Below are 72089 nucleotides of genomic sequence, written 5' to 3'. Positions count from 1 at the left end.
GAACTGGGCATGTGCATGAACCTGTTGAATTGGGATACTGCATACTGTAAGTTAGGTCTGATGTGGCATAGGTAAATGAGACATCCAACATCCTACTAGTAAAGCATGATATCACACGGTGGGCTCCCATCATGAGCTAAAAATTTGAAGCCAGGGTCAACTGGTAGAGATTGGCTTGCAATCCTCAAACTGAAAATGATCAAGGAGTTGTCCAATATACTTGGACCGTGACATCGTAATACCCCCCTCAACATGAGAAAACTGAATGCCCAAATAATAGTGCAACTGTCCCATGTCTGACATTTCAAAAGCTTGCTGCAAATCAGCCTTGAAAGATGCAATATGCTGAGTATCAGGGCTCGCGATCACCATGTCATCCACATATAAAATCAGCACTAAAAAATCAGATCCACTCCCACGGACGTAAAGGTGAGCTCTGTGGGGCTATTCTGAAAACCAAGGGATAGTAAGTGTGCATGAATTTTAGCATACCATGCCCTAGGTTCTTGCTTCAAACCATAAAGGGCTTTTCTCAGCCGGCATACCTTGTTTTCATAGCCAACAACCTCAAAGCCAGGAGGTTGTGTCACATATAATTCTTCCTATAGATCCCCATGAAGAAAGGCAGTCTTGATGTCAAGCTGGTGCACTTGCCAATGGTGATGGGCTGCAATGGCAATGACACATCTGACTCCACATTTGATAGTAGTAATCCTGGAAGTGGGAGCAAAGATCTCCTCAAAGTCAATGCCTTGTTGTTGGGCATACCCTTTTGCAACAAGACGGTCGATCTATGCTGCCATCAGATTTCCTTTTTAATTTGTAGACCCATTGGGTACCAATGGCATGCTTGCCAGGAGGTAGATCTACTAATTCTCATGTGTTATTTTTGGCAATAGATTGTAGCTCAGCTCTCATCGCATCCATCCACTCTTTTCTGTCAAAAGCATCTTTATGGCACAAAGGCCACAAAATGACTGCACAAGTGCAAGTGTCAATTTTGGCAAAAGCCCCAATTCTTGAAGAGGGCAAATATGCCAAAGAGATGGCAAATGTGGAAAAGCCCCAAATTAGATGCAACTTTGCAAATGTGACCAAATGTCCTGCAATTTCTTGCCAATTTCAATGCTCCTGCATGCAAGGTCCGTCAAATTCCCGAAATTGACTGTACCAAATCAATGTCACAGCAAATTTCAACAAAATTGACAAAAGCCCCAATTTCTAGAAGGGGAAAAATATGAAAATTGAGGCAAATGACCAAAAGCCCCAAATGTTGTTGAAATATAGCAAAGGCGACAAAATGTCCTTGCAAATACCAATGCAATGTCTGCTAAAATGCCAAAAATAAACTGCCCAAAATGGAAAATGTCTAAAATCTCACTCAAAATGAGTGCTACAAATCTACCGAATACCTTTTCTCCTACAAAATTGTAGCCCAAATGCAAAAGCCCCAAATTTGGGGGAGAAATTGGGCAAAAATTGAAGAAAAACCCCAAATCTGTAAATTTTCCAAAAGCCCCAAATTGATATGCAAATCTGATCAAGTCTACCCCAAAAATCTGGTTGAATCACATCCAAAATCCCAAATGCGCTTGCACACTTTGAAATCTACAAAGAAAACATGTGCACCACAAAACTTGCAAAAGAGAAGATTTGCAAGAGATCATTGTACTCCAAGCAAGGAAAGCCACTGTACGGTTGTATGTAAAACGAATTGTAGATACAGACATGGATACAGCAAGTGCATGTGCAAAAGTACGATCATTGTACTGTACGACGTTCTTGACTGTACAGAGCATATCCTTCCCCATAATTTTTCCTAATTTCACTTGATTTCCCCCTAATTATTTTTATTATTGTTTTAAAACTAACTTTTTAAATCCTTTTTCATTTTTTTCAAATTCTCTAAAGTCCACATTGAGTTGTTTAAGTCTGTGTTTAAGCTACTATTTTATTGTGATGCTGATAACAAGGGAGGGATGTTTATGACACCTGTCTTCCCAATTAAATTTAAGCTAGTTTTTACCATGGTTTCTTGTTGGATGGTGGCAGGTATGCAAACTCACCTCTTCAATAAAAGAGATGCTTATCAGGGCTTCACCAAGCTCCTCTTTTTTTTGCAAAAACATTATTTTCATTTCTTATCAAAGATCTTATATACTTTTTATGCAATTTCATAGGTGCTTTACCTACATACTCAAACTCTTTCTTAATTCTATAATGTTCTCTTTCTATCCTTTACCCTAACTCTTTTGTCTTTTCACTATGCAAAAGGGGTTATTGTCTTGTCTTCTACACACACACACAATGCTCATGACATGTACCTCAAGTCAAATAGGTTCCCAGATAGATTATCTCGGACTCATAAACAGAATCTTGAGTGTATGTGCATTTCTCTATTCAACAATACATGATAGGCCTCTTATATAGAGAGAGCCCTTAGAATAGTCAACACTTGTGGGATCATCTAATCCACCTCTCTCCTTGTGAATGTGCTTGATCCACATCCTCACATCATGTAGTCCACATCCTTGGGTTGCTACTTTAATACATTCCTATACCATACCTTAGCCTCTAATATTTGCTCATGGTACCATATCTCAACAGCGTTAGCTTTGTGGGAGTTCTTGGAGGACAATGGACCATCTTCTTGGGATGGCTTTTTAGCTGTGGTTTGGGACCCGTGCTTCGCTTCTTGTAATCCCACTTGTCCGGGAGCTACCAAAAGGTTTTTTCTTTCTTTGAAGGGGGTTGAGAAGAAGCTCTGCTAGAGAGCCCCCGCATACGAGGAGCTAGGTGATGTAGCTTGTCCAGGGTGGCCAGAGCCATTGCTCCGAAGTTGAAAGAACCATGACCTACTGACTTTCCCAGCCTCCTTCCTCCGTAGCTTGAGAAGGTAAAGGCGTTTCCTTGTTCAACGGTTCCTCTTTGGGTTCCTTCTTGGATACCAGAAGGAGAATCCCGAATTTCTCTACTTCCGTCTCCGACATTCTGCTGAGGTGGAGTAGGAAAGTTGTCGACTAGTGGAGGGAAGGATGTGAGATCAGTGAAATCGGGATCGAAGTATTCTCTTCCAAAAGAAGGTCAAGAGGCACAATGCCACTGTCACATCGTGCATTCGAAACGAGGGATTCTCTATGAGTGTCATATGTGGCGAAGTGAGAGTTGAGTGAGACAAAATGGTCAGAAGAAGGGAGACGTACTCAGGTCCAAGAGGAAGGAGAGGGAGCCTAGATTGCAAAGGACATAGAACACCATCTCTCTGATAGACTTTTGCACTAAGTCTATGTGTCTTTTGCAACTATAAACATTCCTATCTTTGAGTTTCTTGACATGCCAAGGCTTATAATGCTCAAAGCTCCTCTGCCCAATTGATTGGTTGGGTTCTGATCCGGGTTCTGATCCATAAATTTGAAATACAACTCCGTCTGCTGACCCAACATGTGGTAACAATAGAGCAGTGAGCACTCTTTTAAATGGAACAACAGTACAATGAGCCCCCTTTTTGCACTACTAAAACAAGACAAAACAAAGGACACACAAAAACACGGTCTAATTAAAGTATATAATGAATCTAAATTAAACTAATCATCTAATAAGTAAACTAATCAAGCTACTAGATGCAAAGAAATTCAACCACCATGCTAGTTTAGGACAGTCACAATTTCAACTATCGGGTTGGTTTAGGACAGTCACAATTTCAATCACCGAGATGGTTTAGGATACCTTTAGGACAGTCAACCACTAGCAACTATCGAGCAGTCACAATTTCAACCACCGAGTTGGTTTAGCCTAACGGCCTCAACTTCACATATTAGACAGTAACAAGTATATTTCTTTTCATTTCTAAATTTCACAATGAGAAAATAACATTTCTTAATTGGAAAATAACATTTCACTATTAAAAAATAACAATATATTGCTTTTCATTTCTAAATTTCACAATTTCAATCAGTAACTACTATTTGTCTTGAACCAACACTGGGCTAGTTTAGGACAATCACATTAAGTCCAAGCCATCCCGGTCTAGAAATTAAGTGGCATATGACCTGAATAGTAGGAAATTAAATTTAACTAATTTAAGTACTAAGAAACACAGTAATTTCAACCACCAGGACCATCAATAAAACTGATGTCTGTTCAACCATGCTGGTTCAAGACAATAACATAACTGGTGATTGAGCTGAAGCAGACACGGTTGCATGATATTACAACCATCGGGCTGGTTTAGTAAATTAACAATATATTACTTTTCTATTGCGAAATATATTGTTGTTAATTTTGGCTCAACCATGTCGCCGCACTGGTCAAGAACTAATGTCTGTTCAACCACGCTCGTTCAGGACAATTAATGTTTTGGTCTCATGTTCAAGTTTGGAATGTGTACTATAGTCTATAACTTGAAGACAAAGTTTGCCAAATTCCGTTGTAACAATGCATAAGTTATGGGTCATGCAAGATACCTATATACAGAAAATTCCATAAACCTCTCAAACAATGGCTACACCTAAGTAAACAATGACCTCATTTCTAATATGTTTGCGCAATCACGTTAATTAATAACGTAAAATTTAATGAGAATTTAATGTGTTTACGTGTTTTGGAAATCCTTGCTTACTAGGACCACATTCTTACTCACCCCTAGAATCAAAGAGGAATTAGACAAGCTCACACATAACTTCTTTGACCTAGTGGGATTGAGATCATGCACAACTGACTTGGTGTTACAATGCCTTATACATCATTAGACTCAACCTCTCGGCTGGGTCACTATGTATAAACCCTCTATATCACGTGCATTCAAGGCCTATTTGTTAAATCCCTGATCTGTAATTTTTCCATTAATAAAATGTACCCTTTTTCTATACAAATCTGTAAAAATTTTCCAAAATCATTAAAAAAACTCTCTTACATAAATTATTTTTTGTAAAATTTATATATTAAAAATATCCTTCTATTAAACTCACGTGATACGTGTTGGGGTAAAGGCACTGGCCACCCTATGTAAATAGTACTTCATGTTGTACTTTAATGTAGGACACTTAAGTACACTATGTACACATTTGTACTTAGATGTACTTAAGGGTTACTACCTTATCCATAATAGATATATATGTGTGTACTTGGGGAGGTACCACTCACTCATTGTGATTATCCCCACTATTGTGAGTGCAGTGAGTCTCTCTACTCCCTACTCACTCCGATTCTCCGTTAACTGGTATCAGAGCCATACCCTGCAGGAGACTTCCTGCTTCTCCCTTCTCTCTTCCCGCGAGCTGCTACTGCTAGTTCGTGTGCTGGGGGAGTTCATTGCTGAGCTGAGAGAGCTGGAAGCCTACCCTGTGCAGGTCGTTTTTCACCTGAGCACCTCTACGGAGCTGCTCCGAGCTGCTCCAGGTCATTCCGGGTCTACCCAGAGCTGCTCCAGGCCATTCCGGGTCTGCCCAGAGCAAAAACGAGCTGCTGCGGGCTGATTTTCTGCTGCGCACTATTTCAGCACACCCTCAGGAGCTGCTGTTGCTGATTTTCTTCGACACAGAGCTGCTCTTGGAGCTCCCCATAGCAAAAACGAGCTGCTGTTTGCTGCCCAAGCTGCTCCTGGAGCTCCCCTGTAGCAAAACGACCTGCTGTAGCAGCACCCCGACCTCTTTCTGGAGCTCCCCTGCTACCGCTTGTACTAGAGCTGCTGCTGTAGCAAGTGCTGGAGCAGTCCTACCTTCTCCAGGAGCACCCCAGCCTGCTGCTTGTGCTGCCCGAGTCGCTACTGCTGATCTACTGATGCTGAGGATTGTTCATGCGAGCATCTTCTCTTGATTGTGGCCCTGCTCGTAAGCTACAGGTATCATACACAACGGTGTGAAGCCCACTGGCATAACCGTGGCTCATTTGGCATTTGAGCCAGGTACTCTGTATTACTTGCATTGTCATCTTTCATTCCTGCCATTTTCTTTTCCTTGTACCTTGTATTGTGAATATACACATACAGGTGCAGGTGTTCTACTTGTGGCAGGGCCTTTTACTCGCACTGAGGCTTATCTTATGCCGCAAACAGTGTCGAGACAGGTCTTATCACTTGGCCAGTGATTGTATGTCAGTGATGGCACTCAGTGTATGCATTGGGCAGTTCTATGCTAATTGATACTTGTGTCAGGGCTTATATTCGCATTGAGGCTTGCTTATGCCGCAAACAGTGTCGAGACAGGTCTTATCACTTGGCCAGTGATTGTATGTCAATGTTGGCACTGAGTATATGCATTGGGCAGATCTGTGCTTGATACTTACAGTGTATGCTATGTTGGATGCAACCCAAATGGATATGTATTCAAATGCCTTGTGAGCAACAGTTGTTGATGACACTTACCGTGTTAATGCATGGGATATGCAGCCATTTTATGTGCTTATGATGCTATGATTCAGAGGGCTTTTGAGCCACTTCAACTCTAGACTGTATATTCAGCTGGGGGGGAAGTTACTGGTGTATTTGGAGGTCATTTGAAGGTCTAAAATCAGGGATTTCATCCAAAAATCAGAAAATTACATTTTTTTGACAGTCCGGGACTGTCAAACAGCCTGTTTTGACCTATTTTGACCATCAGAAAGCAAAATATTGTAGCTGTAAAATATTATATCAGTTCTGAAATTTTTCTAGAGTGATTATACGCAGTTGTATTGCATTTTCGCCACTGAAAACAGTAAAATCAGCTTGCTGTCCTGTTTCTGCAGCAAGTGGGAGAACAATATTCAGTTGGTTTTGTGCCACTGAAACAGTACAAAGTTCACTTTTGATCGTACTTCCGCTGCGGGAGAATTTTGTTGGAGTGACTAGTGCTCGCAGGGAGTCAGGCAGTTCCATCAAGGAACAAACTCTTATCACTTTACCATGAGTTCCAGCAGCGACGTGTCGTCCTTGTTCCAGATAAAGAAGCTCGAAGGAGCTAAAAATTACGACATATGGAGGACACAGTGCTACAATGTGTTGATGCAGAAGGACCAGTACAAACCTATAAAGGAGAAGGGTGTTAAGCCCTCCAACATTACTGATGAGCAGTGGGAGAAGATGGACGGCTTGGCCAGGTCGACCATTATGCTTACAGTTGTTGATTCACTGGTTGTAGGCATCAGGGATGAACCTACTGCGTGGGAGATGTGGCAACGTCTTGAGGATACTTATGCCAAGAAAAGTGCCACGGGAAAAGCTTACTGGCTAAAAAAGCTTGTTGGTCTTCAAATGAAGGAGGGGACAGCCATGTCCACTCATATTATTGAGTTTAACAGCATATTCAGCCAGGTGATCAACCAGGGGTTGAAGCTCGATGATGAGCTGAAAGCTACACTCATCCTATGTTCTCTACCTGAGTCATGGGACACATTCAGGACTTCTACCAGCAACTCAAAAACCATTCTGGTATTTGCAGATGTGGAGAGTGCTCTTCTACAGGAAGAGATGAACAGAAAGAACAATGCTATTGGGAAGTCAAATGCTTTGAATGCACGCAGCAGGTCCAAAACACGTGGAAAAGACAAAGAAAGAGACAGGAGCAAGTCCCGCTCTAAGAGTGATCTTGTATGCAACTATTGTGGCAAGAAGGGACATATTGAGAAAAAGTGTTTTCAAAAGAAGAATGACCAGAGAGCCAAAGAAGGCAAGGCTCAAGGCAAGTCTAAGGGCAAAGAAAAAGAGGAGCTGAATGTTACTTATGTTAGTGACAGTGACAGTGGACATGAGATATGTTTCACCTCTTCACTGGAGGCTCATACACTTCATGCTGGTGATGGATCAGATATGTTTTCCTGGATTATAGATTCAGGTGCTTCCTTTCATGTGACATCCTACAGAGATCTGTTTGTCAGATATGCAGGAGGGCAGAAGGGAGTTGTCTTTCTTGGTGATAACCATGCATGTTCTATCATTGGTATAGGTGATGTCAGGCTTGTTCTTGAAAATGGCCAGCAGTTAATGCTTAAAGGGGTCAGGCATGTTCCTGAGGTGAAGAAGAACTTGATTTCCACAGGGTTGTTGGATGATGATGGTTATCTTACCACCTGTGGTAATCAGAAATGGAAAATCAGCAAAGGGGCAATGGCTATTGCCAGGGGTCCTAAGGTTGATACTTTGTACTCACTTCATGCTGGACATTGTCCGCATTCTAATGTAAATGCCACCGAGCTGCCAAAGATTTCATTGTGGCATAGCCGGCTTGGCCATATGAGTATTAAGGGAATGGAGCAATTGGCTCATTTTGGTTACTTGCCGAGTCTAAAATATTCAGATTTGCAGAAATGTGAATTTTGTCTCTACGGTCGTCAAGTACAAATACCTCATAAGAGAAGGTCAAATCAGAAATTACAGCTCTTGGAGCTAGTACATACAGATGTGTGTGAGATGCCTACACTCTCTTTAGGAGGTTCAAAGTACATACTGTCATTCATAGATGACGCCACCCGCAAAGTGTGGGTTTACACTCTCAGAAAGAAGAGTGATACGTTCAAGGCTTTCACTAAGTTTGTTGCACTGGTTGAAAATGAGACAGGCAAAAAACTGAAAGCCTTACGATCTGACAATGGTGGAGAGTACTTGTCCAAAGAATTTCAAGAATTCTGTGAGGCAAAGGGTATCCAAAGGGTGTTGTCTGCACCATATGATCCTCCACAGAATGGTACAGCTGAAAAAATGTTCAGGACCATTCAAGAGAAAGTCAGATCCATGTTGTCACATGCTGCATTGCCCCACACATTTTGGGCTGAAGCTGTAAAGACAGCTGTGCACCTTATTAACAGGTCACCAAACAAGAGACTATGTGGTGGTGTGCCTGAACAAGCATGGACGGGCAAGCCTCCGTCTTACAAACATCTACGGGTCTTTGGTTGTGTTGTGTATGTGCATGTACGCAAAGAGGACAGAACTAAATTGGATCCAAAGTCTCTAAAATGCATTTTCCTAGGATATGGTGACAAAGGTGAGATGGGCTACAGATTATGGGATCCCACAAACAGAAAACTTATACGCAGCAATGATGTCGTGTTTGATGAAACCATCATGTTCAAGGAGCCTGTTGTACAGCAGGAACCTTCAAAAGTAACTATTGATGATGACAGGCATCATGGGCAACACAGGAGGGCTGTAAATCAGCCATTACAGCAGCATAATCAGCCACTAAATGATGCTGCAGTAGGTCCAAATGGACAGCCAGACATGGCACATGATATCCAAATGGATGTACCACAGTTAGATGATCTTCCTGACATGCAAATGCAGCCAGAACAGGGTAATGAACAGGCTGGACAGCCACCTCATGATGATGATGGACATCAAGTTAGAAGGTCAACTAGACCATCACGGCAACCAGACAGATTCATTCCCGGCTTTGATTATTTGATGCTCACTGATTGTGGAGAGCCTTCATGCTACAGAGAGGCTAAGCAGAGGGCAGACAAGGTTCAATGGGATCTTGCTATGAAGTCTGAAATGGACAGTCTTCACAAAAATGGCACTTGGGAATTGGTACCCTTGCCTACAGGTAAGAAGGTACTTCCATGCAAATGGGTTTATCGACTTAAAGTCACACCTGGTGAAAAGCCAAGGCATAAAGCCAGACTGGTTGCCAAAGGGTTCAAGCAGGAATATGGTGTTGACTTTGAGGAGATATTCTCTCCCGTTGTCAAGATGACAACACTCAGAACTGTATTAGCATTGGTTGCACATGCAGATATGGATTTGGTCCAAATGGATGTCAAAACAGCATTTCTTCATGGTGATTTACATGAGGAAATTTTTATGCAGCAGCCAGAGGGTTTTACAGTGAAGGGCAAAGAGAAGCTTGTATGCAGACTGAAGAAAAGTCTTTATGGTCTAAAGCAGGCACCTAGGGAATGGTATCATAAGTTTGATACATTCATGCGAACCCAAAGTTACAGGAGAAGTGACATTGATCACTGCTTATATACCAAGAAAGCTTCAGATGGCAGTTTACTTATCCTCATTTTGTATGTGGATGATATGTTGATTGCTGGAAAATCTCATAAGGAGATGAATGCCTTGAAAAAGAGATTGCACCAGACCTTTGATATGAAGGATCTTGGTGATGCAAACCATATATTGGGTATGCGCATACTTCGGGATAGGGAAAAGCGGTTGCTATACTTATCTCAGAAGGAATACATTGGCAAGGTCTTGCAGAGATTTCACATGGAGGGGGGGAAGAGTATTGGTACTCCATTACCTCCTTATGTGAAAATCAGTGCTTTGGATAGCCCTCAGACAGATGCTGAAAGAGCTGAGATGTCAAAGATTCCGTATGCATCAGCTTGTGGCAGTCTCATGTATGCTATGGTTGCAACCAGGCCCGATATTGCGTTTGCAGTGGGAGTGGTTAGCAGATACATGGCTAAACCTGGCAAGAAGCATTGGAATGCAGTGAAAGGTGTCATGAGATACCTAAAGGGTACACAGGACTTGTGTATATGTTTCGGCAGTCAAGATGCCAAAGTGCAGGGTTATACAGACTCTGATTATGCCGGCCACCTTGATACCCGGAAGTCTACTACCGGCTATGTTTTCACTTTCACTGGAGGTGCAGTGTCGTGGGTATCTAGAATGCAGCAATGCGTTGCTTTGTCTACTACAGAAGCTGAATATATTGCAGCCACTGAGGCGTGCAAGGAAGCTATATGGCTATCTCGGCTAGTGACAGATTTGGGTTATCCATTGGAGATTCCATTGTTGCATTGTGACAGTCAGAGTGCCATACAGTTGGCACGTAATCCTGTTTTTCATGCAAAGACTAAGCACATAGATGTGAAATATCACTTTATCAGGGAGGTGCTTGAAAACAAGCAAATTAAGCTTGTTAAGGTGCATACAGATGACAATCCGGCAGATCTGTTAACCAAAGGGTTAGCTGCAGAGAGGTTTGCACACTGCAGATCTCTTATGGGTATTGGTTGAGGCCAATATTCTTTCTCTCCTTGAGGGCACACTGCCTTTAAGTGGGAGGTTGTTGGGGTAAAGGCACTGGCCACCCTATGTAAATAGTACTTCATGTTGTACTTTAATGTAGGACACTTAAGTACACTATGTACACATTTGTACTTAGATGTACTTAAGGGTTACTACCTTATCCATAATAGATATATATGTGTGTACTTGGGGAGGTACCACTCACTCATTGTGATTATCCCCACTATTGTGAGTGCAGTGAGTCTCTCTACTCCCTACTCACTCCGATTCTCCGTTAATACGGTTACATATGATGACTGGCCCCCCCAAGCTCAACCTCCCATTTCTCTTCTGATTTTGCATTAACCACCACATAATCATCCAAACAAGACTCAAAATCTTCTTAAGACAATTCATCTTCTGAAGTCTCCTTTCATATCATACTGTAGCTACCATCCCCTTGACACAAACTATATACCTAGAGGGTGTTTAGTGGACTTTTTCATGATGTTACACCATTACTTCCTTGAGAGCAACCATTTCCACTCTTAAAAATGAATTATAGAAGAATCATATCTTAAGGTGCCTATAAAACCAAAGTCACATAATTTGCAAAATAGGCTAAATGTCAAAGTAATGTTGGATACAAAGCCCCTTATTAAGCCCACTTATGTGAAATATAAATCAAGCTAGCCTACATGAAAGATAACTCAAGGTGCATGCATGCAAAATAGCTGGAAGATGGCCTAGTCAATTTTAGCATATGCACCATCATTATGCCACATTTAGTTCATGTTAAAAATTAATGCCTGAGTAGCATTTATTATCTTTTGTTTGCCATACATTCATGGATTTAATATTCATGTAATCACCTTCCCTTTTTAGGTGATTTGAGTAAAGATGAGTGCAACCATCCATCAAAATGTTTAGATTACAATTACTAGAAGGTAGTGGGCTACTCTATTGAAATTTTGACTAGTGTTGTTAATAGATTATTACCACCGGTAGTAGGCCAATTACCATTGGTAGTTACCACACGACCACTGGTAATCCCTGAGGACTCTAATGAGTTGAATATGGTTTTGGTTCCATTTTGGGTGTTTGGTATTTGTATCCAAAGTCTATTACTCTTTTGCATGTGAATATATATGGTTTTGGAGCTTGGGGATTTATATCTAAATGGTCACTATGGTATGACGTCATGTAAAATGCAAGGAGAATAACTTTAATCATATGGTGTATAGACATTGCCTTATGAATCAATTGGTTTTTCTATGATGAATAACTATGTGCAAAAGCATTTGCATCTAAGAATCTATGAATCAATTGATGAGACATAAGTATTATTCATGATTTTGTGTACAATACAGAATCACAAGATATTGATATCCATGCATGACACAAAGAAACATACAAACAAACATTACACTTTTTTGCATCACGCAATATTTAGATATGGCATTCAACTAGGCATTATGCAATTGCATTAATACGATGAATCATAAACATTTTTATATGAAAAATAAACATTTGCATGTCAATATTAAACATATGAAAAAAATGGATTCCATGAAATATAGTGCTTGACTAAACATAAGATTTTTTTCCAAAACGAGTTGCCTATGTGATAAAGGTCAGTAATTTGCACAAGATTAAGTTGCAAGATAGATGGAGATGCACATAGGCAAGTGTGTGTATGAGCACACATGCATGGATAGGAGCACACATACACACACACACACACACACACAGATGCACGCATACACATGCACACTTGCACAAAGGCATACATGTGGATGTGTGCGCACACATGCACACACACACACACACATACACACACACACGTATACGCATGTACGCATTGCACATATGCACGCACATACACATGCGTGTACATGCACGCATGCACACGTGCACGCACACACATACACACAAAGTTTATGAACTAAAAGGTGTCAACAATTGGGTACATAATACAATGAGGGGAAAAGATTAAGAAAAAGTTTGTTGCCACATCATGTTTTACCTTGAATTAGTACCCTTTGCACTCTAGAAGTTTAGCCTAAAACGTTATATTAGATTATAGGGCAAGGTATTCACGGGGTCATATGGATTCCCATGGTGACATGGTAGGAAATATTCTATTCGGAGAAGGAAGAATGCACAGAAGCAAGGAGAGCTAAGCTCTCTCATTCATCAAGGACAACCTAAAGGAGTACTTTCATTCCTGAGATATGGATGGGTGGGAATATGGGCAAATTATTGGAAAATTTGCCAAAAATATATAAAGGACAAAGCTGAAGTGGCAAATGAAAAATGCAATAAACAAAACATAACAAGCTCCATTTTCATTTATTGAGAGGCGAGCGGAGGACACTAATACCTTCTTGGTTTACTTTTTGGCCTGCCCTCAATGGGTAGGCCTTAGTAATCGTTTGGCCTCCAAAGAGAAAAATAAGTATTTAGTTCTTTTTATGTTGACTTTTTTTTGGCATCCATTGATTGGAGGAGCATGAGAATCCCATGAAATTCTCCACCTTTTTCTATGTCTCTTCTTCTTCTTCTTAATCCCTTGAATCCTCCACTTTTTTCTCCCCCCTTTCTTTCTCTCTCTTCATCTTCTTCTCCTTCTCTCTCTTCCCCTCTCAGCTTCCAATTCATCCCCTTTTCCGCTCACCATCTAGGGCAGGCCACATGAATGAAATTCACCTTGTTAATTTCCAAATTACTTAACAAATTTAGCACATGGAAGGAAGTAGCATGGGTTTACGATAAGGATAGCCACGCTTTCTCTCATGATGGACGTGGCCTTAAGACGGAGCTAAATAGGATCCTTTTTTATCATCGAATGATGACATGTGTCTTTGTTTGCATCTCCTAAACGCATGAAACGATGCCTTGTGTCCTCTCTCAGCTAGTTCCTTTGAGTTTGGAAGCACATGATGGGAAGAGAATATGATAGAAATACATTTGAATATCTATTTCCTCACATATGAAATGACGAAATGGATGCGATGGCGTGCTGAGTCTCCCACCTTGCTCTTGCATAAGATAGAAATACATTTGAATATAGATGAGATTCCCTCAGAATGTGTGCTTCCTACGCGTTTTGAGCGTAGAAGAGGTTTGAGCCTTGGGCGTTGAGGCGCACTGAGTGGATGGCTGTATCGTTCAAGATGAGCAGCCGATCTAGCCTTCTTCCCGCGAACCCCATGTTGGCCGATCCCCCCACTCGGATCAATCCCAGCAGCTCCCCCGACCGACTCAACACTGCCCACATTCAAAACAACAACAATTCACCCAATCACTGATCCACCTTCACCATCACTCTGCATTTCTCGCAGTAGCGCACTCCTCCGTCTTCAAATCAGCTGTGCAGCCGCAGCCCTAACAAATTAATGAATCTCCCTAACGCAGTGCCCTGATCGATATCCGTCCCCTCATCCTCATTCTGGTGGCACCCATCGACGTCTTGAAGCAACTACATGCGTGGAGATATCGGACAGAGCTACGGGCTGTCGAAGCAACTAACTGTGTGCAAATTATATCGGACACAACTAAGGAATTTTTCATGATACCTTGCACACCGTCCGGATTAGCCGTGTATACACGCCCTTTGGTGTCCACTTTGATACCGTCCGGAGCACCTATGCCCGCGTAGCTTCCGTCAACCGATGCTATGGACGCGAACAATCGCCGGTTCGATAGACATTTTCCGCCCTCGTCCACGTCGAAGACGTAGATTGAGTGTGGCAGCGATGTATCAAAGCTGCCGTTCCTGCAGAACCAGCAAGTGCATCCTCTCAAACGGCTGAGAAGCTCACATGATCATATACGTGATCGATAGATTCGTGAACATAAAAGCAAAGCAAACCACATACCCAATACTAGAGCCAGTATCAGTCACGTAGAGACGCTTTTCATCCTCCGAGAAAGCGAGGCCGTTCGGTTTCGTAAATCCGTCAGCTACAGCGTCCACTACTCCGGTGGCACTGATGCGGTACACTTGATTGTTGATAGCGGGCCGATACTTCTTGAACCCTTGGATCCTATTGTCGAGAAAATGGCAAATTAATCTGTTACTCCGTCAGGCTCGATTAACGCAAACGCCAAGCTGGGTGACGAACCCTTCTCACAGAACAGCCTACCATCCGTAGTCGGGATCGGTGAACCAGATCGAGCCATCGCTCTTGACGACGATATCATTGGGACTGTTGAAGGGCAGCCCGAACCAGTTATCGGCTACAATGCTTGTGTTCCAGTTGTGGAGATTGATCCGCTGGATAAAGCCTCCCTGCACACCTTTACCTTGTTGGCACACGAGTAGCTCGCCGTTTAGGTCCAAAACCATGCCGTTGGACATAGGTGTCGTGCTGAAAACAGTCGACACTTCGTTCGTTTCCATCGACACTTTCAAAAGCTGCAAAGTTTCACAATTATTAAATTTAAACCGTTAGATCATTCTCCATCTACCACCCTGTTAGATCAATCTCTCGGCAAAGCACTCTCTCGGTAGCATTGTTAAACCTTATTATCAGATGTTGGTCTTGACTCCTTGTAAGGACAGGACAATCACCTCTATGTTCGGCTCGGGCTTAGATTTTCTCGTGCTGGAGAAGTAAAACTCCTGCTTGTCCGGGAAGTAGACCCCCCCTTCATGACCGTCCGCGTAAGCCACGAATTCTAGTGTCGGATTTCCCCCCAATATATCAAAAAACTCTACATCTCGTACCTGAGTGCACAATGGAAAGCCAGGCGGAAAAGGCTGCCAATGGTGATTGCAATTGACAAAGGCCTGAAATTCTACAATAGGCATCTGACTCTGATCAATAATGATGCGATTAAGACAAAGCTATCTTGGGTATCTACCTCAAACACACAGTCAGGTCGTGATGCTCCCGTTGAGATGTTGTTTTGTACGATTCCCTGTCTCCACAAGCATGTACCTTGAGGAAGACTTTGTAATTTCCCACACAGCACCGTTCCATTTGCATCTGGACAGTTCGAAGAGAATTCGGTGGTAATAAGTAGCGTAAAAGGTTATAATTAAAAAGTCACTAGTTAAAACTATGCAGACATGAAGCTGGCTAGAATAGCAAAATATCCTTGGACAAGCTTGAAAGTAGCGATAAGGCTAAACATCTCCTTCGTTACCCATGCGTTGAATAATCTTGAGTCATACCTGCTGAAGCGGAGCTCCTCAGCTTTACAACTACTAATAATCACGGACCGATAACTTGGACGCAAGCAATGAACCAAGCGACAATGAAATTTACCTGTGGTGCAAGCTTGAGGAGCAGCCCATACACTGACAAGGTGAAGGAGAAGTAGGGCAACGCAGAGACGAAGAAAACACGATGTTAGAAGCTCAATAAGCATTTTGCCACGCGAGGCAATGCAAGGGGCCATTCTATGCCTTTTATGAGAGGAGATTGCTCAAAATTCCATCTGCGAGAGCTGATGAGCGCGAACAAGCTAAAAAAGAATGATGAAACGGCCATATTGATTTGTTCACCACCTGCAAGTTGCAAGCTCATCTTTTTGCCATGTGGACGGTGTTTTCCAAGAATGTTTAGGCTACCACATAATCTTGGCCTGTTGGTTTTAATATGTAACAAAGGGCGGTATGTGATTGAGAAAACGGCAAAAGCTTTAACTCTACGGGAGCAAATTCTTTAGCAGCTCATAGAAAAAGCTGCGATGGTGATAACCGAATTGTCCTATTTGAGAATGTGGACATATGAGTTGAATTGTCCTGTTTTAGAATATGGGGTTGCCCACATGAAGATAGCCACATGCTAGATTTTGGATAACAAATTTCTACTTTAACCTTATCCCTCGTAATTTTTAAAATTATTCCAATAGGACCATGCATCCATTATTGGAACGTGCAATAACTTGTGTGTGTGTGTAAACGTAGCATTTGTTAAGCAAGAAAGGAAGTTTAACTTAGGCTCCGACGAAAGTACAATCAGTAGCAGATGTGAAATGCTCTAGAAGCATGTACTATAAATGCAATTGGTTGTAAAGATCCCTATCCCTAGCCAAGCTATTTGTAAAGATCCCTATCCCTAGCCAAGCTATTTGTAAGCAACGATTCATCAATGGAATACAATCGATTTTGTGTTTGTCTCTTTTTGCCATGTCTTGATCGCTTATCTTCCATTAGATTATTAGAGTCTACTTGTATTTTCACACATGGTATTAGAGTTGTTTTGATCCCTCTTGGGCCTGACGACAAGGAGTCAAACAATGCTACAAATTGACGATGGAGGGTGACCATTGATGATTGCTATTGAATCTGATCGGTGATGTATTAATCCTTGAAGCCCCTAATAGGGAATGACGTCGATCATTGACGACCATTGAGATTGGAAGATAGATGTCGTGAAAGAAAGTCAAGGCTCTTAAGTACCTGATTTGCTCCTAGACTTGACAACTGGTAGATTCTAGAAACTCAAGCAATGGCACTATTTGATGATGGTGGATGAGCGTTGGGAAAAAGAGCATGGTGTTAAGGATTGCTTTCACGTTTCCCTTCTATGATAGATGTAATTGTTGAGAAGTCTGAAGTTTTATGGATGCTGTCTTCATTGGAGATCAAAACTATTGTCTATGGAAGATTTGAATGACAACAATACTTCAAGCAAGAGTTATGGTAGATTATGATGGGATATGACCGAAAGCCAATGAAAGGCGAATTTACAGCGTGGGAGAGTAAACAAGAAAAGCCAATCAAAAGGTGAGTTCCAGAGCATGGATGAAAGTGTCCCTACTCAAGTCAACATGAGCTTGGACACTACGCCAGAAGTTGAAGAAAGAAAGTGGAATATGTCAAGAAAGAAAGAACCAAAGCTGACATAGCTTCTATGGAAAGGAAAGCATTGCAACCATGTTAGAGCTCAAATGGATCGATTAGACAGAAAGAATATAAATGGTCAGATGGATTGCCAGATAGTTTGTTGGAAGGTGTGCACACTACAATGCTCCACTTGAGGGGGAGTGTTGGAGCGTGCAATAACTAGTGTGTGTGCATGTGTGTGCATGCATGCATACATGCATGTGCGTGCATGCGTGTGTGTGTGTGTGTGCACCTCGTGTGCGCGCGCATGTAAGAATCACATTTGTTAAGTGACAAAGGAAGCTTAACTTAGGATCCAATAAAATTACTATTAGTAGTGGATGTGAAACACTATAGAAGCACACACTATAAATGCAATAACATGCAATTGGTTGTAACAAATCCTATCCTCAGCCGAGCTATTTGTAAGCAATGATTCATCAATGGAATATAATCGATTTTGTGTCTGTCTCTCTCTGTCATGTCTTGATAGCTTATCTTCTATTAGATTGTTAGAGTCTGCTTGTATTTCAAAGTCCATCCATGTCAAAAGGATTGCCAACTCACTCAATCTCCATGCCGATCAAAGGTCTAGCTTAGATGCTCTCGAACTAATAGATGTCTCTTATCTTTTTTGATGTGATTCGGCCTGATCAAAAATCTTACATAGCTCTCTTTCAGTCTTATTGAGTCTTCTTGCTTTTATTTCATTGATTAGCTTAGCTCAAACATTGTAGTATTCTAGTTGCTACATATTTTGGTGTAGATGCCAGCATGGTATACAATCCTCAAGAATAGCAGTCTTGTTGTGTCACATCACTATAGAAGTTTTAGTGACACTTCTTTCTAAATCGGTTCAGTCAAATTTGCACATCATCAATCTAATTGCGCATTTGGCATTGAGGTAAGCATACAACTCTAGTCACAATTCCAAAATGCATCGAAAGGCTTACACTAGATCGACAAAGGATGATATCTATCTATGGCTCAACCATTTCTCAAAGCTTAGAGAGTACCATCATTGGACCGATGCTCAAAAGTTGGAAGAAATCAATCCTTTGTTTCAAGGTTTGATAGTGGCATATCATCGACTAGATGACAACATCAAGCAAATCCTAGCCCCATCTCCATCATGTGCTCACAATTGCATTTAGAAATACTGACACTGTCAATGATGCCTTGACACAGATTCAAGAACTCAAACAACAATCGGGAATCATCTCTCAATTTGGAGTTAAGCTCACACACTTGTTACTCTGTGTCAATCCAAATGTGATAGAGGATTTGAAACTCTTCTTTCTATGCCACTTCACCAACTAGTAGTTTTAGTGCAAACTCAAGATTAAGGGCCGAAATGGTTGAATGAAGCTCTGCTTATTGCTTAATGGATTGAATTCACCTCTAGCAGATTCGGAGCAAAATTTCCAAACCCCCCTCCTGTATTGCCTATTCCTACAGTTTCCTACGGTTTGTTGACTTCATTATTAATTATTATTTTTGCCTTCAACCTCTTGAATAAGCAAAGGTTTAGTCCTATTCATTCCATGGTGTGGATTTTGTAAATTATTCTATGGTGTTTGCCTTTGCTTCTTGATGACACTAGAACATTTACTAGGTATTGAATATGGCTATAGCTTCTCCTCACTGCTGCATTGCCGAATGTGGAGAATGTATTGACTAGATAGTTATTTTCATGGTCTTAGCAAGTAAACTATATGCCTAATACCAATAATTTATGCTTGGTCATATTGTAGTTAAAAACCATGTAGTCCTATTGGTCAAGTAGCACCACTATCAATTTAGCCAATCTAGGATTTTTTTTAAAACGTTTCTTTTTTCAAAAAGTTCTTTTAAATTGTAATTAATTCCATAAATCTCAAATTAATTCTTTAAAAATGTTATTTCTTATCAGGTTAAAGAAATTTTGAAAACCTGCTACCTTTGATAAGGGACTTTACAAATCTCTCATGGGATATGATCAAATCCCGTAAGGGACATGTGAACTTCTCTATGGGACTTCAAATCCCTTGTGTGACATGGCCCAAATCTCATAAGGGACCCCAAAAGTCCTATGTGGGACTTCAAATCCCATGAGGGTTCCTGAACTCCTATATGCGACTTTAAATCCCTTGTACGACATGGATCACATCTCATACGAGACTTCAAAACTACTTGAAATCCCATAAGGGACCCTTAAACTCCTATGTGGGACTTTAGATTCCATAAGGGACCTCTAAACACCTATACGGGACTTGAAATATCCTGTTTGGAAATTCAAATATTGCACGTGGGATATTGATTCTCTCCCAAAGTGGACTTCTCAACTTGTACATGGGACTTTAAATATGATGTTTGGAATTTCAAAGATTCCATGTGGGATATTGATCCACTCTTATAAGAGATCATACATGGGACTTCAAATGTCATGTTCAACAAGATTCCAAATAACTTTAAATATCCCATTTGAAATTTCAAATATTCCATGTGGAGTATTGATTCACTCCCAAAGTGGACTTCCAAACTTGTATGTGGGACTTTAAATTGATGTTTAGGACTTCAAAGATTCTATGTGGGACTTCAAATGTCATGTTCAACAACATTTCAAATACTCATGCAAGATATTGATTTAATCCATCAAGGGATATTGGTTAAAGACTTCAAATATTCAAATGGGCTATTGGTTAAAGGCTTCAAATATTCACATGGGATCCATATTGATTCAAATGCTCAAGAGTCGTAGAGGGATATTGATTCAAATATCATGTTTAAGACTTCAAGTGGTCACATAGGATATTGATTTAAATTTTAAAACATAAAGGGCTGTTGGTTTATTTCCATAAGGGAGTTCTAACTACCATGCAAGAGATGACACACAAAGGAGTAAATCCCATGAGCAAACTTGAAATCCCACGAGGGCACTTGAAGACCACAAAAGGTATTTAGAAAACATAGAATAACAATTTGTGTAGAACAACAAGTTATCAAGGACGTGATGGCATATAAAAATAAAAAAGAAAACAAAGAAACACAAATCATAGAATTGGCAGGCATATGCCTAGAAATCATACTCAAATGAATAACTCCTTCAAAGGGGCATGAACATATATTGCAAATGGATTACAAAAATGTCCTTTTGAAGGGGTGCCATGAACATATAATGCTCAAAGGTATGTGTAAAAAAAGTGCCTCATTGGGATATGAATGAAGGCCACAACAAGAAATCCCAAAAAGGATATACAACCTCATAGTATATACAACAAAAAAGAGAGATCTGCATCAATCTCCTCAATCAACATTTCTCTCAAAGGATGAACCTATCTCATCCTTGTGCCGACTACATATTTTTAATTGGCTCTAATCTCTTGCTTGCTCCAAATTCCTTGTCGTCTCCTGAGCGATCACCTAGGTTGAGTTTTATGCAAATGTGAAAGTTTATGAAGTATGCCAACATTATATAACTTAAAACAAGCTAGTTATACTGTGAAAGAAAGAGTATCCAAAAGCTTATCTCATATGTAATTGCATCCCAATCAAGGTCTACTTCCTTGCTCTCAAGCTTGTCAAAGAGAAATTTTGTATTATGTGCATAAGCGTAATTAAATGACAAGATACATCAAAGAAAATACATCAAATGAAATGCATTAACTAACAAGATAGTAAGTAATAAGATACTTGTACATAGGTTGTCAAGCAATTCTTGCCACCTCTCCGAAGATGAGAAGGTTTGATCTTTTGTTATTGAGCATATTCTGCCTTTTGATGATGGCTCTATATCTAAGGGTCTATCCTCAGATATTCCTTTGTGGATATCCTCTTTTGCGTAGTGCCAAGCCTCTAAGAAAATGGTACAATATCCCTACAATGAGCAACTAGACAAATGAATGATCAGCTCAACCTTTCTTTTTGTGATTGTGAACATCCAAAAGATGTGATTAATAAAATTCCATTACTAGCCTAACACCCCATCATTGCTCTGTGCTCTTTAATCATACTGCTCTTGAAAAGTCCATTACTAGCCTTAATACCACATCATTGCTCTGTGCTCTTTGAGCATACCGCTTACCTACTTGAAAACACGTCAACGTCAATACTGAAGGTGATTTCCCACCCAAATGGATAGTATCAATGCCATAGCATCTAGCTCTCTATGCCTAATTCCAAATTCATACCATTCTAAAATTTCTTGTCCTTATTTCCAATCTAGATTCCTAAGTGGATCTATTTTTTCGTCCAATCTTTCTACCATCACCTCAACATTGTAAGTGTCAAATGGAACCTTGACCTCAATAAGTCAACCTATCTCTTCACAATGGAACTTAAACCTGGTATCCCCTATCACCAATATCCTCTTTCCTCTCTAGTACTATGTCAAACTACTCCAACCATTTTTCTTTGTGGTCTTAAATTCTTTGACATCCCCTAACTCTACTAATCATGTTTTAAATGATGCAAAAGCGACCCAAGTTTGATTAAAATTCTAGGATGTGGCATGGGCATACATGGCCATGGTAGTGATGAGAATATGCTTTCATAGATACAAAATTGACCAAAGCTTACTTTGAAATTGAAAAAAATGATGTGAGATTATGTGAGCCATAGTGGCAATAATAAGATAGAGCAAAAGTCTTAAAGTTGGCCCCAATTCATTTCTTAATTAAAGATGTGGTACACGAGAGAGTTTGAACCATGATGCTACTAAGTGCATGTTTTTAGAGTTTTGAAATTGACCCAAGCTCGATTTTCAATTCAAATATGTTATGTGTAGATGAGAGAGACAAAGTGTTACAAGCGCAAGTCTTTAGAGGTTAGAAGTCACCCAAGGCCTATTTCTAAGAAAAAGATCAAGTTGCAATTTTTTCTAAACAAGGAAAGAGGGGTCAAGTTGTAATCCAATTATGTGATGTATGGGAATGTAAGTGAGTCATTGTGTTTGCAAAAGGAAGCCTTTAGAGTTTTGAAAGAAAGGTTGATTTGCAAGAAAAAGATGTACGTATGAGAATGTGTTCAAGCCCCATCATGGTCATCATAGTGTCTTGACTCTTTTTAGGGATTTGAAAATTGACCTAAGGTTGATTTTCAAATGATATATGTAATGTCAAGGATTGTCTAAAAAGCATGTATTATGGTGCTAAGGAAAGGATGTTCTAATTCTTGGAATTGACTTTTGGTCAATTTGCATCAAACATGCATTGTTTAGGAGACCGGATCAAGGTGTGGTGATGAGAGTAAATGTTTTGATTCCCAAGGTCAATTTGCATTTTAAAGATGCGATGTGTGGGAGTACGCATGAAGCCATGGTGTTGATGAAAACATGTCTTCATTCTTGAAGCTAACCCAATTCAATTTGCATTTCAAAGATGCGAAGTGAAGAAGTGTGCATGAAGCCATGGTACTGATGGAAACATGTTTTGCTTCTTGAAATCAAACGCATGTCAATTTTTATTTCAAAGATACAATGTGTAGGGTGTGTGCATGAAACCATGGTGCTTAGGAAAAAACATGTGAAATTGACCCAAGGTTGATTTGCATTTCAAAGATGCTCTATGTAGGAGTGTGCGTTAAGCCACGGAGTTGAAATCGACCCAAGGTCAATTTGCATTTCAAAGATGCAATGTGTAGGAGTGTGCATAAAGCCATGGTGCTAAGGAAAACATGTTTTGATTCTTAAAACCAACCCAAGGTCAATTTGCATTTCAAAGATGCTATGTGTAGGAGTATGCATGAGGGCATGGTGCTCATGAAAAATGTTTTGATTCTTGAAATCTACCCAAGGTCGGTTTACATTTCAAGGATGTGATGTGTTATAGGCTCGGGGGGGTCACTCATCATATGTAACCCTATCACGTGAGTTCAACAGAAGGATATTTTTTATTTCTAAAATTTACAGAAATAAATATACATAAGGGACTATTTAAAATAGTTTTGGAAAAAATTTACAGATTTGTATAGAAAAGGGGTACATTTTATTAATGAAAAAATTTACGGATAAGGGATTTTAAATATAGGCCTTGAACGCACGTGATATAGAGGTTTTATGCATAGTGACCCCCCTGAGGTTATAGGTGTGTGAATCAAGGCATGGTGCTACTAAAAACGTGATTTGATTTGTGAAATCATTCCAAGGATGACTTGCATTTCAAATATGCGATGTTTACAAAAGTCTGCATGAAGCCATGATGCAAAGAAAAACGGGCTTTGATTATAAAAATAGGACGAAACTCGATTTGAATTTAAAAGATGCAATGTGTAGGGGTGGGCTTAAAGCCATGGTGCTAAGAAAAAAATGTTTTGATTTTTGTTATTGACCCAAGGTCAATTTGCAATTCAAAGATGCACTGTACAAGAGCACGCATGAAGCCATGGTGCTAAAATCAAGGGTCAACCCAAGTTGGATTTTTATGTATTTCAAAGATTCAATGCGAAAGATTTTGCATGAAGACATGGTCCCAAGAAAAGATGTTTGGACTCTCAAATCGAACCAAGTTTGACTTCTGTTTCAAAGATAGGATTTATAGTAGTATGCACGAAGCCATGGTGCTAATGAGAACATGTTTTGATACTTGAAATCAGCCCAAGGTTGATTTGCAATTCAAAGTTGCAATGTATAGGAGTGCCCATGAAGCCATGGTGCTATTTATAATGTGTTTTGATACTTGAAATCGAACCAATGGTAGGAGTGTGCGTAAAGCTATGGTGTTAAGTGAAACATGTTTTGATTCTTAAAATGGACCCAAGGTCAATTTGGATTTCAAATTTGTGAGTGTGCATGAAGCCATCGTGCTATTGATAACATGTTTGGATTATTGAAATTGACCCAAGGTTGATTTGCATTTCAAAGATGCAATGCATAGGAGTGTGCATAAAGGCATTATGCTGAGTAAAGCATATTTTGATTCTTGAAATCCACACAAGGTCAATTTGTACTTCAAAGAGGAGCATGGCATGCCATGGTGCTAAAATCGACCCATGTTTGATGTGCATTCTATGGAAGCAATATGTACAGTCCATGATTTGGTTCTTCAAATCGACCCAAGTTTGATTTGCATTTCAAGGATACAATGTGTAGTAGTGCACATGAAGCCATGGTGCTAAGGACGACATGTTTTGATACTTGAAATCGACCCAAGGTCAATTTGCATTTAAATATTCATTGTGCTAGAGTGTGCATAAATCCATGGTGCTAATGAGAACATGTTTTGATCATATAAATCTACCCAAGGTCGGTTTGCATTTCAAAGATGCAATGTATAGTAGTGCACATGAAGCCGTGGCCCTAATCAAGGCATGTTTTGATCCTTGAAATCGACCCAAGGTTGATTTGCATTTCAAATATGTGATGCCATAGGAATGCGCTTGAACACATGTCCCTAATGAGAACATGTTTTAATTCTTGAAATCGACCCAAGGAAGATTTGCATTGCAAAGGTGTGATGTGTAGGAGTGCACATGAGGCCATGGCTCTAATGAGAACATGTTTTGATCCTTAAAATTGACCCAAGGTCGATTTGCATTTTAAAGATGTGATGTGTAGGAGTGCACATGAAGGCATGGCCCTAATGAGAACATGTTTTGATCCTTAAAATTGACCCAAGGTCAATTTGCATATCTCAAAGATGCAATGTATAGCAGTGTGCATGAAGTCATGGTGGTAATGAGCACATGTTTTGATCTTGAAATTGACCCAAGATCTATTTGCATTCAAAGATGCGATGTGTAGTGTGCATGAATCCATGGCTCTAATGAGAGCATGTTTTTATCCTTGAAATCGACCCAGGGTCGATTTACATTTCAAAGATATGATGCGTAGGAGTGCGCATGAAGCTATGGCCCTAACGAAAACATGTTTTGATCCTTGAAATCGACCCAAGTTCAATTTGCATTTCAAAGATTAGATTTGTTCCTAGGAGTGTGCACGAAGCCATGGTGCTAATGAGAAGATGTTTTGATCCTTGAAATCGACCCAAGGTCGATTTGCATTTCAAAGATGCTATGTGTAGGAGTGTGCATGAAGCCATGGCCTTAATGAAAACATGTTTTGATCCTTCAAATCGACCCAAGGTCAATTTGCATTTCAAAGATGCAATGTGTAGGAGTGTGCATGAAACTATCGTTGTAATGAGAACAGGTTTTGATCCTTGGAATAGACCCGAGGTCGATTTGCATTTTAAATATGTGATTGTAGGAGTGCAGATGAAGTCATGGCCCTAATGAGAACATTTCTTGATCCTTGAAGTCGATTTGAATTTCAAAGATGAGATGGGGAGGAGTTTGCATGAAGCCATGGCCCTAAATAGGACATGTTTTGATCCTTAAAATCTACCCAAGGTCGATTTTCATTTCGAAGATGCGATGTGTAGGAGTGCGCATGAAGCCATAGTCCTAATGAGAACATGTTTTGATCCTTGAAATTGACCCAAGGTCGATTTGCATTTCAAATATGCAATGTATAGGACTGTGCATGAAGCGATGGCCCTATTGAGAACATGTTTGGATCCTTAAAATCGACCCAAGTTCAATTTGCATCCCAAAGATGCAATTTCGGAGTGCACATGAATCAATGGTTGTAATTAGAACATGTTTTGATCCTTGAAATCGACCCAAGTCGTTTTGCATTTTAAATATGCGATGTGTAAGAGTGCTCATGAAGCCATGGCCCTAATGAGAACATGTTTTGATCCTTGAAATCGGCCCAAGGTCGATTTGCATTTCAAAGATGCGATGTGTAGGAGTGTGCATGAAGCCATGGTGCTATGTTTTGATCGTTGAAATCGACCCAAGGTCGATTTGTATTTCATTAGGAGTGTGGATGAAGCAAGGGTGCTAATGTGTATATTTTTTACTTTTGAAATTGACCCAAGGTTATTTCAAAGATATAATGTGAAAATGCACGCAATGGAGTTTATTACAATATAAAATTATGGACAAGACGTCGTAGCCTAGCGGTCGATTGATTGCATTCGTAGCCTAGTGATCGATCGATTGCATGTATGTGGGTGTCCCTCAATCATACCGAGGAGTGTGCCCCCAATAGGACCATGGGTGGGTGCGTTACAATAATAATGATGATGATAATAATAATAGTAAAAGTAAAGGTATTGTTTCTTTAAACTATTTCATGTGCTTCTTCTTCACCATCCTAAAATAAATAACGCATATGAAAATTGATTTTAAATCCCACGTAACACTATGATTTATGAAAGCATTTCTTAAGCTCATACGTTTTCATTATCTTATAGGACGAACCTATACAGGACTAACTTTTCTAACCATATAGGACAAGCCTATATATAGTTAAATAAAAAGTTAAAAAACTTTGAATGAGAAAATATAATGTTAAGATCGTCGATTTAACAAAATTTAAAGAAATTTCAAGTCCAATTTGAAATCTGAATCCTTAGAGTTTGTACACTTACCCGTATATCTTGAAATACATATTCTTCGTCCACGACCATATTTTTGAAATAATCTCATCCTTGGTGGTGTCGTAGTTCAACAACCGAGCACTTGAAGCGAGGACTAAGGTGAGAGTACGGAATAAGACCGCTGAGCTTGCACTTTCTCAGTGTAGGGGTCTTTTGCAGACATGACCACCACGCTGTCATCGCAAAAGTAGAAATGAAGCACCATCAAAGGAACACCAGAGACCACCACCTACAGAGAAGACGAGCAAAATTTTCAAAGCAGCGAGTGTTGGAGGCCGCCACCATGCGTTGTCTCCCACCACGAAATAGATAAGAAAGAGAGGTTGCCCGAAGGCTTGGACGAGGATCTAGATCAGAAAGGTAGAGAAGGGAGTGCAGTGTCGATTAAAAGTTCCAGCGGTCAGCCAGAGGAGCCGTCGAAGAAGCGGCAATACAAGGGGGTGAGGCAAAGGCCTTGGGGAAAATGGGCAGCTGAGATTCGTGATCCAAAGAAAGCTGCTCGGGTGTGGATAGGAACGTTTGAAACGGCAGAAGATGCTCTACTCTTCTTGTGCAATCGTCCAAAATTCAACTTCATTCCATTATTGCGCTGTGCTGGTTCGTAGACATTGTTCCAGCGGTGATGCTATTTTTGCAAGTGTGGCCAGGAATGATGCCCACAGCCCAAAGTCTTATATAAGCTGGTATGTAGCTAGATCTTCTGGCAGCGCGGTCTAGGCAACAGCTTCCAACGCTTCAATCAAACCTTTCACCAGGTCCCCGTTTGCTCGCTGCTCCAGAGTCCATGCATTCCCACGCCATCCCTAGTAGCGCATCTTGGTTCAGCCAGGTTGGACACTGCCGAGCAAGAGGCTTAAGGAGTTAGTCTTCTTCCATACTCGTGTATCCCTTTTTTTTTCCTCGTTGGTTCTGGAAGTCCCTACTCTGATAAGCATCGGTGGTGACTGGGGTTGTGCAGGTCACAGTGGTGGTGCAACTATTGTGTAAAGGTTCACGGAGGGCACAAAGTAGGGCAGGGACTTTCAACTCAGACGGGAGCGAGCATGGAGGAGAGAGCCTGTAGCCTTTTTCATCACCGCAGAGGAATTACAGGACTGACTCTCTCTCTTTCTATCCATCTCTCAGTGCTACTCTATTGACCTTTCTCTCGCACACTCTGTGTACCACTCTCCAAGGGTGCGTTATATCGTTTGCACCATGTTTTCTGAGAGAGAGGTGTGGGGCTACTCCCACTGTGGGAGTAGGTATCAAAGAAAGCTCCTACCAAACAACGTGTGCCAGAAGCATGCAACTCTATGCGTAAACATTGCTTAGAATCGATCGCATTACCTCGCAAAGCTATCCAACCTTGCTCTGCTCGACATCTTCCATAACTCCCAGCTCACTAGCCCCCTTCCCTCCCCATTATTATCGAATCTCTGCCATCTAGATCTGATCCATTGCTCCCGACAGGAAACTTTGCCAAACTCAGAACCTCTCCAATAATTTCATTAGCAACAATATCCAAACATCCATACTGAACTATACCAATCTCAAAACTCTCAACCTGGATTACAACCAGCTCGAAGGTGCGCTATCTTCATATCAGAGATTGGCAAGCTGAGCAATCTCTCGGCTTTGCGGCTATGAGGGAACCATTTTACACATGCGATGCTAGCTCAAATAAAATATCGTACCCACTTGACCCACATATGTCTTGATGACAACTTCCTAGATGACTTAATCCCACTTCTTAGGTATTTGTCCGTAGCAAACAATAGGCCACAGGGGCCTTTCCCTGCAGGTATCCTCAATGGTAGTTCCCTTTTTGTTTTCTCTCTTTCAAGGAATCAACTATCAGAAGACATTTTGTGGACTGTGGGAAGCTTGGCCAATTTAAAGGTCTTGCTTCTAGACAACAATGCATTATTTGGATTCATTTCTTCGACCATCGAATGTTTACTACATCTAAAAGTTCTCGATCTCTCAAATAATAGGTTAGTTGGTTCCATTTCGTGGCATGACTCGAATAAGTTCTCATCAGCAAGCTTGATATTGGTCTATCCTTACTTTTGCTTGGTTTGTTTTTTCCTCCTTGCAAATTTTTTATGGCACCACCTACCTACATAGAAAATAGTTAGATTCCCAAAAATGTTTTAATGATCCATTAGTGCTTGTGATGTTTTGCCGATATCTATATCATGTCTTGAAATATCCACATGGGGAGTGTCCTACCATGGGCTATTTTCCTATATGTATTTCATTCTCAATCTCTCCATTTTAAAGATGACCCAAAAAAATGGAGTATTAGCTACCAAAAAACAAATTTGTTAGCTGCTAATTTTGAAGCCCGTATACAAAAAACTATGCATTCTTAGTGTAAGAGTTTGGAAGTGTAAATAGGAGCCTAGTATTTGTGGGGATCCTTGAATTTTGTTTGCTTATGATTGATGTAAAATCGATTACAATGATTAGTGATTACTACTAGTCTTTGCTCCATTTTGGTTATGATATGATCACTTACATTCCATAGCACATGCAATTGGATCTCTTGATTTGTAATGTGAACATCATAATGGGATAGTATTTGGAGATTGGCAATTTCATGCATGTGGGTTGGCTCATATTATATGCTACATCCTCATCTCCCTTCCTTTCCTTATTTTTTATTTTCCTTGTCTTTCTTACTTTCATATCCTTCTTCCTTCTCTTTCTTTGTGTCTCGTTAGAGAATCCAATAATGAAAACCTTCACAATAGTTCCATAATTCATGAAACATATATACATGCAACATTTTGCAAAGAAGCACCCATCATTAATACAATGAAGCACCTATCATACACACTTTGTATATTGAACATCTTCGTTATGAAAATTGATCACAGGAGGATTTGGAAAAGAAACTAGCATGCAAACCAAACCCACCATAGCCATTTTGAAAGCACATATATTCCTTGAGCTCAATCAAGCTGGAAACATTTTATACAATCAGAAAGAAAACCTACAAGACATTGCTAATATACAAGTGCAACATCGAGAATTTCAACCAAGCTCCATTGAATAAAATGCATATAAAAGGAACAATTTATATATACTCAGCAAATTTGGAGAGTCCCACATTGGTAAGATATTCCCACTTTTCCTAATACGGTATTTACATGGGACTTTAGGGTGGTTGCAAGCTAAGGGTGTCCACCTTTGTGCCACATTGGGCAAAGTGGAACACAAGGGGGACACCAAAATACAAAGGAATTGAGGGAATGGGTGGCGGGCAACAATACGTTGATCGAGGTACTTCCAATCAATAGCATGGTGACATGTGGCAAGGTGCTTAGGCTTGAGCATTCCTAGGTGGCATCCCCAAAACCTCGATCGAGCTAATGACATGGCATTCTCAAGTGAGTTGGCAACTTAGGGAGGATTATGTGGCAAGGAAAGCACATGTTGAGGACCGAGTTGTGAGGTGGCAAAATACCTCGAACGAGGTATCTAGGTGGCACCCACGTGGAGGTGTTGAGGTGAGCTTGCCAAAACTTTGAAATCAACTTATTATCGTTGTTAGACCATTACATTAAATATTGCTTTGATATAGATAGGAGGTATTTCCAAGCGAGTGTAAGTAGTCTTTTTGGAAATAAAATTCCCTACCTTAGTGAGCTTGTCAACTGCCACCAAATGGAGTCTTATCTCAATTTTAACTTAGAATATTTAGTAATAAATTCACACATTCCCAGTTCATATTAAGTATGTCTAGGGGACTACCTTTCTCTAGAATTTTTACATGTTCAGCCTTAACCCTTGGTAGGATAGACATTTTAGCACGTGGTCTCTTAGGTACCCTTTTCGATCTAGGCTAGTTTTTTTTTTTTGGGTCCTATATGCCTTGTGGAGTTCTAGATGTACTATAGTGGGTGATTTATGTAATTCTTGAAGTATGTTCTCCTTAATTTGGGGTATATTAGGCCCTATGACTAATCTATAGAATGACAAAATATAATTTTATGGGATGATAATTGTCACGGTTTAAGTGAATCGAGGAGACCCTTTCTTTTGCTCTTATTCTTCAAGATTTGTCAAATATTATTTCTCAACCTCGAAAACTCCAAAATCAATTTTCACAGTCTACCAAGAGATCTATAGCAAAATTCACCATCAATCTATGTCAAAGATACAAATCTGGTAGTTTCTCACCTAGTTGTGGCTTGGTGACAGTGTGAATCCCACATTCTATTTAAGTTAAAATATATTTAAGTTATTGTGAAGTCTAAGTATAGCTATAATAAAATATAAATAAAACATATAAGCAACCTTTTTTACATATATCCATTTGACTTTGTAAATTGTGGCTACATATTATTTTCACTGTTATGTGTTATTTGATTTCACTTTAAATCTTTTGTGTTACAGATGGCATTGAGGAGTGGTCAAGGTTCGTGGTACCCTTTGCAATCACAGTGTAGGTCCAAAGAGACCTCATAATAGGATAGTAGAATCAACCATCCAAAGGTCACGTCAAAAGAAGTGCCTGCTTCACAGATTTCTTCCTTGGGCCCAATGTAAGAGGAAGATGTCCATGATACCTCTCTGATCTCTAACACTGGCATGCAAACATCTATAATCGATATAAAATATATTAGAATATTAAATATAACTAATTAAAAATACAATAAAACATATACATATAAAATAAAAATAGAATGTAAAATATAACTAATGTCCAATATAACTACAATGTAAAATATCAATACAATATAAAATATTAAATTTAAATTATAACTATTTTTTGAGATATAAATAATAACTAATAAATTTATAAATTTAAAAGTAAATAATAAATAAATTACATAATTAATAAATTAAAAATTTTAAAAATCTTAAAAAGTATAAACAATAACTAAAAATTAATTTACATAAATATAAAATATAGCTAAAATATGTAGAAATAAAATATTATTGGAGTGAAAAATATAACCACTATAAAATATAACTACAATGTAAAGCATAACTAGATTGTAATATATAACTAATCTAAAAATGAAATAAAATATATAAATATAAAATAAAAATATAATAAAATATATATCTAATGTAAAAATACACCTAAAATATATGAATAAAAAATATAACAAGAATAACTACTAATATATATATATATAACAAAAAATATAATAAAAATATAGACTATGAAAACTACCTATGAATATATAAACTATGTAACAATAAAAGATATAACCTTGATCCCTAGACATTCGAGGGTTAACCGTATATCCCACATTTTCAAGGGTTAACCCTAAATCCACTAGAGTACCTATGAGGGCCCAAACCCTAAACCCCAAGTACTAAGAACTACATAAGTATGAACCCCAAACCCTAAACCTCCCAGCTCCCTCCCCACCCTCCCAGTTCCCTCCATTCTCCTCCACAGCCTCCCAACTTCCCACCAGCTTGCTCTGCACCCTCACAACTCCCTCCCTACCCTCCTCCCAGTCTCGTCTACACCCTCTCATCTCCCTCCCCACCCTTCCAGCTCCCTCCCATTCCCCTCCCCACCCACGCAGCTCCCTCCCATTCTCGTCTCGCCCTCCTAGCTCCCATTATCCTCCCACCCTTCTAGCTCCCTCCCATTCTTGTCTACACCCTCCCATCTTCCTTCCATTTCCTATAGGTACCTTTGCCTTGAGCAGAGTACCCAACAATGAGCACTGTAATCATCACATTTTTTACAATGCCCGCTAATAGATATAGAATTTTTATTGAAGGATGGAAAGTGTGTTGTGAAAAAACTTTCTTAACAAGTAGGCTTCCTACAGGGATGCAGTTTGATGGATTGAATGCAGTGATTATTGATCCTATAGGTGGTGAAACCCTAGTCCCAATGGTGGAGCACACTGACATGGAGGGTGCTTTCCATTTCATTGTGGTGGATACTTAGTGTCCGCAAAGAGGCCATCCTCACAAGGCAAGGGTAAATGTGGTGTAGAAATAATCCATGTAGAGGATGATAGAGATAGCGACCCGATAAGCTTTAGAACTATTCAGGTGGAAGAGGATGACAGTACGCAATCCACAGTGGATCGAAAATCCTCACTATCGGGGTCCTCTCCCCACACACTAAATATATTGGAATCACCTAGGAGTAAAGGGCCCACAACAATTGGGCGGGTATCTTCTTCAAGGCCACCAAAAAAGGAAAGTGCATATGAGGTTGGCTCATCCACCACAAGGATGCATTTTCAATTGTTGATGAAAACCCTCAAATGCACTCTATAGTAAAATTAGTGGAAACAAACGAGGATGAATCGTCCTTTGAAATTCCTAGATCAAGCAAAATTGCAAAATTTACTATGTGTAGTGTTGTAGCTACATACATTCTTGATGTGCATCAACAAGTTTGTGTGCCTTGGTGAGAAGGATCGGGCATGTCATGAGGTTGGATGAGCTCCCACATGAGTACAACCGTGATTGTGTCTTTGAGCTAACCCCCTCAAGTAGGGAATGGCCAATGATTCAGGGGATGTGTCTCTAATATGATGGCCATATATGGACAAAACCAATAACTTGCACTATTGCATTTGACAGCATGGTTCGCAAGAGTTCATGTACAGGTATGTTTGAATGTTACAACCCATTGTGTCTCAAAATATAGAATACTGGAATGAAGAATGATGCACTCTTCAAAGGCTTGTTGGGACGGAAGTGTGCTGTTGGACTGCTGGCTACTACCAGCTAGGACCTCACACATCCTGACACACATGGCTACTATCTTGCAAAAAAGACACCTCAAGGATCCACTGCACATTGCCAATCTACATATTCCATTTTAGAGCAACATGGTTGTCTTCCCTCATTTTATTTGGACAGACATGAAATGTCTTCTTCTTCACTTTCAGACTGCAATTCTTGAATGTGTCATGAATGCATTTAATGCGGTGCCACTTATGGTCTCCCTTTAGACAAACAATTAGCTCCCATAGAGACCTTGGGCTACAAAACCTACTCTTCCTTGCAACACGTGATGAGGATCTAGGTTGTCTATAGACTGCACATTCATTAGGGAGACATGGGCATCGATCCCCATGGAGCAATGCTCCAGCCTCTAACACGATCAGATCTCAAGTCATTCATATTGTTGAGGATGACCTCTCCACCCACGTGGACCTCAACCAAGGAGGGTTAGTAGACCTCTAGTAAAGGGGAATTACATTAGTAAGTAGTTGATAATTTTGTAACTATATGGACAATTTTATCTATCCCTAACAGCCAAAAGTAGTGGCCTTATCACCACATCATTTTTGGTACTAGGTCTATTTCTGACTGTTACTCGAATGAAGTTGGAACACTATCAGATGTTGTTATAAGCTTATCATCATCTCCTGCATCAGGGTTGTTGTTGCCATCTGTTGAAATACAAACTATTTGCAACATTTCTACTCTACAAATAGTTGTCTCAGTTCTTTGTATGTTTTGTACTATCTTTTCCTCTTTCCAACATTAGTCAGATTGAAGTCCCCGACCGTGGCATTTCCATTGCCAGGAGTTGATATGTGTAGATGTTTTTCACTCTTTTAGAGACACCACTAACACTATTGGCGATCCTCTAGTGCATTTGAGCTTTGACTGCTGGTTGGTGCTACATAGCAATTCTACAAAAGAGTGAAAACCGTATGATCTACAATGACTACTGTTATGGATAAAATTGTCTAAGGAAAAAGGCATTAATATGTATGTGTGTTTGTATATGTGGCAATAGTATAATAAAATATGGTGTGCATAGGGCCCAAGGTTGAGGTGGCAGGGCATGACCATGTGCCACCCTTCCATGTAAGAGGACCCATATGGTGTGTTGTACATAATCCATAATAGTAATATTATAAAATGCAAGGTGGCATGGCTCCTCCATGTGCCACCCCTCCACCTTGGCTGCATTTAGTGAGATATGGCTCAAAGTCCATGGGAGAAGCAATATAAAATAGGTAGAGATGGATATTATATTGAGTTATACCCTCCATATGAGATAGGCCCATGTGGGGGAGTTATAGAAGGACCAAGAGAGCTAGTTAAATAATGGGGAAAGTAGGATGAGGTGGCAAGATTCCTTGTGCCAACCCTCCACTTGTCCGAGGTTTGAACATATTATAAAATTGGAAAGAGACCAAGGGAGTATCATAGACTTGAGATATGGGGCTTGATTTATGTGGAAAATTGAGGCAAAGGGTTGTCGCACACAATTGAGAGTGCGTAACCACCTAGCCCACATGGGAGACTTTTCCACACACACCATGCATGTGGGAGGATACATTAATGTGGAGAGACCTCCTCTTTTGGCTATAAAAGGAAGGGGCTATTCCTTGATGAGACACGCTCATTCTTGTAAAGCCACCTAGCTAGTATTTTGATATTTTCCTCTCATCCCTTCTTTCAAATAAAGTATGGTTCTCTTCCATTGATGTCTACATCTCAACATTCCTCCTCCTATCATGTACATGCTTCTCTTCCCCCTCTCGCTTTCCCCTTGTGTCATAGTCTCCCTTTTCCTTCCCTCCACTTCTAACTCCTTTTTCACCCCTATGCATCCCTTCGCCCTCATGATCTCCTTTTCTCTATGGCCTTTGAGCGTCGCCATATTTAGCCTCTAGCCTCTGGTCTCGATAAGTTTTCCGGCTAAAAGTTTTGGTGTGGCTTGTGGGATCCGAATCTCCATGGTTGGTGGCGAATCTTCTATTCGTATGGATTACATCAACAAAACTATACCATCCGTGCTCTTTCTAAGCTATTGCACGTGCATTCGATTCGTGCGTCTCCTGTGCGACAGTTCTCTGGACTGCTGCGACTTTTGGTTGTGGACAGTTTTCTGCGCGACAGTTCTCTGGACTGCTGCGACTTCTAGTTGCAGACAGTTTTCTGCGCGATAGTTCTATGGACTGCTGCGACCTCTACTCGCGGACAGTTTTTTGTGCGACAGTTCTCTGGACTGCTGCGGCCTCTGGTCGCGGACTGTTTTCTGAGCCCCTGCAAAAGAGTAACAGCAGATCCCGCGCCCCCCCTATCTCTTCTCTTCTTCTTCTTCTCTTTCTCTTTCTCTTCTCCTTCTCCTTCTCCTCTCCTCTCTTTTTATTAAAGAGTAGGATTGGAACCCAAGACCTCCCCCTTCACAAAAGAAAGTCTTATAATTGGGCCAACAAGTTGGAAATGGTAAAAATGTAATGATTTTTGTTCAAATATTGAAATCGCGGGAGCTGTAACTCTCTAACCGTAAGGAGTTTGCTCTTGCTATAAAAAGCAAAAATATTTCATTGATGTGCTCTATCCACATCTCTTGCTAGATCACCAATTCAGAACTTCTCCAAGCTCACTTCACGGACGCACGCCTCACGAGAAGGGTGGACATTTATGTCACTTCTCGACGCGTTTAAGGAATTGGTGCATGTTTCTCCGCACCTTACGGCTACCAATGCACGAGATGTCTTCCTTGATCTTCATGTCGACCTTCAACGGCTGATTGTCCAGTGCATTATTGATGGTGATGACGGGTGGAATGATACACCATGGATGATTCATGGTGAAGAACTACTGATACGCTGGGAGGATTTTGACTTTACTTCTACTCATTGTGCGGTGATCGAACTACTTGCTGCTTCAGAGGTAATTAAAACGGTGTCCTTCATCGAAGGGTGGGATGCTCCCCAAGCTTGGGGGGAGATTTGGCAGATCTGCCTTTTGATTCCTGTGGAAAAGCTCGTCCTGAATGGTTTATTCACAATCTCATTACAAAGGTTTCTAGGCCTCGGCTATGGTTGGTAATGTTTCGACCAAGGAATCCATTTGTACCTAATCAGCCTTTTGTGCCTCATTTCGAGCTTCAAATTGTAATTCTTTTTGGTCTTAAGATAAACTATCAACAAAGGATTGCAAGTTTATTTGGTGCTGAACGTTTGGCTCAAGTGTTGAAACCTCTCCTCCTACCTATCTTGGACTACCGAGAAACTTGGGATGTCCGAATTTTAGTCCTAGTGTGATGACATCTTGGATTCTTCAATTTGATGGAGCTTACAAACCTTCGACCAAGGCGGCTGGCATGGGTGTGAAGCTCACTTCACCGGGTGGTGAGGAGTATTGTTACAGCAAGTCTTCACCCGCAAGTACTTGCAATCAAGCTGAGTACTCGGCGCTCATTTTTGGGCTACAAAAGGCACAAGAACATCATGCCAAGCAATTGGAGGTGCAAGGAGATTCTCAACTAGTGTGTGAACAAGTTAGTGGAAGGTGGAAGGTGCGGAGCAAAGGCTTGGTTCCACGACATCAACAAGCCTTGGAACTTTGCAACCAATTTGAAGAGGTAAAAATTCAGCATATCCCTCGAGCTCGAAATCTTGTTGCGGATTTCTTGGCACGTGAAGCTTGTATTTCAATCACGCATGACGCGAGTGGAAGCGCCACCCAACAAAGCCACAAGCCACGAAGGAGGGTGATCATTTGTAAGGAATGCAAAGGTTGTGGTCATCATGAAACTAAGTGTTGGGCGTACTTGATACGAGTTCACCGACTTCGGAAGATCATCAGGAGGGTTCTCAAGGACATTGCTCAAAAGAAGGATGCCAGACCGCACACCCCTTGAAGAAATAGCATGGCGACTATAAGAACTGGAAGAAGCTGAAGGTGATGTGCAAGCTCTCCAACTATTGACATTTGTCATGGCATTCTTGTTTTCCTTGATGAACAACCTCATGCAACGCCGCGCCTCTAACCCTTGCGTGTAATGATCAATGTGATATCATGAGGGTTGGTCCTTTTAAGATTGTCTATGTGCTATTCTATGCTGAAGATTCTTCTCGTGTAATATTTCACACTACACGAGTCACACCCTACCCTGCCTATGTGTGCTTTTTGGATGTATCTTCACCCGATTTTCAGTTCAAGCTTCCTCTTACTATTGTTTGTCCATAGATAAGCCCCTCTTTTCCATCTTCCAATCATGGCTGACATTCCCGTGTTTTGTGGACGGGTAGAAGAAAATCCAAATGAGTATCTTGTGGCTTTCAAGCGCCGTTGTGTTTCTCTCAACTTTCTTACTGAAGACAGATGGCTATTGGTTCTTCCCACATTTCTAGAAGGTTTGGCTCAAGTGTGGTATGAGAAGCAAGCTGAAGATGTTCGCCAAAGCTGGCCAAGGTTGACAGCAGCAATGATTGAGTATTTCGGCAAAGAAGAGGAGCCGGAGAATGTGTACCTGCAGGTGGCAAATTTGAAGCAGTCAGAAGGTGAGACGGCGCGTCGATATGTGGATCGAGTGGCCGTGCTCCTAGACCGTTTGATTGCCACACAGGAGGACAATGCCGAGTTTCGAGCTGGAATGACTCAGCATGTGCTGGGCTACCTTGTAGTAGGAGCGAGTGATGAATTCTGCCTCAAGCTTAAATGGGAGAATCCAGAAACTATGGTGCTAGCACATGAGATGCTCAAAAGTTTGATAAAGTTCAGTCTGACCCCGCCTCAAAGAAGACGATTGTCCCTCCGCATCCCCCTCCATTCCTGCAACAACAACCTGGGGGGTCTAACTCAGGGGCATACCCCCACCCCTCATCAGGGATGTATCCACTGCCTCCACCTCAAATGTATGGTCCTCCCTTAGATGCTTACCCTCAACAAGGTGGATATCCTCATCCTCCGCCTCGAAGATTTCCCTAGCCTCGCCCACGAGCTCCCCTCCTCTCTACTCCCGTGGCCCCTCCAACTAAAGAGGCCCCCCCTGCAACAGAACCTGGAGTCAATGACCTAGCCAAGGCCCTGAATGATCTTCGGCTTGAGATGGTGGGCATCAGAAATCAAGCCAACCGCCCTCCAAGAGATCGTGTTAATGTTGTATGCTACGAGTGCCACCAGAAGGGTCATTATCGCACAGAATGCCCCAATATTCCAAGGGTGAATCTTCTAAGTGAGTCGGGCACTGAGGATTCTAATGTGGAGATCCTTGATCTCGGGAAAAGAACTCGTGCTACCTCGGACCCCTCTCCGAACCGTGGACCGGGCCGCCCCAGGAAGAAGGTGTCCTTCTCAGAGCCCTCAGATGCTGAGATGGCAAACCCACCAACAGAGAAGACTAAAAGATCTCGCAGGAGTAAGTGGTCACCCTCAGATTTTCCCATCGGCTCAAGGCAAGAGGATTATTCGGTCGTTCAGGACCTTGCTCATCGGTCTTTGAGCATCACACTCCCTCAACTAATAGCATTAAGCCCTAAGGTGAGACGTGAGCTGTAGCAAGGTCTCTCAACAAGGAAGAGCAAGAAAAAGGGAAAGGTACGAGAGGTATCTTCTATCTCTGAAGAAATTGATCGGCACCCACACACAGTAGATGTCATCATAGATAATTGCCGTGTCAAAAATGTGTGTGTTGATGGGGGAGCTGCATGTAATATCATGGTGCCCCGCATCATGAAGAAATTGAATTTGAAATGTACAAGGCATTCCTCCACTCGAATCAAGGTAGCAGATGGTCGACGACTCGCCACCATGGGAGTCATTGAGGATTTGCCCATCACTGTCAACGGGTTGACCACCACTGTCAATTTCTATGTAGTGGACATTGAAGATACAGGCAGAAGTTACCCAGCCATACTTGGGAGACCATGGTTGAGAAAAAGTGATGCAGTCAGCTATTGGAAGACAGGACACATGTCTTTTGGTGCTTCCAAGGAGAAAATCCCTGTGCAACCTGGTGCCATGGAACCGGAAGAAGAAGAAGAGCATGACAGTGATACTATCTCATCTTCAGTGTCTGAGTCCATGGAAGAATCAGACGGGGGGGACGAATTCTCAGAAGAGGAAGTTTACATGATGAGGGTTTCTCTGACCCTGCCACCTGCAGAAAAGATAACAGCTAGTCCTCAACAGCTCGAATCAATGCTTTCTCCAGACCTCACTCCAGGTGAGAAAGATGAGTTTCTTGAAATGTTCAAAGATTTCCCTGACCTCTTTGCAACTAGTTACCACCACCTTCGCCATGTGACTGCCATAGAGCACAAGATAGAGCTGAAGCCTGATGCAAATCCTGTGGTTCAGAAGTATCGGAGATTAGGGCCCCTGCAGACCAACGCTTTGCGCTCAAAGTTGCAGAAGCTTGTAGAGGCTAGGTTTATTGTTCCGGTTCACAATACTGAATGGGTTTCACCAGTGGTGGTCATCCCAAAGAAAAACAACAAGTGGCAGGTCTGCATCGACTATAAGAAGCTCAATGCTGCCACCAAGAGGGATCATCATCCTCTACCCTTTCAAGACCTCATTCTTGAGAAGGTAAGTGGTCATGAGATGTATACTTTCTGGATGGTTACTCTGGGTTTTATCAAATCAGAATTGTCGAGGAAGATGTGCTTAAAACCACATTTGCCACACCCTGGGGGACATTTGCATTCAAAGTAATGCCATTTGGCCTCACCAATGCTCCTGCCACCTTTCAAAGATTTATGCAGATGGTGTTTGCTCCTTATTTGGGGGATTTCTTGGAGGTGTTTTTAGATGATTTCTGTATATTCTCATCACGTAAGGAGCACATCATGAAGGTTAGATTGGCCTTCCAAAGGGTCAATGATGCAAATGGCAGTCTCAACCCTGAGAAATGCACCATTGGAGCCACTCAAGGGAGGTTATTGGGACATGTTGTCTCATCCGAGGGCATCAAGCCTGACCCCGAGAAGGTAGAAGCCATCCTCAAACTCTCCCCACCTACAACCAAACGTCAGGTATGCTCATTTGTCAATCTAGCAGGATACTATCGCCGCTTCATTGATCAGTATGCTGCTTTGACATGGCCCATGACTATGCTATTGAAAGATGGGGTTGATTTTTCTTGGGATGAGGATTGTGATCATGGTTTTGCACAAATCAAGAATGCTCTGGCTTCAGAACCCATTCTACGCAATCCAGACTGGTCAAAGACCTTCTATATCAATCCTGGGTTTGGTGAGCACACTCTGGCAGGTATTCTTCTCCAGTAAGGGGAGGATCGGTTCATGTATCCCGTTCGATTTGCTTCTCGACAATTGCTCGACACTGAGCGATGCTATTTAGAGGCCGACAAGCATGCCTTGTCTTTGGTGTTTTGCATTGAGAAATTTAAGCATTATGTGGCTGGAAAGTCCTTCTTTATACTCATAGCACTGGTCTTGCAAAGCAGGTTCTTCAATCACCAAATCCCATGGGCCGGTTGGCCAAATGGTTGGCAGTTCTACAAGAATATGATTTTTCTTTCAAAATTGTAAAAGGGGGTTGTTCCAACTTGAAGAATGCTTTGATTGATTTAGAGGAGTGCCTTGATGTAACCCTTGTAGTAGCCATAGAAGTTGGGGATCCGTGGTATGGTGGTATCTACAAGTTTTTGACCACTTTCTCCTTTCCTTCAGAAAGTACTAGCTATGAGAGAAAGAAGATTCGCAGAGATAGTAGGCGCTATACCCTCCTTGATGGGGTGTTGTACTGTCAAGGCATGGATGGGGTACTCAGACGAGCCATTGATGTAGATGAAGTGCCTAAGGTATTGAAGCATTATCATGATGGATTTTGTGGAGGCCACTATGCCAGTGACTATACAGCTAAGAAGATTTTACATGCTGGATACTATTGGCCAACCTTGTTCAAGGATGTCACTTTGTATTGCAAAACCTGTGAACCATGTCAATTCTTCGGTAGGAAGGATTTGCGTCCCGGGCAACATCACCCACTGATGTCCATCCATCCGTTTCAGAAGTGGGGAATAGATTTTGTCGGACCCTTGCCCATGACTGCCCGCAAAAAGAAGTATCTTTTGGTAGCCACTCAGTATGTCACTAAGTGGGCTGAAGCTATCGCCCTCTCTGCTGCAAATGGCAAGGCAGTTTCAAATTTCATCTTTGAACATATCTGCACAAGGTTTGGGACACCCATGGAGATAGTCTCTGACCATGGGAGTCTATTCTTAAATGAAGCAGTGGAGTTACTCATGGATCGCATGGGCATTGATCATCACACTTCTAGCATCTATTATCCAGCATCCATGGGTCAAACAGAGCGGACCAATGGCCTCCTTTGTAAAACCATGGGAAAAATGGCCGCAGGGAATAGGAGCCAATGGGATCAGAAGGTCACTGAAGCCGTGTGGGCTTACAGCATCACTCATATTTAGCCTCTAGCCTCTGGTCTCGATAAGTTTTCCGGCTAAAACTACATAAGGAAAAATAGATTAGCAGATGCAACAACTCCTAAGAAAATCAAATCAACAATGACGTATTGTCGTAAAGATAACTTCTAGCAAAGCAGAAATGTCATACAACCACATTCAACGAGCGAAGTCATTTAGAAATCACTTGAAGTCAGACCACTGTCGAGATTCCATTAAGACTTCTGTAAACGGCTTCCTCATGCTGAAAATCAACTGGATAGTCGCCACAACACTTTGGACAAGTGAACACACTGCGACTAGTGAGGTGTCTACGAAGCTGTGGCTCGGAATCAACAATCAACAAGAAGCGGATTGTACTCTGACTTCTTTCTAACCGTTCAAGTGTGCAACAATAGTAAGACAATCTAGCACGTAATCATCAGATTACCAGTGAACAATTGTCCAATTGTGCAACAAGCACAATCAAATACTCAAGGCAACAAGGTCCAAAAAAGTGCAAGCAGATTCTTTATCAAACTACACTACATGCAACTCAACAGTAGCCAGTGCCATAGTTCTCTATTTCTCTCTTACATGGCGAGTACTTTGGTCCATGTCGGATAACTTTCAGGAGAAAATGTCACCTTGCCGAATTGGCTATACCTATTTCACAAGAAATCATGCTAGACTAGAAGCGGGCACACAAACAGATGATCAAGATGACATTTTCCATGATCCAAATTACACACTGAGTGGAACAAGTTCTTCTGATAATTCCGTGCATGGCACAGAAATAAGTGAGGTGCAAATAAAACTTAGCAAATTGATGGTGCAATCACCTACTGAAGAATTAAGAGGAGTGTTACAACAAATTTTGTAGCACGCTCATTTGTTCAGGCTCAAAGGAAACTCGATTTCAATCCACTACCTCCACCTCCAAAAAAGAAACTACAAGCTCTAGCTCAAAGACAACAGCAGCAGCCAAGAATGTAGAATCCTTTGGTGAAGTCAACCAAATTCACTAACAAGAAAGAACAAGATCTAGACAGTCATGCCACCATTATTGACCCTTTTCCTCTACCATTTTGTGATTCCTTACTAAATGCTATAGTAGGTCATGAAATCTATAGTTTTCTTGATGGTTTACAATGTGCCAAACCATCCAAAAACATTAAGTAGCTTCAAAGATTTATAGGCCAGATTAAATGGCACTACAGATTTCTTAGATACCTTGCTGACATATGATATCCTCTCACAAAACTCACACGGGAAACTGAGCCATACATTTGGAGTGATGCACAGCAATATGCTTTTAATATCCTGAAGAAAATGTTGATGATAGCACCTATACTACAACCCCCTGACTTGACTCTTCCGTTTGAGTTTTTTGTTGATGCTTCTGATGCAGCAATAGGTGCAGTGCTTATGCAGCAAAAAACACCTAAGTGGTTCAAACCAGTTTACTAAGCCAGCAGAATATTAACAAAGCATGAAAAGAAGTATGCAGTCACAAAGAGGGAAGCACTTGGCATGATCAATGCATTACAAAAATTTTTGCATTATTTATTGGGCAACAAAGTGAATTTTCATGTAGCTTATCAAGCTCTCATTTACTTAGTGAAGAAGCTGCAATTAACAAGAAGATTGGCTAGATGGATGCTCTTGTTGCAAGAGTTTGACTATAGCATTGTGCATAGGCGTGGAAAGCAACATGCCATTGCTGATTACTTGAGTAGGTTGCTATCAGGGGAAGCTCCAATAGGTATACCAGATGAACTTCCTGATGCATGCATCTTCATGGCAAGAATTGAAGAACCACCAAATTGGTATGATAAAATGTTGTTATTTCTTACTGATGGTTTGATCCATGACACATTAGGGATCAGAGAAAGAAACTTGTTTTATAGAGTAGAACTTTCCTAGTCATTGCCGATGTTTTATATAGAAGAGGAATTGACTAGGTAATTAGAAGATGTGTGCAAGATCATGAGAAGAAAGCTATCCTCGCTGAAGCCCATGGAAGACCAGCAGGAGAACACTTCTCTGGAGACATTACAAGTAAAAAGATTTTGCAAACTAGTTTATGGTGGCCTATAGTTTCAAAAGATTCTCATAATTGGGCCAAAGCATGTTTGCCATGTCAAAAAAATGATAGACCACTTGATAGTGATAGGATGCCCCATCAACCAATTCTCCCCTTGGGAACCTTTCAGAATTGCGGACTAGATCTTATTGGAACCCATCAAACCTTAGCAAAGTTTTCAGGTAATCAATATATTTTAGGTGCCATTAACTATTGTACAAAATGGGTTGAAGCTGTATCACTCAAGACATGCAAGGCTAGGACTGTGGCACATTTCCTTTATCACAACATTGTCCCAGGTTTGGTGTTCCTATCGAAATAGTGTCAGACAGAGGGACCCATTTCCTCAACAAAACAATTAGGAAGATGACTAAAATGCACATGATGTTACATAAAAAGTTTACAACCTATTACCCACAAGCCAATTGGTAGGCTGAGAGCTCCAACAAATTGATGAATAAAGTATACAGAAGAACAGTAGTAGCTGATCACCTAGAGGATTGGGATCATTTCTTGGATTTAGTACTATGGGCATTTAGAATATCACACAAGGTTGCAACTATATTAATACCTTTCAGGCTGGTCTATGGCTATGAGGCAGTATTACTTATGGAATTGTTGGTAGGTAGCCTGAGAGTGACAATAGATAATAGATTATCCCGAGAAGATTCCATCAATGCAAGATTAGAACAGCTTCTTCAATTGACTCACAAGTTCACATACTGCTAATATTATTCAGAAAAGGAGGGCAGCATGGATTAATAGAAACATAAATTTCAAATTGTTCAAGAAAGGTGATTTAGTGTTAATGTTTAACACAAAGTTGGTAAAAATGCCAGGAAAGTTTAAGCTCAGATATGATGGCCCCTTCAAGGTGCTTGAAGTTTTTGATCAAGGTACCTTCAAATTAGCTAACCTTCATGGACATGCATTTGACAAACCAGTGAATGGTTTCAGGCTAAAACCTAGATAAATACAAATTCTCTCCAGCTCTGCACTAACCTCAATCATGATTATATATATGTTTCAACTATTGAAATTGACGGGTTTGTGTCCAATAGACTCCGACACTAGCCTGACATACACAAATGAAACGTATTATTTCATCTTCGACAACATTCAGGTATGCTCTAAACCCTATCGGTCTAATCCCATAATTGGTGAAGGTACACTGAACTTAACCGATGCACCCACAGTGGAGAGCCTTGTCCCAAAGACCATCTAACGCCAATCCGACTAGGCAGGGTCCAACTCCAATCCAATGGATACAATGCCAACAACTGAGCACTTCGAGTACAATCTGGCTCTTACCACTATGTCCGACTCCGACTCTAATCCACCTGACACGTGTGACATTAATCATCCCATCTGACCCCACTCCGACTCACATTCAACAAGTATTTCAAAGTTCGCTCTTCCAATAGAGTCATCGAACCTGACATCCACTTTCGATCCGCTTTGCACAAAAGGAAATGCTGCGCCTCGGATCCGACAACTATTTTGTCATGTAACACAACTCTGACGAGCAGACAAGTCTCCGAGGCGCTCAAGTCCTTTTTGGTGATCTCGCTCATTAAGTGTGAGTGCAGCAAATGTGCCCATGATATCTTGGTTCCCTTCACGGTTGCACTTAGCGTAGCATAGGAATCTCTACTCATAGTATTAGTTTTTATGAACAGCTGCATCCTTTTGAGATACTAAACAAATTGATGTCGTCTTCTCAAATCCTAAACATTATAGATGAAAAAGCAGTTCTTTTGTGTCTCTGGTGGTCTGAACTCCTTCTACATGTTGAAATCAACATCTTTTTTGTACACAACCTCCTCATTGATGATAGGAAGCTAAAAAACATGTGCTATAATATCAGGGGAAAGCATGATATTCTCTGCAAGCATACCTCCACTACATTGGAAACTCTCGTATTGTGTCAGAGCATGTGGGGAAGCCTTCCATGATGCCCAAGGTAAGCTAGCGTATTGCACTAAGTTGATCTTCTTGAGCCATTTCTGATTCTATGATAGGTCCAATGATACCTTGAAATTGGCGAAGCTTGCTGTTGTGAGTATCTGCTTCTTTTGCGATGGAAGTAGTGGTTCTTCATCCAATTCCGTCTCCTTCAGATTTGGGATGTGTACAGTCTTCTCCATAGTCGAGCTTTGGTGTGGGCTTTTCTGAGCAGGGGTGAGAGATCTCTTAGGAGCCATGGCTGCATCAAGGAGCGCTGTAGTGCTTAAGAGTTGGAGGTTTGGCTCTGGCTACTCTATTAGGCTAGGAAATGTGAGCCGATGGTCTCTTTTGGGTGCCATAAGTAGAGGAGGCTTGTGGGAAAATCTTGTGTCGATCTATTGTTGCAATGGACGGCCCGTTAGTGCCACATGCAAAGAATTGGCACTAGTTTTCAGCATATGTGAGGGACTACTTATTATCATCTTACCTTTGGCACTACGGGAGGTATTCTTGATGATGGAGTTCATCGGGGAGGGGCCGACGAGTACGGCTATTATGGAGGTGTGATCCTCATCCGAGGGAATGGGCTTGTTAACAAGGGTCGGGTTCATACTGTCACCTGGTCCTATCGATATGGAGGATCGATCGCACATGGCACAGATTGCATTGTTGTTGGAACAGGGTCGCTAGTCAAATGGGTACAAAGGTCCTAGAGGTAGTCCATCATACAATGAAGAGAGCACAAAAACAAACCACGACAACCAGCATGAGGAGGAAAGGACAAAGAGAGACATGCTACAAGCATTGGAAGATGCCCAGTACTTCAAGGAGGAAGCCACTATGGCTGTGTATGACCAATCCTTGGCTAAACATTTATGGGATATGCCCCTAGTAGGAGAAGAGCTGCTAGGTACACTTGTAGAGCCCAAATATTCCTAGAAGATCAAGTTAAAGCCTCAATCAAAATCTATGCTTCAAAATCCAGAGACCTAGAGCAAACCAAAAGATAACATTGCCAACATACTACTTTCAACGCCTTCTAGAAGCACCTTCAAAGCATTCTCCCCTGTCCACAACATGACAAACTTACAGGCATCCCCAAAATAAAATCTGAACAGTCCGACTACAGAAGGAATATAGGCCAGCATGGAGCTAGAACATGCACTCCGAGTTTTACAGGATTATGTTGATACAGCTGTAGCTGGAAGCAGCAAGTGCAAGAATTAATAGAGGATAAGAAGGTCGGACACGAATACAGGCTTAAGCAGGTCGACATGCAAAAAAAGCTCCATGCCACACTGTTAGAGCTAGAGGAAATCAAGAGGGAATATGCCCAGTACAGAGCTATGTAGGTGAAGCAAGTCTCCAAAATCACTACCCAAGTCAGAGTCCAAAAAGAATGCCTACCCACTGTGACAACCTAGTTGGAAGAAATGAAGGCAACATTTTTTCTGCAATCAGATCGAATGGGTGCAGCCCACACTAACTTGAACATTGAGGATCTTATACTGAAGGAATGGATAAATGCCTTGGAAGGAGTTGATCAAAAACTCAAAGAAATGGCAGACGAAGTTGATGGGGTTTTTTTCAACTCCTCCGATCTCACGGATATGAAGACACAGTTGGCAAAGACATCTCAAGACCTATGGTCCAATCTTAAAAAACACTTGTTTCTTATTGTGCAAAGACCTTATGAGGCCTTTGCATCTGCTACTTATGCATATGAAATCATGGCACAAGAATTGGAAATGCTCAGAGTTACAACACAGGGTGCAAAAGAGAGACAGATGCCAATGGATGTTGAGACATAATTATTTGAATTGAAAACAGAGCCTGAGAAGCCAGCTTTAACACAAAGCATGCCACTTTCAAGGATGCAAAATATCAGGATAAAAAAATCATAACTACCCCCAACTAGGCCTTAGCCCCCAGTGCAGATTTTGAACATATTTTGAAGAGGCACAGACAACACTTGAGGAGGAACAAGAACTGAATGAAACCTACAGAGAAGATATAGATGAAATAGACCCAATTGCTGCCAAGGGAGTAGTAATAGATACGAAATCAACCCACACCATCAAGATTCATCTGATGCACTACTTCCAGTGAAGGGTTTGAGTCCTCCAACGTTTTGCAAAAAGTTTTACCACCGGGTGTGCCAGGTGTCGAGGATGACCTCTCCACCCATGTGGACCTCAACCAAGGAGGGTTAGTAGACCTCTAGTAAAGGGGAGTTACATATAGTAAGTAGTGGAGATGCCACTAATACATAGCTTGCTAGGCTAGGTCAAAGTCTATGTGTTTTACAACAACAAACATTCTTGTCTTTGAGTTTCCTGACGTACCAGGGCTTACAATGTCCAAATCTCCTCTGCCCAATTGAAATGTCAAGAATCTGATCCATAAACTTGAGATACAACTTCGTCTGCTAACCCAACATGTGGGAACAACAGAACAGTGAGCCCTCTTTTAAATGGAACAATAATACAGTGGCCCCCCTTTTGCATTACTACAATAAGACAAAACACAGTCTAATTATAGTATATAATGAAGCAAAACTTTTCAACCAATGTGTTGGTTTAGGACTGTCACAATTTTAACTACCGGGCCGGTCAGTCACAATTTCAATCATCAGGCTGATTTAGGACACTTTTAGGATAGTCAACCTCCGGGCACATTTAGGATAGTCACAATCTCAACCATCGTGATGGTTGAGATTTAGGACACATTTAGGACAGTCACAATCTCAACCATCGTGATGGTTTAGGACACTATCACAATTTCAACTACCGGGATGGTTTAGCATGACGGTCTCAACTTCACATATTAGACAATAACAAGTATATTGCTTTTCATTTCTAAATTTCACAATTAGAAAATAACAATATATTGCTTTTCATTTGTGAATTTCTCAATTTCAATCACAATTTTCAGTCAGTAAACTATTGTTTGTCTTAAACCAGCACCGTGCTGGTGTAGGACAATCACATTAGGTCCACGCCATCCTGGTCTAGAAATATTGGTATATGACCCAAATAGCGGGAAATTAAATTTAACAAATTTAAATACTAAGAAACACAATAATTTCAACCATCGGGCTAGTCAACAACTAATGTCAATTCAACTATGTTGGTTCAAGATAATCACATAACTAGTAATTGAGCTAAAGTAGCCATGGTTGCATGATGTTCCAACCATAGGGATGGTTTAGAAAAATAACAATATATTGCTTTTTTGATGCAAAATATATTGCTGCTAAGTTCTACTCAACCACGCCACTGGGCTGGTCAACATTTAATGTCTGTTCAACCACACTGATTCTGAACAATCACAAGACTGTGATTGAGTTAAACCAACCACGGTTGCATGATGTTCCAACCTGGGTTGGTTTAGTAAAATAACAATATATTGCTATTCTGTTGCAAAATATATTAATGTTTGTTCAACCACGCTGGTTTAGGACAATCACATAGTTCTGGCGATTGAGTTGAACTAGCCTATAGTTGCATGATGTTCCAAAACCATCGGGCTGGTTTAGGATAATCACACTTAGTTCAAGCCTTGTTTAAGAAATGAAACAAGTAAACTATCCCAAAGCTCAATCACAAACAACCTCTGGGCTGGTTTAGGCGCCACTAACCTGCATTGTAGATCAAGCATGTGTATGATGTGCTCCTCAAACACCTTGCATCCCATCCACTTTTTACAAATGTCATTTTTTATTTGGAGAATCTCTCGTATTTTTTTTCCTAAATGTCGTCATTGTAGTAATGACTTCTGCACTTAGTTTGTCTCTCCTTTTCTTGCGTTCTGTTGAAGCCCATAGACTTCTCAGATCGGTATGATCATGCATTGATTTTGCTCTACCTTCAACCACTGGAGCCACGTTGGCCCTTCTGATTGATAGCATCTTTGACATTGTGTGCCCAAACCATTTCTCCTTTGTTTCAAGGGACACCAACATAGCTAATGTCTCCCTCTTTGTAGCTATTTCATCTAAGCTATGCACCCCTTTTACTTTCTATATGCCATTTCTCGGGTTAGAGAGCATCGCCTCTTGGGTGTGCATCTCTCGAGGTGTTGATAGGGTTGTTACTCTATGCACTTTAGGGTGTAGGATAAAGCTTGTGAAAACTCTAAGACTAGTATTCACCTAAATGGCCTAATGTTACTGCCTTGAATGCTCCCACCAATCATGACACCACAGCTTGATCTTCGCTCCAATGGCAATGATCGAATGCCACTTCCTGCTACTGCTCTGTAAGGAGTCTTCTTTCTTCTTATTGTTTCTCCCTTTGTAGATGTTGCAAAAGTGTCTTCCATTGCCATTTCGATAATGGACGAATTTGATCACATTTTTCTTTCAAAGAACCTTGCTCCAAGAATCAAGTATTGTTTATTCATGTAGTTTTAGAATGTTTTTAGTTTTCAACCCAAATCAGGGTCTATCAGAGTAACTTGCATGGAGATTCATGTGAGAAAACCTTTAGAACAATGCAAGACAATGAAAATAATGAGATTTTATGATGCAACTTTGAAGAAGAAGTTAATTTTTAGTTTTTTTTAGTAATTTTGTTGTTTTCTTTTAATACATGATTTAAAGAGAAAGAAAGATTTTTTTTGTTTTAAAAGATACACTCTTACTATTGAGGTTTTTTAAAGAAGATGGTTTAAAATATATTTGGAGTTGTTTGGAAGCATATAATTAGTATTGGAGAAAAATCCATCAATTTCAGCATCCTGGATTACAAGAGGGACCATTGAGGAGGACAAGTTTGATCACGTTTTTTCTTCAAAGATCCCCATGAGGTATTGTTCATTCACATAGTTTAACAGTGTTTGATGATAAGTAAATGTTTTTTTGAATTTGTAGATTTCAATCGTTAGATTTTGCATGCAATTGGGGTTTTCTTTTTTGCTTGGTTTGATACTTTTCTGAAACATGTCATGTTTGTATATTATTTGTTGATGTCAATGTTATATTATATTAGGTGGAAAGTGCATGAAATCATGCAAGCCGCTCGGAATTAAAAAAAGGTGGATATCCATTTTCAAATAGACTATTACCTTATCACCCGACGACCACCTATCGACAGGCATTGACCACATGATGACATCTATTGACCACATGTTGACCATGTGTCAACACAAGTTAGCCACACGATCACACGGGTTCATCCAGGAGTACTATCCGAGGCAATCATGTAACGACACATGTCAACCACAGGTCGACACATGTCAACCACAGGTCAATCAGGAGTATCATGTCCAAAGTGATCTCATCAAGAGTTGCGCACATGGAGAGTGAGCTTAGCACATGGAGCAGTCTGAAGGAGTATTACATTTACATAGGTTCAGTGATACAGTGGTGCAGTGGTGCGGTGATCCAGCTCACCTGCACATGGAGAATTTACACCATTAGGCTGGCAAGTCAGGGAGTCAGGAAGTCGCCGTAGCCATCAAGAGAGCCAGTGGCACAACGGCTATCCTCAATAGCTAAGGAGATAAGAGGATGACCATTGGGAAGAAAGAGGGGGATTCTCAACGAAGAAGGGACCCTCCAAGGCGGGGGATGAGGATGAAGGAGAAGGGGGAGGAGAGAAATTCATTCAACATTCGACACTGGAGCAAAAGAGAGGAGAGTGAGGAGAGATAGAGGCTAGAGCTACGAGCTCACCAAGGAGAGAATGTGGAGAGACTTGTGTATACCCTTTGTCTACTATGGGGATAGACCTATGTATTCTTGTGACTTGCGACTTTGACCTGGGGACACTAGTCCAGTGATATGTACTTTGGCCAACTCGGTCACTTTCTCATCTCTCTTGTCTCTTCCCGATATGGGGATTGTTCACCAATGTAGAATTTTCTTATTCTGCTTATGTTGTGGAGTTCACCGGTGATTGTCATTTAGCATAGTGCACTCGTAAGTCATCGTTCACTGCAGTATAGCATACGACACTCACACACTACTGCACGGTGCACTCTGCGTGATCCATTGCATTAGAGCATTGCAAAACTCATGCTTCTCACGCCAATGGCCTTTGGCCTCCGGTAACACCTCCGGAAGGATAGGAACCCCTCCCCTCAAACAGTTTATGGCGATCACGGTGGGACACTACTGGTATTGAGTAGCACGAGTGAAGTGGTGATCTAGGGTCCTAGAGAGAGGTCTTATGCCGAGTAGTTCTGAAACATTTGAAGGAGCTAGTGAGAGAACTAGGAGGTACTTGAGGAGAGTGGAGAAAATGTTGAGAGTTCACGCTCAACATCATGTGATCATGTGTGCATAGCACCATCACGTGATCATATGTGTATAGCACTAACCTTATAGAGTGCTATAAAGGAAAGGGTTAGATCCCCTAACCCTAACCCTAAAAGGGTTTGTATATATTCTATTTTTTCAACTAATTCTAGTGTACAGTTAGTCATTTGTGGTGTGCTCTCTAGCTGTGCCCTCTCTCCTCATCTCCACTCTTCTCCTCTCCCCTCTTCATATTTTGTCATGGTATCAGAGCTCCCTTGTCTTCCGTTGAGACATTGTGATTCTTGAGAGTGTGAGAGAGATTGTGAGATTGAGAGTTCTCTTGAGTGATTGTGAGATCCTTCCCTTCACTTCCGTTGAGAGAAAATTCCGTCCATTAACTTTCTTGAGAGTTCTTTGAGAGATTGAGTATTCATTCTTCTAGAGAAAGAGAGAAAGATTTCACTTGTTGTGAGTCTTGAGAGTTCATCTCTTTTGAGTGATTCTGAGATATTCAGCACCTTGCGAGATCTTGCGAGATCTGTTTTTTGGAAAGAGAGAGAGAGAGTGTTTTTGAGAGACTCTACACACCTGCCTTCATCCTTCATCCTTCAAAGCAGCTTCAACTCTACAACAACTACAACAAAGGCGACGCTAGGCGAGCTTCTACAAAAGCGACTCCATCCGCAATCTGAGATCCGGTCTCCGGCCCATTGCAATCTTGGATTGTTCTTCCTCGACCGTCATACGGGTCTCCCAAACCTACAAGCTGTCTCCCAACCGATAACTCTTCTACAAGCCGTCTTCCAGCCTCGACTGTGACCTCTATCAGAGGCAGCGCAACTCACTGGCCGACCAATCATCTACAAAGCTGCATGCCTCTATATCACACGGGACTGCAACGATGACCACGGGACTACGTCGACCTCGATCGACCTTGGCAACCAGCAGCAAACAACTCGAGCACACAACGCCTTCCTTTGGGCTCGTTACTTGCAGCTCAAACGATAGCAAAGGCATCTTGGCCAGCAGATCCTTGCTCACAACGTAGCTCCAAAGCTACGGGCCTTGCCTACAACTCCTACAAGTGACAGCCAGCAGCATCGACTCGCTCACGGGCTACATACCAGCCTCCAACGGTTCCAAACGGCTCAGCTCTGCCAGCTGATCCTTTGGTTCTGTCTGCCTTCGCCGGATCAGGAGTGGAGCTTATCGTGGCCTTGCCTCTAACGAACAGCTTCGAGCAATTGCTTCCAGTCGTTCTCTGTAGCTCGCGACCTTATCCTTGGTGGCAGCAACGATGACATAGCCGTAATCGTTATCCACACTCTCAGTGAAGCATCTCCATCGACTTCAAGGTGCCACCTCCAAACAGCCGACGACGGAGAAGATGACGGAATCTTAAAGATTCCGTCAGCACCTCCAAATATTCCAGTATCCTCCTATCGACACGTGGCAACGGCATCTTATCTGGCCACATCAGCAGGCTCCAGCATCTGCCACATCATCATCTTATCCAGTGCCACGTCAGTGCTACCACGTCATCACTGCCATGTCATCTGCCACATCAACACTGCCATGTCATCTGCCACGTCAGCACTGCCATATCATCTACCACGTCAGCACTGCCACGTCATCTGCCACATCAGCACTACCACATCATCTGCAATGTCAGCACTGCCACATCATCAGGCCACGTCATCAGTGCCATGTCACCCTGCTGACATCATCTGTGCCATCTCAGCAGTCCAGTCAGCATTGACCCTCTGCAGGCACAGTCCCTTGCCAGGCACACTGTGCACACACTGCATGTGCACACTCCTGCCACCTCAGCACAGAGCTTCACTGGCACACCTCTTGCTAAGCATAGTGCCACATCATCACTGCATGTGACTTACAGTGACACATCATCATTGAGCACCATTTGCACTCCTTTTGCCCCTCCACCTAGATCAAGTCATATCTCTTGATCTAGGAAGAATTTGAGGGTGCTCCAAAAAGAAAAGTCGCTCGATTTTTTGTGCTCTACGCGCTCGTTACATCACGCGCACCTTTCGGCGCAAGTTAAACTCACATTTGAGCCTCGCCGACAAAACCACTTCCTTCATGCACATTTGCCTCTACATCGACGCATCTGACCCAGCACTTAAAAAGAACAAAGGAAAAGGAATTATTTGCTGCTCTTTCATCGATCGACGGTTGGTTTAGATCTAAATCAGAGTAGACTAGATCGCCATAGAGGGGACGCTTTGAATTCCCCAAGTTGCCAATCTAAGCCATGCCCGAAATTCTCGACTAGTACCTATTCGGAGTCAGTCCATACGCTCACATCCGATTTCACATCATTACATTACCTGAAACCTTACGTTCATCAGTTCAGTGAGCAGACTTCAGAGTTCAGAGGCATTGCAGATTGATTCAGTGGGCAGATAGCACTTGATTTCACACACACATGCCACCATTGTAAAGCCTATTTGGCTATCTCACGGCATCGTGCACATCATTTTTTCAGCCTTGTAAAGCCTCTTGGCTATTCCCGGCATCATTGCCACAAGCCTTGTAACACAAGTCAGATCTTATTTACTGCAGTTCTATCTTCACCGACGGTACAAAGATTTCACTTGGCATCTTCAGTGTATTTGCAGTTGATTCATACAGAGTTTTTTCAGGACACTTTTGAGTACATTGTTTGCACCATGTCGACTAGCAACCTCAATCTGGAGGCATCTGCTAAGTTAGACAACTCCAATTACGGTACATGGAAATACCGAATGGAGACCATTCTTGTGCTTCAGGACAAATGGGAGTATGTCGATGGATCCATACGTAGACCATTGGCCGATCCAGCCACCAGTAGCTCTACTCCATCTGTTGTCACAGCACCAGCAACGGGATCTACATCGGGATCTACATCTACGCAAACAGTTTCCGCACCAGTAGCAGATCCTGCCATTGCCCGAGCTCAAGCAGAATGGGATAAGAAAGACAAGTATGCCTATCACCTGATCAAGCAGAATGTGCAAAATGTCATGCTAGGACAGCTCAACACAGTCAAGACATCAAAAGAAGCATGGGATATGTTCGCAGCTCTCTACGAGTCCAAGAACACATCAAGGATTCTCACCCTGAGAAACCAAATCAACCAGAGTTTCCGCAACAGCAGTGAAACCGGTCATGCTTATGTACTCCGCATCAAAGACTACAACAATCAACTTGCAGCAGCAGGAGAAACTATGAATCCCGCAGAAATGGTTCAAGTAATCCTGAATGGACTAGGAGAAGGATATGAGAATCTAGTCCAGAGTATTGCCATCCAACGGCAAATTCCAACACTGGAAGAACTTCAGTCAGTTCTACTTGGTGAAGAACTTAGGACTCAGGCCATTCAAGCACGTAAAGGTCATTCTAATGATCAGGCATTCATAGCTTCAGACAGAAGTAGAGGCAAAGTAGAAACAGAGGTAGATCATATCAGAAAAGTGGTCATCATCAACAAAATCAAAGTCAGAATCAGCATAAGCATCAGCAGCATCCTCAGCAACATCAAAATCAGCAAAGAGGAAATCATTCCAACCGAGGAAGATTCCAAGGACGAGGGAATGCATCCACCAATGTGTCAAACATTCAATGCAACTATTGTCACAAGTTTGGACACTATGAAAGAGATTGCCGCAAGAAGCAGTATGACCAAGGCGGTCAATCCAGCAGAGGGAATTCCCGAGGAAGAGGAAATCATCGTGGTGGACATTCTAGTCACAGTCATTTTGCAAATGAACATGGGAATATGTTTCTTGCAAGTGAGGAATTGCATCAGACTGATACAATGCACCTAGACACTGATTTCAATCCCAAAGAGGATTTCAGCTATCAAGTCGACCAAGTGGAACAGGATCCTTGGTACATCGACAGCGGTGCATCATCTCATATGACAAATCATTAGGAATGGTTCACAGAAATGAAGCCATTAGAAGGTCAAAAGAATGTCATCTACACAGCAGACAATACACCGAATCCGGTTCAAGGGACAGGTGTTATCCCTATGAACAATTTCACTGGTACAAAAGGATTAGTCAAAGATGTGCTCTATGTTCCGAAGCTCAGCAAGAACCTTTTGTCAGTAGGTCAAATGACGGAACACAACTACAAAGTCATCTTCGACGGTGATGAATGCACTATCAGAGACAAATCCAAAAGAGGTCAGCTAGTAGCAAAAGGTGTCAAGGAAGGACGCTTATACAAGATGCTAGCTACAATACCAGATAAGCATGCCATGTCAGCTCAAATGCAACAGATGCCACTATCCGCAAAATGGCACAAGAGATATGGTCATGTCAACTTCAAGTACTTGTTAGATCTCCGGAATCAAAATATGGCAATTGGGATTCCGAAGCTACAATTTCTTGGAAAAGTTTGTGAAGCATGTTGCTTCGGCAAACAAAAGCGAACCAACTTTGTCAGAAGTACCTCTCGTGCGCGAGGTATTCTTGATTTAATTCATACAGATGTATGGGGTTATGCCCAGACCCGCAGCATCAATGGTTCACTTTATTACTTGACCTTCATCGACGACAACAGCAGATATTGTTGGGTCTACTTTCTGAAAGAGAAATCTGAAGTGTTTGCTAGATTTCAAGAATTCAAAGCCATGGTAGAAAACCAAACAGGCAGAAAGATCAAGGTCATGAGATCAGACAGAGGAGGTGAATATATGTCTTCAGCCTTCATCAACTTTTGCAAAACTCACGGTATTCGAAGACAATTCACATGTGCAGATACTCCTCAGCAAAATGCAATAGCTGAAAGGAAGAATGGGACTTTAGCAGACAGTGCTAGAGCAATGCTTAGTGAAAAGCATCTTCCAAATCAGTATTGGGCAGAAGCAATAGCTACAGCTAACTACTTGCTTAATCGGCTTCCTACCAAACCGATACAAGGTATGACTCCTTATGAAGCATTCACTGGACACAAGCCACACATTGGGCATCTCCGCATATTTGGTTGCATAGCATATGCCCACATACATGATGATCATCGCAGGAAATTGGATGCGAAGTCACGCAAATGCATCATGGTTGGCTACAGTGAAGAAAGTAAAGCATACAAATTGTATGATCCCATCAACCGCAAAGTCATTATCTCCAGAGATGTAATCTTCAATGAGGAATCAGAATGGAAAACCTCACCTACACAGGAGATAGAAGCATCGACTTCACAGTCATCTACAGAACAGGTTGATGAAGAAGAGCAAGAATTGCCAGCAACACCCCAAGCAGTGCCACAGCAGCTCAGACGGTCTACTAGGGAAAGCAGACCACCAGCCAGATTGACATATGCTCAGAAAGGCAAAGCAATTCAGGTGGAAACCACCAACTATGCTCTTATGACTACCATCATGGCTACAGAAGAGCCAATGTACTTCGAAGACGCAGTAGATAAGCCAGAATGGTAAACTGCTATGAATGAAGAAATGGATGCTTTGTATAAAAATAACACTTGGGAATTATGCGACCTTCCACCAGGAAAGAAGGCCGTAGCCAACAAATGGGTATACAAAGTGAAGTACAATCCAGATGGCAGTATTCAGAGATACAAAGCCAGATTAGTTGCAAAAGGCTTTGCACAACAATATGGCCAAGATTATGATGAGACTTATGCTCCAGTAGCAAAAATGGATTCCATACAGTTCTTGATATCACTAGCGACACTCAGTAAATGGAATGTGTATCAGCTCGATGTCAAGAATGCATTTCTCAATGGTTATCTAGACGAGGAAGTCTACATGCAACAACCAGCCGGTTATGTTGAACCAGGACAAGAGAACAAGGTTTGCCATCTCAAGAAAAGTCTCTATGGCTTAAAGCAAGCACCCAGAAGTTGGTACAGCAGAATTGACACATATTTTGCTGATCTGGGATACATGAAGTCCAATGCAGATCATACTCTCTACTACAAAGTTCAAGGGGAAGATATTACTATTGCACTTTTGTACGTAGATGATCTCATTGTGACAGGAAGCAAGGATAGCTTCATTAGAAAACTAAAACAAGACTTATCTACAGAGTTTGCAGCCACTCCCATGGAACAGAGTTTGAAACTTACTAAAGATTCAGAAAAGCCTACAGTCAATGACAGATACTACAGGCAACTCATTGGATCTCTTATATATCTGACAATCACACGGCCAGATATTTGTTATGCAGTAAGCTCACTAGCATAGTTTATGGCAAATCCAAAACAGTCTCACTGGAATGCAGCCAAAAGAGTCTTGAGATACATCAGAGGTACAAGACAATTTGGGATAGAATACAGAGGAAGTCATCCACGGTTGCATGGATACTGTGATAGTGACTATGCTGGAGATCATGAGACCAGGAGATCGACACAGGGATATGCATTTTTCCTTGGTCAAGGTGCTATATCATGGTTGTCAAACAAATAGCCAACTGTTTCTTTGTCTTCGGTTGAAGCAAAATATAGGGCACTCACTACAGGTGCATGTGAAGCTATATGGCTCAGAAGACTATTGTCAGAAACAGATTACTTTGATGAGTCAAATCCCAACAACAATATACTGTGATAATCAATCGGCTCAACATTGGCCAAAAATCCAGTATATCACTCCAGGACAAAGCACATTGATGTCAGAGAGCACTTCATCAGAGAAAGAGTGTTACTTGGTGACATCACACTGCAGCATTGTGATAGCAAAGAAAATGTTGCAGACATCTTTACCAAACCACTCGGTAAAGAGCTATTTGAGAAACACCGACTAGCTCTTGGTTTGATGCAGAGGAAGGACATTCCCATTAAAGGGGTGTGATGGAATGTAATGCTCAGTCCTTCTTCGATTCCCCAGAATCATCATCTTGAGGGAAGGCCTACTTCATGATGTTGATCTTGAGGGAAGGTGTTGAGAGTTCACGCTCAACATCATGTGATCATGTGTGCATAGCACCATCACGTGATCATATGTGCATAGCACTAACCTTATAGAGTGCTATAAAGGAAATGGTTAGATCCCCTAACCCTAACCCTAAAAGGGTTTGTATATATTCTATTTTTTCAACTAATTCTAGTGTACAGTTAGTCATTTGTGGTGTGCTCTCTAGCTGTGCCCTCTCTCCTCATCTCCACTCTTCTCCTCTCCCCTCTTCATATTTTGTCAGAAAAGACTTCTGACAGACCAAACTAAGTACAAGAAGCATTACGTGCGATGTAATTTTGCGAAGTCCTTAACTTGAGCACAAAGTGAGCCCATTAGAGCGATAGCCAGAGCAAGTAACTTCATCAACACTCTCATTGACTTGGATCAACAAGAACCCTGGTGGTCTCTGATCCGGACTTCGGAGAAGAAGAAGTGCAAAGTGGAGAACAGGTGAAAGAAGAGGGTACTAAGGACGAGGGCTCCTCAAGGACTCATCAAGGTCAAGGCAGCCCCTCTCCTCCTCTTGCAACAATGTCTTCATCAACCACCTCTTCTACCGGAGTGGTGACTCCATCTACTCCTGCCTCAGACCTCTTATGGACAAGCTGCTACCTCATCTGTTATGCATAGCTCTGGGCTCCTAGCTAATCCTTCTTCTACATCTATCCCATTGGGGGATACTTTTGCTCTGGCCATGCCTTTACCTACCATGATGGTTTCATCTCCCTTTCCATCCACACCGGTGTTGCCTTTTCCACCACCTCCTTCCTTCCCTTCTGCCTACTCATCCATGACTTCAACTCTGTCCCTCTCTTTTCCAAATGCTCTCCCATCCTCTTTCACCCCCACATCTTCCATCTTCTCACCCTTTCCCTCTGCAACACCAAGACCCCCCACTTACGAGCTGCCATCTGGGTACACTTCCTCTATGACTACATCAATAGTGACTTCCCCATTGTGGTCCTCCACAGGAGGAGTTGTCGGGGTGGTCTCCTCCTTGGGAACACCAACACTCATTACAGCCCCATCGAGACTCCCTCCAACTCTTGCATCTTCTCCAAGCTCTCGAGTGGGGATGGCTGTTCTTAGTCCTCCAAACAGAGCTAGACTTCTTGAGCTACTCAACAAGGTCCACGTGAAGACTCAAAAGTTCAAAGGCCACCTCCATGAGGATTTGGAAGCTCATGTGAGGAAGTTCCTCACAGCATGTAGAGCTAAAGGTGTGGAGAATGAGCATGTGTTCCTTCACATCTTTCCCTCATCATTGGAGGATGCCATGGATGTATGGTACAGTCAATTTCCTCCGGACCACTTCCAGACCTAAGGGAGGAATTCTTGCATACTTTCAAGTTGGAAAAATTCGAACACATGATTGTCCAAGAGAATCCACTGACACCATGAAGCCTGGAGAAAGCATCTCTGAGATGTACATAAGGATGAGGGTCTTGGAGGCAAAGATGTCTGTGCCACCTAATGATGCTGTCATGAAGGGATGGTTTTTGAAAGCATTACCCCCTTCTATTGCTATAAGGTTGGTGGATAAACTCCCTGAACATGCCTCACTTCAAGACTTCCTAAAAGAAGCTGTCAAGATGGAACGGTCACAGTTAAGCTTTGCCTCATCAACGAATACGACCACCCAACTCCCAAGAGAGGAGGGATCATCCGCATGGTAGCAACTCAAGAAGGAGTTAGAAGAAATCAAAGAAGGCTTGAAAGATAGAATAAAGGTGGATGGCCAATCGTCCTTTGAGGCCCAAATTCGAAGTGGCCTTTGGTGCATAGAATGCAAGGGTTCTAACCATGGTTATTGGGAGTGCCCCTCCAAGCGAAAGGTACCTACTTCTACCTCATTTTGTACATTTTGTGAGATCCATGGACATGATGCCTCTGAGTGTAGGTACCTCAAAGGATTAAGGAAGCTTCTTCCAGAGTATACCTCGGGGGAACCTCTAGTTGCTGCAGTCAACAGAATGGTACCCATAACTTCTGGCCCAATAGAAGTATCTCCTGCTCCCCCTCTTGCACGAGCATCTAAGCCACCTCCTCCTCCTGTCATGCCATCTCCATTGCTTCCGACTCCCCCTTTGCTCCAAGCTCCTGCCCCCAATTCAATTGGTTCCCCTTATTTCTATCCTCAGCCATACTATGCCCCATACCAACCACCTATGTCAGGAGGTGGCTATGGACCCTCTTATCAACGCGGTCGAAGGGGTGGTTTCCGAGGTGGATGTGGAGGTGCAGGCAGAGGTACAAACTTTAGAAGACCCATCATGTGTTATAGATGTGGCGAGTATAGCCACTACCAAGATGATTGTACACAGCCGTTTGGGGGACCCTCTTGTACATAGTGCAACACAAACGACCACTACACCAGAGATTGTCCCAATAGAAGAGTGAAACTCGCATCCCAAGTGAATATGGTTGATGTAGTAGTGGCGGGGGAGGGCAACAGTCCCCATTTGATTGGCACAGTGTTGGGCGCTGTGACACGGTCACATACAAAAGGGGACAAATGTAAGGGTGACTCAGAGTCAGTACCGGAGACCTCAGCACCAATGAGTTTGACAAGTGTTCCCCCACCGAGGTCATTCTCCTCCTCTAAGGTACATAGTACACCTAGGAATAGACCACCCATGCTAGCTTCTGATAGTGATTCAGAAACAAACTCGAAGGGCACACAGCCATTAAGGTCAACCACTAATTCTGGATGTGCCTCATCCTCGGGTGATCACTCTATGCCTTTGAGGTATCATGAGGTGGTAAAGGGTGTCACGAGAGATCTTCAAACAAGTTTTGAAGATGAAGGTAGCACACCTCAGCTTCCATCCCGCAAGTCCAGAATTGTGAGGTTTGCAACAGAAGTGACAACCCTCGAACAGCACCAGGATAAGGAGGCACGAGTAGGTCCTCCCACTTTGTCCCCAACAGCACTCAACAGAGAAGGGGCTATGGGGACAAGACCTAGTCCTGCCCAGGAAAAAGGGAAAGGAGTGATGGAAGAGAAACCACTGGAGACAATGACTCACAGTTCATACCTACATCCACATCATCGTGTAAGCTTCGACCCTCGGCCAGAGGCTAGGAGGATGAGGTCGCAGAAGGCTAATGCTAGTGTCCACCACTACTCCCTGTTTGAAGATCTTATGAGTTTCAAACCCAACCTCACTCTATGACAACTTTGTCTATTGTCCCCCCAAATCAAACATCAGACTATTACATTTTTGAATCGCCTCCCAGGAGGTCGACACAAGGGATCTACTCCAAGTGAGCCAACACCAGAGACATTACCAGCTCTGGGTCTACACTGGACCACTTCTCTGCCTACACTGCCCTCACTTATGAACAAAGTCCCAAGCTCACTGTGGAGATCCATGGAGTGGAGCTGAAGGATGTCTTCCTCGATGGTGGGGTTGCTGTGAACATTATGCCGAAAGGTACACTCCAAAAACTAGGGTTGAAGTTGACAAGTGATGTTCACTTTCAGGTACGCATGGCTGATCAATGTAGAGTAAAACCAATGGGTGTAGTCAAAGGTGTTCACATGAAGATTGGCGGAGTAACTTTTCTCTCCAATTTTGTTGTCCTTGATATGACTGAAAATGAACAAGCTTACCCTCTACTTCTTGGTAAGCCATGGTTGCGGTCTTCAAAAGCCATTCAGGACTGGTCAATTGATGAAGTTCGATTGCCCCTGGGATCGACATCCCTCGAAATAGATATGGTCACAGGGCAGGCAAGGCACATACCAATAGAACTAGGAGAGGAGGATTTTGAAGAACCAGAGTCGAAGAGGAGCATTGGGCCTGTGGGGACTGCTGGCCCAGGGGTGGTGACCAAGATATCAATGAGGAGACAACCCTAGAAGGATTTGAAAGTTTGACCTACTTGTTGGATCGGGCTGATCAAGAAGACAAGGAAGCTATCATTCTGGATTGGATGGGAGCCCTGGGCTCCTTAGCGGTCAACATAACAAGAAGATCAAGAAGAACACCTACTTGCAGTATCAGAAATCCACCTAGAATGACAGGGTCTGGCTGAACTAGTTTACGAAAGGATGCCCTTTGGACTTTGCAATAGTCCACACATGTATAAGAGAATGGTCACTAGGGGTACTACAGTGGACACCACTGATTGTACTGAGGATAATGATGGTACTGCAGTAAACATTGAGGATCGTCCAATGGCCGACATGGAGGACATTGGTCAAAATGATGCTGACAATACTATAGGATACAATGAAGGATCTACTATAGACGAGGCAAGTACTGCACAACCCACCAATGGTACTCCAGAGTACAATCATGGTATTACGGTGCACAACCATGGTACTACGGTGTATAACCATGGTACTGCTGAGTGCAATGATGGTCATACAGAAGACAGAAACACTAATGAAGACGAGACTGATGGTGATAGTGATTTAGAAGAAAGTGACATAGACATTACTGAACTTGAGGAGAATCACCACCAACAGCTTGAGGTCTTGGGCGGACCTAGGGTGCGTACCGGATACAGAGGTGAGGACATGGCTGATCTCACTTTGCTTGACCTTTTCTTATCAGAAGCTGACCACCCCTCAATTCAAGACCTTTCGGAAACCACTTATGAGGTGGAAGGCTTACCTTACCGGGGCATGCTGAAACAGTCACCGAGGCATCGAAGGCATACAACATCTGCAACATCTACTGATTCTACATCTCAGTCAATGCCTGAGAACCCCCCAGTTACCTACCCCCCATCTTGGTTGAGAGAAGTGGAGGGGGACTTTCCCCTTGAAGATACTCCAGCACATACAGGAGTGAGAATGGGTGAACCAAGTACCTCAACATCCCAATGCATTGCCCCTGTTGATGAGGCACGGAACTGGTGGTATCTCAACATTGGAAGTGAGGACCGACCCAGGCATTTGAAGTTAGCCACTTGGGTCTAGGAACATGACTATATTCTAGCTGCAGTCATCGACCTTTTTAAAGAATTTGTGGATGTCTTTGCTTGGTCCTACAAGGATCTGAAGGGGGTGCCCACTGATTTCATGGAGCATAGCATCGACTTATATCTAGGTGCAGACCCTGTGATTAAAGGTCCATACTACATGAATCCCAACTATGGCAAGGTAGTCCAAACAGATATACAGAAAATGGAGCAAGCAGGATAATCTACCCAGTGGATTACTCTGATTGGGTCGGTGGAATTTTCATTGTACCCAAAAGAGAGACCGGCAAACTTAGAATATGTGTTGACTATCGAAGTTTGAATGTTGCAACACGACGTGATAGGTTCCCCCTTCCCTTCATAGATAGAGTGTTGGAGACAGTGGCAGGACATGCTTTATACTCATTCATGGATGGATATAGCGGGTACAACCAAGTCTGAGTGAAAGAACAGGATCAGCCCAAGACTACCTTTGTCACTCAATGGGGAACATATGCCTACCAAATGATGCCCTTTGGACTATGTAATGCCCCGGCAACCTTTCAATGACTTGTAACCAAACTCTTTTAACAAAATATCGACAAGTTTCTTGAGGTATTTCTAGATGACTTCTCTGTTTTTAATGGTAAATCGGCCTCCCATCTTGATCTGACGATACAAAATGATCATCTACATAAGTTGAGATGGGTCTTTGATAAGTGCAGAGAAGTGTGCTTGTGTTTGAACCCTAACAAATGTTTCTTTCTCGCACTCCGAGGTGTTCTCCTTGGTCATATTGTTTCTGCTGATGAGGGCATCACCACGGATCCCTCAAAGGTAGAGGTGATCATCTCATTGCCCATCCCTCGTACACCCAAAGAGGTGAAGTCCTTCTTAGGGCATGTAGGATATTACCGAAGCTTCATACATTTCTATGTCGACATTGCTATTGCACTGACAGAACTCCTACGTCAAGACCGATCTTTTGTTTGGGGCACCCCACAACAACTAGCCTTTGATGATCTGAAGCATTGCCTCATGAAGGCCCCCATCCTCAAGCAGCCCGATTGGGATGTAATTTTTCATGTCCATGTGGATGCTAGAGGGTGGGCAGTAGATGCTATACTTGCTCAACCTAACCAGGATACCAAGATTGATTTGCCGATCTACTTCGCGAGTCGACAACTCAATGGAGTAGAACGCAATTACAGTACCACAGAAAGGGAGGGCCTCGGCATGGTTTATGCCATGACCAAGTATCATCACTACCTCTTGGGCAACAAGTTTGTGATCATCACTGATCATCAAGCTCTTAAGAATTTATTGAATAAGCCTACTCTTGGTGGCCGGATAAGCAGATGGATTCTTCTTTTTCAAGAATTTGAATTTGACATTGTGGTGAGGGCTGGGAGACTGCATCAACCTGCAGACCACTTGTCCAGGTTACATTCCGGGGAACCACCCAGTGGTATCACTGATGAATTACCCGATGCAGGCTTGTTCAGAATGGCGGCACTACCTGATGAATGCCTATTTCGGTGGATTGCTTCCCACCATGATATGCCAACATAGTACACCTCTTGTCTACAGGTGTCTTTCCTCCAAGATTAACTCCAACAGAGAAACACAAGCGGATCCTTCAAGGTGCTCCTTTTAAGTTGATTACAAGTCAATTGTACAAGCTCGGGAAGGACCAGATCTTGAGACGGTGTGTGCTTCTACACGAGACACAATCCATTCTTAAAGAGGCACATGCTGGCATAGGTGGAGGGCATATGGCCTCAGATGCTACTGCTCGAAAGATCATGCGAGCAGGGTTCTGGTGGCCCAAGCTCTACCGCGACTGCCATGCTCATGTGACCAGATGTGATTCATGTCAATGAGTGAGCCCCAAGCCTACAAGGCGTGAGTACCTCCCTCTCAAGCCATTCACTCCGGTGCCTCCCTTCTATCGCTGGGAATTGGATTTCATTGGACCCATCTCTCCTGCCACACGTCGAGGGAACAAGTATGCTCTACTTGCCACCGACTATGGAACGAAATGGGCAGTCAAGAACTGTACAGCCCAGGTAGTAGAGCCACATTTCTATATGACCAGATCATCTCTTGGTTTGGTTGTCCTGTTGAGTTGATGAGTGATAGAGGGTCTCACTTCCTAAATGACACCATTGCTACACTAGTTCACCTGCTACAAATAGTTCACAAATTTTCATCTCCCTATTACCCACGTGCCAATGGTCTAGCTAAGAGCTCAAATCGCACAATGTGCAGGATCGTGCATCGACTTTGCCTAAATTATTTAGCCGATTGGGATGACATACTTCCAGCTGCTTTATTCACCTATCGAACTACTTACAAGGCGAGTATTGGGTATTCACCCTTTGAGCTGGTCTATGGACTGGAGGCCGTTTCATCTTGACACTCACAGGATTCTTCCAGACAAAAATGACAACTTTGAAGCCTGCACAATGGAATGCTTGTGGGATTTGGAAGCACTGGCAGAGCATCGACCTGAAGTAGTTTTTGCTCAAAAAGTGTGGCAGAAGCGACAAAAAGCTTGACATGACCAGAACCTCAGAAAAAGAAATTTCAAAGTCGGAGATTTAGTACTCTTGTATTCGAGTAAGTTTCTCAAACACAAACCTAAGTTTGTGAGTGGTTGGACAAGTCCATTTTTCATTGCCAAGCTTATCCCAAGTGGTGGAGTCTACTTGGCCACTTTGGAAGGCAGACTCCTACCTGCACCAGTGAATGGGTCACGCATCAAGAGGTACCATGATCAATGAGAAAACACCCTCCTAATCCTTCTTCTTCCTGGTGAGATCTTCTCCCTCTGAGTGAGGGCCACTTTCTCTTTCTACAAGGGTCCTCCTCTCTACCCCTGGTGCCACTTTCTCTCTCTCATTGGCTCCTCCTCTCTCCCCTTGATGCCACTTTCTCTCTCTACATGGGTCCTTCTCTTTCCACCCGAGTGTCACTCTCTCTCTCTAAGTGCGCCCTCCACTTTTCACCTCGAGCCACTTTCTCTCTCTAAGTGTGACCTTTTTTTTTCATCCCGTGCCACTTTCTCTCTCTAAATGACCACCCTTTAAATGCGACCTCCCTTTTTCACTCTGTGTCATTTTCTCTCTCTAACTATGGCCTCCCCTTTTCATCCTGTTTTACAAACCCCTTCTCTTTCCACCCTCTATCCAAGTTCTACCTCTCTCTTACAAAACCCTTCTCTTTCCATCCTCTGTCAAACACTACCTCTCTCTTACAAAACCCTTCTCTTTCCACCCTCTGTCCAACTTCTACCTCTCTCTTACAAAACCCTTCTCTTTCCACCCTTTGTCCAGTTCTACCTCTCTCTTACAAAACCCTTCTCTTTCCACCCTCTGTCGAAGTTCTACCTCTCTCTTACAAAACCCTTCTCTTTCCACCCTCTGTCCAAGTTCTACCTCTCTCTTATGAAACCCTTCTCTTTCCACCCTCTGTCTAAGTTCTACCTCTCTCTTACAAAACCCTTCTCTTTCTACCCTTTGTCCAACTTCTACCTCTCTCTTACAAAACCCTTCTCTTTCCACCCTCTGTCCCCAACTCCCTACCTCTCTCTTACAAACACCTTCTCTTTCCACCCTATCTCTAACCCCGTACCTCTCTCTTACAAAACCCTTCTCTTTCCACCCTATGTCCAACTCTCCACCTCCCTCTTACAAAAACCTTCTCTTTCCACCCTCTGTCCAACTCCCTACCTCTCTCTTACAAACACCTTCTCTTTCCACCCTATGTCCAACCCCCTACCTCTCTCTTACAAAACCCTTCTGTTTCCACCCTATGTCCAACTCTCCACCTCCCTCTTACAAAAACCTTCTCTTTCCACCCTCTGTCCAACTCCCTACCTCTCTCTTACAAACACCTTCTCTTTCCACCCTATGTCCAACCACCCCTACCTCTCTCTTACAAAACCCTTCTCTTTCCACCCTCTGTCCAACTCCCTACCTCTCTCTTACAAACACCTTCTCTTTCCGCCCTATGTCCAACCCCCTACCTCTCTCTTACAAATCCCTTCTCTTTCCACCCTCTCTCCAACCCCCACCTCTCTCTTACAAACTCATTCCCTCTCCACCCTTTCCACCTCTACCTCCCTCTTACAAACACCTTCTCTCTCCACCCTATGTCATTCCCCCACCTCTCTCCTACCAATACTTTTTCTCTCCACCCTTTGTCACACTCATCTCTTTTTCTTCCATCTTTCATCATCCTGGCGATGCACGTCCAACCTATTTTTGGCACTTAGCTAAATGTGGCAAATATGCTAAATTTGGCAAATAAGCTAAATTTGATGAATATGCTAACTTTAGTGGATATGCTATTTTTGGTGGATAAGGTTAAGTTTGGTGGATTTGCTTTTTGGCTCTCTCTCCTCTCCATCGGTTCTCTCCATCCTTTACACACCACACTCAAAAGCGTGCTAGTTTGGCGGCCAACTATCCTCCTCCCAACTCTCCTCTCCTTGGCAACCAGCTCTCTCCCTCCTCCTTAGCAACCAGCTCCTCCTCTCAGCTCTCCTCTCCTTGGCAACCAGCTCTCTTCCTCCTCCTTGGCAACCAGCTCCTCCTCTCAGCTCTCCTCTCCTTGGCAACCAGCTCTCTCCCTCTCCATGCAGCTCCCTCTCCTCCCCTTCTCTCCCTCTACTACCTGCCACCCTGCCCCTCCCTCCTCTCCCTCTACCTGCCCTCCCCCCCCTCCTGTGCAACAGCCCCCCCCTCTCTTCCTCTACTCGCCACCCTGCTTCTCCCCCTCTCTCCTGTGCAGCCCCTCCCTCCTTTCCCTCCTGCGCAACAGCCGCCCCTCTCTTCCTCTACTCGCCACCTGCTTCTCCCCCTCTCTCCTGTGCAACCCTTCCCTCCTCTCCCTCTACCTACTCTTCCCCTCTCTCCTGTGCAACCCCTCCCTCCTCTCCCTCTTGCGCAATAGCCCCCCTCTCTCCCTCTACCTACCCTCCCCCCTCTCCTGAGCAACAGCCCCCCCTCTCTCCCTCTACCCGCCACCCTGCCCCTCTCCCCCTCTCCTGTGCAACAGCCCCCCTCTCTCCCTCTACCTGCCCTCCCCACTATCCTGTGCAACAGCCCCCCCGTCTCTCTCCCTCTACCTGCCACCCTGCCCCTCTCCCCCTCTCTTGCGCAATAGCCCCCCCCCCCCCCCCCCGCTCTCCCTTTACCCACCACTCTCCCCCTCTCCTACGCAACAGCCCCCCCCCTCTCTCCCTCTACCCGCCACCCTGCCCCTCTCCCCCTCTCTTGTGCAACAACCCCGCTCTCTCCCTCTACCTGCCCTCCCCACTCTCCTGCGCAACAACCCCCTTGCTCTGTCTCCCTCTACCTGCCACCCTGCCCCTCTCCCCCTCTCCTACGCAACAGCCCCCCCCCTCTCTCCCTTTACCCACCACCCTGCCCCTCTCCCCCTCTCCTATGCAACAGCCCCCCCCTTTCTCCGTCTACCCGCCACCCTGCCCCTCCCCCTCTCACCTGCGTAGCCTCTTCCCCCCTCTCCCTCTACCTGCCTCCCCCCTCTCTTGCGCAATAGCCCCCTCCCCTCTCTCCCTTTACCCACCACCCTACCCCTCCCCCTCTCTCCTGCACAGCCCCTCCCCCCCTCTCTCTCTACCTGCCTACGTCCCCCTCTCCTATGCAACTCTCCCCCCTTCTCCTCCCTACACCCTCTGCATCACCCCCTCTCCCCTCCTTGTTCTAGCCCCCCTCCTCCCCCCTCGTCACCCCTCCTTCCCTATCAGTCTACATCCGACCTCTTGCTCTCCCTCTCCACTGACACCCCTTCCTCACTCTTTTCCTCTCCATACGAAGCATGGGCCTGCATTGGTGGCTCTGCTAAGGAATTCTCTCGTGGCAGATTCTGGGCTCCTCTCTTATTAACCTCGACATCAACACCTCCTCCTCCCTTCTTGCCTCTCCAAACCTCGACATCGACACCCCCTCCGCACTCTTTCCCTCTTATTAACCTCGACATCAACACCTCCTCCTCCCTCCTTGCCTCTCCACACCTCGACATCGACACCCCCTCCGCACTCTTTTCCTCTCCATACAACGCCATCGTTCATGCCTACCCGTGCCCCTCGCCACAAGTACAAACCCAGATTACCCCGCGATACTTTATTCGTTGACTTCCATCGGGCTCGAGTAGGCCACAAAACAGGATCAGGACCATCTTCCATGGCATTACTTGGCAAACGCACCACTGATGACCTAGGTGCCGGGTCTACACCATAGAGCACTTCCAAACGACCTCAAGCAGCTGCAGATTCACCTCCCTCCAATAGGATCACTATCATATCAGATGAGGAGCTATCCCCCTTTTCGAGTTCCTCCGATTCAGATCATGGAGGCTCTGACTATCTGCCCCCCACAGGTATAATCAAAACACCATCCAAGGGTAACGATGGCAGTGATTTGGCCCCACAAAGTACAGCTTATGATCTTCCACCCCCGGCTTCATCCTCCTCGATCATTTGGGTGGTTTTCAAACCTTTCCTCGATCCCACACTCAAGCTGTCTAGCATCTTGTCACCTGATGAGATAGCCCGCATGTCTCTCATGGAGTTTGATGATGTCACACTTCCCCAGGTGGACGTCCAAATGTGTACTGCGTTCATTCAGTCTTATGACTTTGCAACAGACACATTCAGATTCTTGAATTCCCATCACATGTTCACTCCTAGTCTCGTATCCACATATCTCCGTCTTCCCACACTTCCCTTTTTGCCACCTCACACCGACTCACCCACATTCCTGTCCTTCTTGTCTACCTGTAAAACTCATCGCAGAGGACATGAGTGCAAGAAGGTTCTCGAGGGAAATAGCCGAGAGGCGCTTCTAGCGAGGTATTTGTTCACGCACTTCTACTCTGCCCCAGGCCACTTCTTCATCACCAAGGCGATCCATTCTGCCTTAAACTCCATTCTCTCAGTCACTCCCTACGATTTCGCCTCACTCTTCTACTCTACTTTCTGTAACACAGTTCGCAAGCATCGGGGCACATATACTTGTACTTGTGGGCCCCACCTCACCTTCTTACTTCATCAGTGGAAGGCCAACCCTCCTTGCATTGTCACAGGTCGCCTCCCTTCATCATCTCTCTCCCCTCCTGTCACCCCCTCTTCCATCTCTTTCACTGTCACTTCCAGTGTTCCTTCCCCCGGAACTGCCTCCTCTCCTCTTTCGATCAGGAGGACACCTCGGCGAGTGCCACCTCATGAAGTCTGCACCGGAGCTTCTTTAGTATATTATGTTACCTATGCCATAGGTTTCCCATCAGTGACATGTCTTGTATCTCCATCAGTCGTGCCCGTGCCAGGACTTGCCTCTCCATTAGTCACACTTGTCTAGGCTTCTCCAGGGATCTCCAGACTTTCAATGGGAGGGATTGCACTAGGTACACCCCCTGTTGTACCAGTGACGACGACTGTTGTACCAGTGACGACGACTATTGTACCAGGGACTTCCTCGAAAGGTGTATTGTTACGAAGGACTGCAACTGTTTCATCTTTACTCCGTACCACTTTCACCGATGCAGTCATCACCACAATTCAGGCAACCTCTAACCATGTTTTGGACCAGGTGTTGGACCTGAATCTTAGCCTAGGACCTGACTCCCATGGGCTTTCTCAGGGGATGT

Source organism: Dipteris shenzhenensis, chromosome 24, assembly GCF_047967505.1.
Source record: "Dipteris shenzhenensis isolate YYH24624 ecotype China chromosome 24, Dip_SZ_1.0, whole genome shotgun sequence".
Lineage (NCBI taxonomy): Eukaryota > Viridiplantae > Streptophyta > Polypodiopsida > Gleicheniales > Dipteridaceae > Dipteris > Dipteris shenzhenensis.
The sequence above is the reverse complement of the archived record's forward strand: the minus strand, read 5'-3'. Positions refer to the sequence as shown.